This window comes from Castor canadensis, chromosome 9, assembly GCF_047511655.1.
Source record: "Castor canadensis chromosome 9, mCasCan1.hap1v2, whole genome shotgun sequence".
NCBI classification, from domain to species: domain Eukaryota; kingdom Metazoa; phylum Chordata; class Mammalia; order Rodentia; family Castoridae; genus Castor; species Castor canadensis.
The window spans coordinates 108,880,477-108,952,565 of record NC_133394.1 but is presented as its reverse complement, the minus strand read 5'-3'; the positions used below and the strand labels follow the sequence as shown (position 1 = coordinate 108,952,565).

The 72,089-nt window shown below is 33.8% G+C and overlaps 1 protein-coding gene across 1 annotated transcript; it reads left to right on the top strand.

Moving 5' to 3' along the window:
* Positions 1-18,505: 18,505 nt before the first annotated feature.
* LOC109679132 (ubiquitin-conjugating enzyme E2 variant 2) lies at positions 18,506-19,721 on the top strand. The gene is given in 2 exon segments (XM_020154449.2): positions 18,506-18,629; positions 18,632-19,721. Coding segments are annotated over 2 exon segments (456 nt in total). The 5' UTR covers positions 18,506-18,550; the 3' UTR covers positions 19,009-19,721.
* The last annotated feature ends 52,368 nt before the right edge of the window (positions 19,722-72,089 follow it).

The following is a 72,089-nucleotide window of genomic DNA, read 5'->3' as shown; positions in this document are numbered from 1 at the left end:
GTTTCATTGTTCTATTTTCATACAGGTATATAAAATACATAGACCATATTTTGTCCCCTTCATCTTGTCTATTCACCCCTCTCCCTTCCACTAGTATCCACTCCCTTAACAGGCTCTCTTACATTCACGACCATTATGTTTTAAGTGCATACTCATTGTTCAAAGGGGTTTCACTGTGCTTGCATAAATATATTGTACTTTAACCAAATTACCCCCAGTACTCTCTCTTTCTGTATCCTCCTTACCCCTATTATTCAACAGCTTTCAGTGAGTTTCATTATATCATCTTCATATTCAATGTAGTGTATCATCTCACTGCACAAATAACACAGCACAATAACACAAACAACAATAGATTCTGGTGGGAAGAAAAAATAGAACCCTTACACACAACTGGTGGGAATGTAAATTATTTGAACCACTATGGAAAGCACTCGGGAAATTTCTTAAAAAACTAAAAATAGAATTACCACATGATTCAGCAATATCACTCCTGGGCATATATTAAAAAGAAACGTAAGTCAGGACACAATAGAGATACATCACACCCATATTTATTACAGCACTATTCATAATACCCACTCTGTAGAAACAGCACAAATGCCCTATAACTGATGAACAAATTAAGCAAATGTGATACATATACACAATGGAGTATTATTCAGTCATAAAGAAGAATTGAATTATGTTGTCTGCAGGTAAATTGATGGAACTGGAGGTCCTTATGTTAAGTGGAGTAAGCCAGGTTCAGAAAGACAAAGGTTGCATATTTCCTCTCACATGTGGAAGGTGCACTGAAAAGCTAAACATATACATAAACATATGCATGATCAGTACATGTTTGTAATAGTAGGACTGTTCGAGAGGACTGGAGGGAGCCAGGAGAGAACAAAAGAAGCTAGGGAGTGTTAGTGAATTTTATATAAGAATAACACTCCTATGAAAACCCCCATTAGTTCTTAAAGCTGCTCTAAATAATTACCAAAACCTTGGTGGCTTAGAACAAAAAATTATTCTTTTGTACTTCTGGAGGCCAGAAGTTCTATACCGAAAGCACTTAGCTGAAATCAAGGTGTCAGTAGAGCCACATGCATTCCAGACATTACAGAGTACAATCACTTTGTTGCTTCTTCTGTCTTCCAGCATTCCTTGGATTGCAACTGCATCATTTTAGGCTTCAAGGCCAGTGTCTTCAATCTTTCTCTGCTGCATGTTCATATTGAGTTCACTTCTCTGTGGACTGTGTAAAACATCCTTCCATAATTCTCTTATCAGAATACTTGTAGTTGCATTTGGAGCACTTCTGAATAATCCAGGATAATCTCTGCATCTCAGGAGATGCCCTTTCCCTTGTAATATAACATTTATAGGTTTGGGGCTTAGGTCCTGATATCTTTGCAAGGCCACTGGTCAACCTACAGCCTCACACCCACCTTGAGTTAGATGATTAATTTTCATTTACGTGAATGTGTCAGTCAAGAAAATTTGATTATGGAACTGTAATAAACAACCCACAAATATTTGTGGCTTAAAATAATAAGGTTTCTTTTTTCCTCAAATTACCTAACTTTCATAATATCCTCACACAAAATCTCAGTCTTTACTCTGAGGGATGTGGGCTGGCACCAAAAGAAAGGAACTGTGCTAAGTACGTGCCACCAATTTTTAAAGAGTCCTCCTGGAAACATGCATGTCAGGGCCACTCCTCATGATACGAGGAACAATCGTGTGCCTAGGAGTGGAGAAGCAGAAATGCTGATGAACGGCTCTAGCGATCATCACGATGAGGTTAAATGTTCCAGTTCCAAATCCCAATATGATATGAAGAAAGTAGATTTGGGGTAAAAATGAAGAAGACTAAATTGAACAAACATGGCATCTCACCAGTACAATGATGTTAACTTAGAGATTCTGCTTTCATATTTTTGAGTAGCAATTTAGAAAGTAGCACATTAATTTAATATATTATCAATCGAATACTAGGCTCTCATAAAATATATTACTTATTATACAAAAACCTGGTCTACCTTATTTTACATGGTTCTGGCCCAGATTTTGAAGCATAATTGAACTAACTACTGCCATTCAGATAGGCTTACACATGTCTCTGAGGTGATGGAGAAGATGTGATATTGTCTCAAACATGAGTGTGAAAAACAAGCCCCTTGCAATGGCTTTGATGTTTTTCTTTTTAATTCCTTTTTCAGCAGAAAGCAGATACAGTTTTTTATATAGGGTCAAGCAAAGGACAGTGACCAATGGAAAAAACAATGAATTATTAAAACATTCTGCAATGAAGGAGCACTTGAAATTAGTTTTAGATATTTGCAGCAAGGCAACTTTCCTAAGAGAATGCTTGAAATGTAGCTTTGGGGTAGATTGGATAGATCTAGAATACCCCCTTAGCACTGGTTAAAAAGCTCACACTTATTTAGTCATCTAGAGAAAGAGACTGAAGGAAATGAATATCTTTATATAAATGATCACAATGGAATGATTTATGAGCAACCTTGTTATAAACTCAGAAGGAACATACAAATGTAGAGGCTTTTTTTATCTCTGAAATTTAGCTTGTCTATTCACTGGAACATCTCAGAATTTATAGCTTAAATACATACAACATATCACCATGTGTCTAATATTTCTGAACACTGGAACTCTAAATTACAACACAGTATATAAAATTGTAAAGGGATGAAATTAAGAGACTTTCTCCTAATTATCTGTCCAGATGTATGTCTTCTTCTAAGTGGTTACAATGGAAACAAGTAAAAGATCTATAGGGAGCTCAGAAGAGAAGAGGAAGCCAAGAAAGAATTGATATAGGTGATAGAAAAATACATATAAACACCATAAAATGTTAGACATTAACAAAGAGTAATACTATCACATATTATCTGATGGAATATCTTGAGGGTGAAAAGATGTGATTTTAATGAAATTTCCAGGACCACAAAAATAACCTGAGACTTTGCAGTCATGCTAGACATAAATTTAAAACTCAGAGGTGTAAAACTCATAGAAGGTAGCTGAGGGAGAACTTTAGATGCCCTACTTATGACACCAAAGGCATAATCCAAAAACATAAAAAAATTGATAAGCTGGACTTTGTTAAAATTAATAAATTCTTTCTACAAAAGACATTGTCAAGGGAATAAGAAAAGAAATGACTAAGTAGGAGAAAACATTTGTGAAAGAATTATCTATTAAATGACTGATTCATAAAATATACAAAGAACTTTAAAAACTCAGTAATAGGAAAAACAAAAAATTGGTAAAAACTGTGCCACAGACCTTAAAATTCTTTTCTCAAAAGAGATGCACATCTGGCAAATAAGTGTATGAAGGATATTCCAGCTGTACATAGCGGTGCATGACTGTAATCCCAGATACTCAGGAGGCAGCCTCAAGAGGATTGCCAGTTCAACGCCAGTTCCTGCAAAGTTAGTGAGACACTGTGTCAAATGCAAAATAAAAACAAAAGGACTGGGGGCATGGCTTGTGCTAGTCTAGCAAGCAGGAATCCCTGTGTGCAATACCCAGTATGGCAAAGAAATAAAAGTACCATGTCATATTCGTATGTCATTAGAGAAATGCCAAGAGGATATCACTTCATACTTATTAGAAAGTCCAAAATGCAAAACTCTGACAACCCAAATACTGGCAAGGGTGTGGAGCAATAGGAGCTCTTACTTTTTGTGGGAATGCCAAATACCACTTTGGAAGATATTTGGTGGTTTTTCATAAAACAAAGCATAATCTTAACATATGATCATGCAATCACGTGCCATGTTATTTACCTAAAGCAGATGAAATAATCTGTCCTCACAAAAGTAGTGTGCAAATGTTTATTGCACTCTTATTCACAATTGTTAAAATTTGAAAACAATCAAGATATACCTTAAAGGAAAATAAACAAACCATTGTCCACCTGGACAATGGAATATTATTCACACTACAGAGAAATGAGGAACTGAGCTAAGAAAAGACAGAGAGGAAATTTAAACGCATATTTCCAAGTGAAAAAAAAAACAGTTTGAATAGCCTACACTTTGAATGATCTTCACTATAAGAGATTCTGAAACAAGTGACACTTAACAGGTCAGTGCTTGCCAGGTATTAGAGGGGTGGGGCAATGGACAGGCCTAGTATAAAGGAAGTGTAAGGCAGTGCATCTCTTCTTCATGATAAATTCTGATGGCCACCTGTCATTACAATTTTTTTAACACATGCAGTTATGGGTATGGCCCTATGGTAATCTATAGGTTTTGGGTGATAATATCCATGTAGGTAGACCAATTGTGTCAAATTTATCACTTTAGTGGAAGGCATTGATAAGGAAGAGGTCATGCAAGAGTAATGGAGAAAGCTCCAGGGATCCTAATAAGTTTCTCTGTGAATTCAAACTTGCTCTGAAAATGTAAAGGAAAAACAAACAAACAAAAAGCTAAATTTGCAAACAAAAAACTCCATGATGTTTCCAGTAAAATAATTTAAAACTAATGATAATGGCATTAAAATTATTGGAATTCAAATTTAAGTACATACTTATTGTTACCAAGAATTGTGGACTATGACACAGTGTTGGTCAGCTTAATGGGTAACCTCTGGGGAAAGTCACCTGATGGAGGGGCTCTTGGTCTCTAAAGAACACCCTGTTGGCTCAGCTACTGGCTGGAAGCTTTGGAAGCATATGAAATGACAGCATCAGTGACAGAATGATAGAATTAGTCGCACAGACTGATTCAGGGTACAGAAGCTGGGGCTATCAGAATGCAAAAATTCCCCTCCCTACAGTAGGAGATCATAATTCCACATTTTTCATGGCTGCCCCAATTAATTGTTTTCATGAAAAATATCTTCTGTTAAATGCAAGCTTGAGAATAGCTCCTCCTTACTATTCATAGACCTCTATTCCTGAAGGAAAACATAGGAGAGGTTAGCAGGACAATCTCCATTCCTGTCAGCTGACACCTGAGCATATATTGGTGGCTTTCCTAATAATATAACCAAACCTTAATTCTTACGGACATTCTAATTTAACGTTGTTACATATATCTGTTCTGTTCCAGTATGATCAGATAACATCAGGAAGCACCCAGATTTATTACTTGGGTTTCACAGGACTCTGGTTTTTGTGTGGGTTTAGCAGCCTGAGGCCCTAACTCTTTCTGCTGATAAGAGTCGATTAAATTTGTCAGGATAGTGATTTCACTCATCTTTTTGACCCTGAACACAAGGAGTCCAATAACCCTCATTAAACTTGTAATATGTAACTCAATAGCATCATTGCTCTGTTCCCTTAAAAGAGAATCTATCTTCCCTTCATTGACAAGTGCTGCCAAATTTGAAGAGTCTTTGAGTTTAGAAAGAAGCAACAAAAATGTCCCCAGTTGGGTCATTGGGGATAATAGTAGGTGATGCCTTACCTGCTTCTGCACCTTGGTTCTAGGACTTCAACCTATTCTTATTGGTGACATTATACCATATAGATTGCTTAGATTTAATAAATAGACTTTAATTTCATGAATGAAATTCCATTATTTCACATTTTTGTTTCTGAAATAATAAGATAATTATCCTTTTTGATGTTCCATATTTTCATGGGACTAATTATTTGCAGATGGTAGATGTGTGACATAACATCTTCACTGTGAAGTGAGTTTCCTGGATATATGCTATACTGCAGCAGTTGCCATGCCTAGAATTTCCTGTGCAGTGCTTCTGCTGACTGTAACCCACAGGGAAGATGAATGTTCTCTCAGAAAATGATTTCCTGACAGAATTGACTGTGCAGTCCAAGTTGGGCTGAGCCAAATATGGTCAAGTTGCTGTAAAGGTGCTGGCTGATTTACTTGAGGAATGTTTCTACATGGCAGATTGAGTATTGCTCTTTTCCTGAATGATTGGGCATTTAAATATAGAAATAGCTAGCAAGCATCCATGACTATTCCTTTCTTGAAGATAGAAGGTGAATTCTGGAATGGTGACCAAGGGAGCCTGACTAATATCAGATCAAGTCACGTGATCCATGACATTCAGTGGCTCGGTGTTATGCATGTTTTCTAATAGGCCTTGACATATGTAATAAAAATTCATTATGCATACCTATTATGTTTCTATACACATGCTTGCATCACAGACTTTTCTCCTGTTGCATTAATTTTCTATTAGTGCTATCATAGATTATCACAAACTCTTTTTTTAATCACATAAATATTTTCTCTTAGAGTTCTGCATGTTTTAAGTCACTATTCTCTCAGTGCTAACATCAAGATGTCAGCAGAACTATATTTCTTTATGGCAGCTCTAGAGAACAACTGTTCCCTTATATTTTTCTGCTTATAAAAGTTGTCCATATTCCTTGACTTGGGGTCCTTTACTCCACCTTCAACAACAGCAAGCATGTACCTCTCCAACTATTCTTTCATAGACACAACTCTCTCCACCAAAATAACATAGAAATTGTGTCCATTTTTAGGATTCTTGGTTAAGGTCCTCCAAAATAATGCAGGAAAATAACCCCATCTCAACTTCCTTAGCCTTATATTTGTGAAGTTCCTTTTGTCATGTAAGTTAATATATCCTCAAACTCCAAGAATTAGGACATGGATATTTTGGGGATGTGGAGACATTATTTTACCTAACACATTTTTTCTTGTTCCTTCAAGGTCCCTGAACACATAAACAGGTCATTGTTCAGTGTCTCAACATCCATGCACATTCTCACTTTATGCCACCTTTTCCCACACAACATAAATGACCGAGAGTCGTGCTGTTGTTCTATCCAATGAGTACATTTCCTTCTACCATCTTTCAAGGCTACATTTTAATTATAGCTGCTATCTGTTCTTGGTTTTCACAAGAGATAACCTATATGTAAACCAAGCACAGATTATTTTTTCTTCTCCTTCAACTGGCTCATAAACTCTTCTGCTCAAGATATGGCAGCAAACACTCCATGGGTACTGAATCATGCACCTTATTCATATGTTCTCATCCCATACAGATTCAATGCAGTCTAAATTATTTTCATCATACTTTGGTCTGCTGCTAGACTCATCTGAATGTTTACATTTAGTGATTCCAATAAAGCAAAGCTTCTAGCGGTCAAGAGTTCTTTGGGATATGTTGTGACTGAAAGTAGAAGAGTTAATACAAATCTGAGGCAAAGTGTATGTGAATATTTTCCATCTCACATGCAAGAATACTTTTTCTTATCTAATTGGAATGCAAAAAATAATATTTATCAAGGCAATAAGCACTTTAAAAATACTTAAGACTTTAACAATATGTGCTATCAAAAATACCATGACTATAATAGCAGCTCTGTTTGTTATTGCTTATTGGTGAAAACTGAAAAATTTCTTATTGATCATCTGCTTTTTACTGGGCCCAGACTTGTGAATGAGGTGGCGATATGATATGGACATCTACCCAGGCATTTTCTAGGTCTTTATTGATGGAACTACTCTTAATTCTCCCTAATGATGAAATGTTGCCTTTATTCATACTTTGTGTGGTTAATAGAACCAGACATTTGCTTTTCCTCTACATTTCTAAGAAGTCAAGATCTCAGAATACAATGTGGGATTTCCTCTAATTGCTAAGTATATTCATTGTAATTAAATGTTTAGACACTGGAGAGATGATTACTGGGTGAGTCTGTGAACACTGTAGAACCATTGTAAGCCAGCATTTTAGCAAGTCTTTTTATATTACTTGATCATGTACATTTATACTCATTATAGGTAGGAAGACATCATACTTTTTTATTGCATTTTCCCCAATATTAGAAGAATCATCACACTATATGCTTTATATAGTACTGAAAGTTCTTTTCTGTCTCTGATAAATCCTGTTTGTCAAATAATGGGTCACCTAACTGTAATCTAGCTGATGCTTAGAAATAAATATGAACTTTGGATTTTGGTGGAGGGAATATTCTCAGTTTCCCATAGACTTTTATACAAATAGATGCACTCTAGATTTAATGGAGCTATTTTTCCATAGAGCAGCAGTGAAAATATGAGGCAAACATTCTTATTTACTAGGATTGTATCATTTAAGTATACTACATTGTGAGTGAAAGTACACTACACTATGAATGAAGGAATATGAAGTGTGGGCAGTGGTTTATATTATTATATTTGGTGTATGAGCTAACCATTTTTTTTGGCCAATGGAACCTAGTGTGCTTAGCTAATTTACATAATCAGTTTTCATGTCTATGGTACCTGCTGAATTGTGAGATGTAAAGCATTTTTTCTGATAGGTTTACATTCAACCTTTGTGACATGCAAGGAAATTTACAGATAGCTCAGCATTTTAATAGCACAGTTTAAATGAAAAATAAAATCTGTAGATACCACAGCATGTTTTTAAGAAAGTAACCAAGAAGGAAAAGGTCTGAAATTTAGGACACATTGAGTGTTCATAGAAAGGCATTGAGCTGCTTTGTATGAAAAAGGGAAGATTTAGAAAGAACATGACAATTGTCTTACACTGACTGCAAGTCTGTCATGTGTAACATTTGTACAGGGATTTTCAGCTTACTTTGAAGTGATCCTCATGAATTTTCAAATTACTCCTTGCCTACATTGCAGTAGAATTATACCAGAAAAGCCTTACAGGTGCTTATATAACCCTTAAATTGTGAAAATTAACACCTATAAGATTAATTTCAAATTTATCAAAAAGCCTTGGAGTCAGAGTGAAGGAAAACATGATAAATACCAAGAAGTTTATATGTGTAGATGATTTGCTGAATCTAAAAGTATTATAATAATTTATTTTCTCATATTTTAAGAATCATAAAATACTCTATAAACTAATGAGATTAATTTCTTTCAATGTATAATAAGGTACAAATCACAGAGAGTTCAGATATTCACTTTAAATGAGGTCAGAAAACAACTATCATCTCTATTTAAGGTATAGCTGACCTTCTCAATTTAAATCCAAAGTCATATTAAGCCAATTTATAGAATAATGCAGATTACTAATTAAACTTATAAATAATAATGACTTATAATTGAGTTTCAACCTACACAACAAAGTAAATTATTTCCTTTAATAATCTTTAATAAAGTATATCTGTAAATATAAAAGGTCATATAGTATTGCATATATTTTACAATGAGGAAATAGAGGAAAAGGAATGTTAGATGAGCTCCCTAAAGTTGTCCACCTAGTAAGTAATGGCACCAGGCATAGAAAGGTTTTATACCTTTCAGTGCAGATCTTTTGCCATAATTTTAGCATTTGCATAAATCAATTCACATAATAGTCTGAAAATTAAAATGGCATTTGGTCATTTTATTTCCTGTAAGCACTTATAAATAATTTGCAGTCAGTTGATGCTTATTGAATTGAAATCTTTGATAATAGATTATATAACTGGAAATATATGTTTTCAGACTTTATAGTTTGATTACTTGGATTTAAATCCAGGTTTAACCTTTCACTAACCGAGTGAACTTGGTCATGTTTTCTAAACTCTATGGATCTGAGTTTCCTTATCTGTAAATTGAGAATTATATTACCATTTCATAAAGTATCTATATAGATTAATACAAGTAGTAGTTAACAGAATTGAAAGTACCTAAATATTTCCTGGCACCAATAAGACCTCAGCAAACATTATTTCATATTGTTTTGCTGTTTTGTTATTATTATTATTTTTTCTCTTTAGTCATATATTCATATGTTCACACATTGTTTGGGCCATTTCTCCCCTCTGCCCCCTGTCTCCTTCCTCTCCCCCATACCCCCTTGCTTCTAAGCAGAACCTGTTCTGCTCTTTTCTCCAATTTTGTTGAAGACATAAGCAATAATGAGAAGAACAAAGCATTTTTTTCTAGTTGAGATAAAGATAGCTATACAGAGAGATTCTTAGCATTGCTTCTGTGCACAAGTGTATTACAACCCAAATGGATTCATCTCTACCTGACCTCTTCACCACTTCCTGGTCACCTTCCCATATTGACCTCTGTTGCATTAAGGTTACTGTATTGTTATTATTTTATTGGAATATTTTGTCATAGAAATATGTAGTGCTTGACTTCTATTGAAATAATTGAGCTTCTTGGCCTGCATATCAGCTCACCCATCTAATCCCAGCTTCTCAGGAGACAGAGATCTGGAAGATCGTGGTTGGAGGCCAGTCCCAGCACAAAGTTAAGGAGACCCCACCTAAACAAATAAACTGGGCATAGTGGTACATAGAGAATATATCAGATATGCAGGAGGTGTAAATAGGTGAATCAGATGGAGATCCAGACCCACCAGAAAAAAAAATAGGAGACATTTCCTAAAAATAACTGAAACAAAAAGGAGGCATGGCTAAAATGTTAGAGTACCTACATACAAGCTGGAGGCCCGGGGTTCAGATCCTAGAACACCAAAGAAACAAAATTGAGATTGTCAAATCCATACCTCTGGTGATCACTAACAAAGCCACAATCATAATTGAATTCAGAGGAACAAAATTTTTATAGATGCTTACATAGATGAGGAAACTAAGACCAAAAAATTTATAGATGTTGTGAAACATAATATCACTTAGTGAAGATATGTAGTTTAGCCACTACTACTCAGATTTGATCTCAAAATTATTTTAGAATTAATTTTACATGGATTAAAATAAATTTTTGCATTCACTCATGTTTTTATTTAAAGTCATTGACATTAAATTTTTTGATACCTAAAAGTACACAATTTTATTTCTTTAAAATTTCTCCAGATAATTTTGTATAAATGACCTACAATTGTGCTTTTCAGTTTAATATATAATCATAAATAGTTATCTGAATTCAGTATCAATTATATAATCCATAGAAAATGTGTGTAATATTTCATTCAAGTTTTCTGAGCATTATAACTATTCTCTGTTAATGTATTAAGTACCTTAGGAAAATGTTCTCTCACTAAAGGAAACTTATAATTAGACATGGTCTAAGAACTATAGAGAAAAAATATCCCTTATCAAATGTATTGTTGATTTGATAGTTGAAGAAGTTTTCAGAGATTTAAGTCTGTCTTTTTTTTGTTCACTGATTCCTTGATTTACAATGCAATTTAATTTGGTTAATAAAGGTATAAAAATGATTTTGTGACCCATTGTAGACAATGTGAATAATGGTAAGTGAGTATTTGAATTTAGACTTAACTCTACATTATGTGGATATTACATGAATATGCTAGAAAATTGTTAGATTTATCTTCAAAATGAAATTGCATAGAAGTACAAAATTATGCAAATGAAGGTACATATTACCCATTTAAAATTTTTCATCACTCTTTGTAATATGATTAAAGGACTAAAATATAACATCTTTTCTTCAGAATTCCATACAAGTGTGCAATTAAGTTTTTATCCCCAATCCTTGAAAATGAACCACGAAAATTAAGTAAATTAATACACCCTTTGAAATACAAGATCATTTACCTCGTGTAATTTCAAGAATACTCAGTAGACAAATTTTTCCATCCAATTGATAAGGCCAAAGCACTAAATACTTAAATCAGAATATCCTGTTACTCAACACTGGGAAGATTTAAGACACAAGAAAAATCCCACTGAGTTATATTTCAGTTAACCACGCTTGCTTGCCAATGAAAGTAGCTGCATCCACTTAAATTTCCATTTTTGTTCTTTTTGGTGGGACTAGGGCTTGAGCTCAGGTCTTTGCACTTGCAGAACAGATGCTTTACCTCTTGAGCCACACCTCCAGTTCATTTTGCTCTGGTTACTTTGGAACTGGGGTCTTGAGAACTGGGGTCTGGGCTGGCCTCAAACTTGATCCTCCAGATCTCAGCTTCTCAAGTACTTAGGAGGACTGGCAGAGTCCCTGGAGAGTGGCTGATTTGCTTCTCTTTGTTGAACTTCCTTTCAGTTGGGCACAGTCATTTGGTTAAATGCAAATTAAGCATTCAGGGTCAAAAAATCTTGTGAGAAAATAACTTATTTCATGATTAATTTAAATAGTTTCCACATTCGTTCACAGTATTAGACAAAAGAAGCTGCCATAACTAAGCAGGATGGTTTGCAAAAGGGTACAGCTTCTCCAGCACTGTTATATCACAAAGTTCTAACCATTTTCTCGTGTTACAAATATTAGACTATCTCATGTTTAATTCTGGAGGTTGTAATTATCAATAAATATTTTTAAAACATGGATTTCCCTGTAGCTCAAGGTACATAACCTCTGAATATAAGAGGAAAACTCAGTCATAACATTCTTGGGTTTTGGCCATCATAAATGAGCTGGACACACATTTGATAAAATATGTTGTAAGGGGAATAGTCTGGGAATGCTCCTCAGTTGTTGTGGTAGATTGTCATTTTGACTAGTAAGAAAATGCTCTGCCATCAAGATGTTAGAGAAAAAAAGGAAATGTGGAGATTATCAAATATTTTTGTTTGTATTTAGAATGGAAATGAAACTCCAAAATACATTCTGGACTTCAAGAACTTCTAAAACAACATATGTAATAACATTGTTTTACTCTGTGTTTGTAGGTGTGTGTATGTATAGAATCTGGCACTGTGAAATGGAATTGGTTTTCCTTCTAACATAAGCCTAATGAGTTTTCTTAATAGATGACAGTGTATATGGATTTTGTCCAATATCTTTCCTTAAGCAATACACTTCTCACAAAATTAACTGGACTCTAGTATTGGGATTCCAGTTGGTAGTTATCTAGCACAGGCATTATAGAACCTTGCAGCATTTTTAGGGTGTACAATATAAAAATACTCTCCTTATCTGTAGTGTTGCTTTCAGTTACCCACCGTTAACTGGAATGCAAAAATATTAAATGGAAAGTTCCAAAAACTTTTCTGAAGACTTAATTAACTTTTTAAAAGCATTTTAAAATTATTCTATTATTAATCATTATTAATTTCTTTCTGACTAATTATAAATATAGCTTTATTATAGGTATCTATAAAAAGAACAAACATACTACATAGGTTTAGCACTCTCTTCAGTTTCAAGCATACACAGAGATGGCATCCTTTGTAGAAATGGGGGACTGTTGCACTGCTTCTCAACAGATATTTCATTCTAAGCTTCACCATAACATTTCCTAAGTCTTTCATCTCCACTCCACATCCATTAAAACAAAATAACTTTTTTTTTACTTTTCTCCATTTTTCTTCAAAGACATACTTGGCAGCCAGGAAGATTTATTTATTTGTCTTCTTTATATTTTAATATCAATGTTAAGTTATCATATACAGTGTGTGAAGAATGTTGCTCTGTGTGTGTGTATGTGTGTGTGTGTGTGTGTGTGTGGTTGGATGGTCTGCATCAACAGGTTAGAGGAAATTAAAATCATGCCATTATGATATCTTCTGTGTACCTTTATTTCAATTATTTTAGCAGGAAAAAACAGTTTAACTCTGAAAAGCTGTTATGAAAAGAAGATAATTTATGAAGCATTTACTTTTCTGGTGGCCAAATGATGCTATGAATGCAGCATCAGAGGAATTCCAGTTTTGTGAATGAAGGAAGTAATAGAGGACTTGACTCACTGAAGGTATGCATTTCAAGGGATATGGGGTGCCTTATAATTTTTATTTTATAAGCAGTTCTATTTCTAAGCATCGTATGCTTTTAGATTGTTAGTTACTCTCTGAGTTCTTTTTGTGTTGCAGGATGAATGCTTCATTTTGTTCATTTTATACAAGGTCTGAATTTACACTTAATGTTTTTATTTTACATATTTAAATAACATTGTATTTAAAATAATCTGTCAGTGCTCAGGAATTAATGAAAATAATTTGGTCTTTGATGTTGTTTTCTTCCCTCTTCTCTTGCTCATGTTCCATGGTATTAATGTATTTACTAGTAAAATAAATATAAGTTTCCACATTTTTGAACAAGATTTATGATTTTGAGATAAGCTTTCTGTTCAACTATATTCTTTAATAAAAATATTTCTTTAGCCAGGCCTTCGTGATTCACACCTGCAATCCTAGCTTCTTGGGAGGATGCCGGCATGAAATCCTATGTCAAAACCCCAGGCCCATCAAAATTAAATAAATAAAAATGTTTCTTTGATTCTGAGCAGCTAAAATGTACCTTCATACAACATCATCAATTCTCTTCAAGTAGAAGGCAAAAACATATTTCTAATGGAATGTCTCAATTCCTTTTCCAGTAATTAATGTTTTGTGTTCATAGTTTTCATACAAGACTTAGGCACAGGTAGCAGAACAGTTAATGCCATCAGTAGATGTTGTATGTCTTTAAGTCATTAGGATAAGTTCTTTATGAATCTTTTATTTCTCATGTGAAGTTGTTTTGGTTTCCTCATTACTGACACTATAAAGTCAGCAGTAAATGCAGTATCTTTAGTTGGTCCTCTTTATTGTCTGTCACTCTTTTCATTTTTAAACTTAGACATTTTCTAGGTTATACCAAACGAATCCTGTACAGACTGAATCCTCTGGCTGCTTAAACACAGAGGTTTCCTGTTATTTTGTCTAGACTCATTTTCTATGGCTTATTCAAATGATTCTATACTTTGTTTAATGCCACTTTATAACTGCTTTTTAAACTATCTATTGCTGTATGACACAAATCATATGCTCTCTTGAATTACATATTTTTTGAACACATGTAGTAAATAGTTTGAAGATAGCCATGAAGATCCTTACATCTTGGTATACACATATTTTACATGACGCTCTTGCAATGTATGGGGCTGACTGGTTAACCAATAGGAACAGGCAGTGTCATTTCTAAAGATAGATCAGTAAAGTTGTTGCATCTTTATTATGGGATCCCTTTCTCTTGGGAAGATTTATTTTGAGGACACTTAAGCAAACCTGTTGATGGACCCACAAGGTGAGAACCTGAGATGTTTCGTCACCAGCCATGTCAGTCATTTTTGAAGTACATACTTCTAACCCCAAAGAAGTCTTCCACTGGTTACAACATTGACACCCAACTTTCTTACAAAATCATGAGAGTTTGAGTCATAAGCACCTACCTATACCACTTCCAAATATCAAACACACAGAAACTTTGAAATAGCACATGCTTGATACTTTTAAGCTGATAAATCCCAGGTATGTAGATCACTTAGATACATGCTGTTAAGACCTTCTGTTTGGATTTAAGAAATACAAAATCTTTCCCTGATACCAGGGAAATTTGTGCTAATATCAAGGCTTTTGTTTTATTATCAGTTTTCCTACCTTTCACAGCTAGACTGTGTGCTCCCTTTGACCATAAACAATTCTCCAGAATCATCAAAGACACCAACATGTCCATGATGAAATTAGAAAAAGTGCAAGCCTGCTCTATAATCTTATGTGTCATGGTTAATTTTAGTTGTTAATTTAACCAGATTAAGGGGATCCAAGATAACTGCTCAGGCATTGTTTTTGGATGTGACTATGAAAACATTTTTGGAAGACATTGGTCAGTGAATTGGTGAGTTGAGCTAGAACACTACACATTCACTGTGGACAATAGCCAGTCACCCAGGGACTTGATAGAACAAAATGGGAAAGCAAAGATGAATTTGCTCTCTCTATCTGGGACAACCTTCTTCTCTTCTCTTTCTACATCAAAATTACAGCTTTTTCAACCTTTGGATGCTGTGGCTTACATCAGCAGTTTCCCTGGAATTGAGTTTTGGCCTGAGCTAACTTTACTTATTCTCTAGATTGAAGACTGCGTATTGTGGGATTCCACCTAGTGAATCCTTACGTGCACACAGACACACAGACACACACATATAAATATATATATAGTGTTAGGATATGGTTAAAATACCCAGTCAAGGAATGCTCCTGAGTACTGACAACGTTTGATCTAAAGTAAAAATTGCATCTTTAAGTCCTCCCCCATCACCTATCACAATATCAAATCCTATAACAACCTTTCCTTAACATTCCTTTACTAAGGTGATCCAAGTTTTTCATAGTGTGTAGTCCTCTCAATTGAAGATAATGATAAACCTAATTGTTTTTGGCTATAAAGGTGCATCTCTGAGTGGTACTTTGCTGAATAACATTGATAATGTGCCATATATCTGACAGCAGTTAGCATTTGTCTTTACTTAATACATTGAGTGATAGCATGGATGATTTAGCACAGAACTGAATAAAAATAAAATAACAATACTGGTTTTGAACAATGGGAAGAGCTTTATTTTGCTTTTTTAAAATAAGTCTACTTGAGAGCCAGGAAAAAGAATGAAAATGTCTTGATGTGAAATGCATAGTGGAATTCATAGAACTATGACATGCCAAAGTTAGACAGATATTGAGTACTAAATTTAGGATAAAAATTAAATACTTTGTCAATGTTATTAACCTTCTTTAAAAAAACTTTTTTCCAAAGAAATTTGTAGCAAAGCATTGCTTTTGTAGCCTTTCAAAAATATTTGACTAGCTGATCCTATTGCTATTTAAAATTCAACATGAGTTCTTTTTCCTTTTTTGTTAAAACTGCATTGCTTCCTAAAATACACAAAAATAGTTCTAAGAATAATATGCATTGATTGACTCTATGTTCTAGATATCTTTCTAAATACTCACCTATCATCTCAGAAATCTTAAGAAGTCTTTTGTTTTTCTTTTACAGTTCATTAAACTCTGCATAGAAGACTAAAGTACATTGCCCAAGAGCATGTGGCTATGATTCAGCATTCAAATGCAAGTGATTCACTGTTGGAGAGCACACATCCATTGTACTCTACACAGTTTCTTCCTTCCTGGCTTTGACTGTACTAAACGTAAGTCATTCCTCCACTGCCTTGTAATTCATTTTAATTGCTCACATAAGTATTCTCTTATCTAGTTTATACAATTCTAAACTATTTCTAAAAGGTTACATGCAATACAATTTTACTTACCTATAATTATTCATAACTCAGTTAAACATTCGAGTCTAGTTAAAGGTCTGGAAAGAGATTGTTTTTAAATAGGTATTGCTTTTAGCAGAAGAATATGCAAAATTCCCAATGATTGCTTATTATAATCTGTTCAAAAGTTGTCTATTCATTCTATAAATTAGTACAAATTGCTGTGCTTAAAAAAGTATTTTGAACATAATTTTTGTTGCATTGTCATTCTTTTCATAAAAGTTCTATGTAGATTTGCTGGGTAAACTAATACTTTAGGAGGTTTTCAAACTCCTAAGTTTTTAAAATACTTTTTAAATTGTTAAAAATTATTCCTAATAGAAAATCTTAGAAAACTGCCAGAACCACCATCCAGCAATTATATTAAAAGAATATTTTAATTCTTTTAAGATTTCAGGGATGGTCTCATGGTTTTAAAAACTCACAAATATTTTACATTTAATGCAAATTAAAGATTGGAGAGTGAGAGTGAGAGAATAGAACCTCTTTTCTCAAAAAGAAAAAAAAATTCCTAGAAAGCTTCATAGAATATAGTTGAAAAAATAAAACTAGAGTTTTTAAACAAATCTTCAGAAATCTTCTCTCTCTCTCTCTGTCTCTCTCTGTCTCTCTTTAACTATTTTCTCATCATTCAGCCACTCAATTTGAGAAGTTCAATGTAGGCTTGAAATTTAACTAACTGGCATATGGTTTTGAACCAATTATTTTCTTTTCCCATTCCTATGATTTGTCATCTTGAAAATTGTGATATATTGTTATCTTAAATGGCTACTTTATGCATTAAAAATAATTATTTACATGAAATCCTTACTATTTGGTAAATATTTATTGAAAACATTTAGTTTGTCCTCTCCTCCTTTTATAGGAGGCCATTAAGAATGTACCTGACAGACTTCCAACTTCAACCATAATGAACCTAGGAGCCCAGTTGCTGTGGTTTGAAACCTTTGACCATATATAGCATTGAGAGTTTGCTTCTAGTAGGCTTCTCCTAACCAAAGAGTGAGCATGGCTAGGATACAAAGCAGAACATTCCTGGGGAACATAGGAGTCTCTTGAAGGGAAAAATTGGTTTGAAGCCTTTTGGAAAACCTTGTCAAACTTTCCTTATACTATATGACAATTTAGTAAATTTCCACTGTTTCCTTCTTTTCTTGTTTCTGGGTTAGACTTGCATTGTTTGTTGTTATTTTTATTCTTTCACAGACAGTTATTCAATCAAAGTCTTCCCAGTTCTATTCTTCTCTTGCTGTATGACTCAGAGAAATCAGACTTTTCATAGACATTTGTCTTTACTAGACCTGGCCTTTTCACCATCAGCTCCTCTTGCACTATAGTATTTATGTACCTTATATTCATCCCTAGATTCATTCTGATGTCCCAATTCCTTCCTTTGAAGTATCTTGCCAATTAAATCCTGGTATCAATAAATAAGATGCACCTTGGGCTGTTCTGTGCAGTTCAAGGTATGCTTCTCAAGACCCAAATCAGGTGGCCAATGTTGCTCTCAACACCAAATTCATAAAAATGAATAAGAAATGTAGCCTAGGGGCTGCTGCATCAGGCTGCAGGAGAAGATGGCGGTCTCCACAGGACACTATTCAGGATAACACATTACACTGTAACATGAAATATTTATTTGTAATACTTTGTGGAGGTAAAAATGGCCATGCTAACTGAAACTGTCCAAAGCAATCTTGGAGCTAAAGTTCCTCGTAATTTTCGCTTGTTGGAAGAGCTTGAAAAGGACAAAAAGGAGTAGGTGATGGTACGGTTAGCTGGGGCCTTGAAGATGATGAAGATACGACACTTACAAGGTGGACAGGCATGATTATTGGGCCACCAAGGACAAATTATGAAAACAGAATATATAGCCTGAAAGTAGAATGTGGACCTAAATATCCAGAAGCTCCTCCATCAGTTAGATTTGTAACAAAAATTAATATGAATGGAATAAATAATTCCAGTGGAATGGTGGACGCACGGAGCATACCAGTGTTAGCAAAATGGCAAAATTCATATAGCATTAAAGTTGTACTTCAAGAGCTAAGACGTCTAATGATGTCCAAAGAAAATATGAAGCTTCCACAGCCACCAGAAGGACAAACATACAACAATTAATTTTAGTAGATCTCAAATTTGTCTTAAATCAACAACCTTCTACTCATATTAGTGTCTTGATTAAATATCACAATGCAAAATATCCACACATTAAGTAAGAGAATTCCAGCTGGTAAACATGACCTGGACATCTGTAAGAATATATTTAATATATGTACACCCATTATGTTTTCGGGTAATGGGAGGAAAAAGGCAGCAGAATTTTTCTTTCTTATTAAGGCACTGTCATTTAAACATGAACTGGGAGTACTAGAAATAGAATTCAGGTTTACAAGATGAAAGCATGGCAAGAAGTGTGAGAAACGTGTGCTTCTGAAACATAAAATCTCAAGAAGGAAAAACAGACATGGCATGCTTTATACAGCTTAGTGAAAGAGCTGCAATAAAATTGGTTAAGTAGCAGATACAATAAATATTGTCACAAATTGTGTTAATTTTTGAAGCAGTGTGGGCGCTGACTACTAGTAGTATCGACAGTATGTTCAGGATTGTTTTGATACCTGTATTTATAATAAAAAGATGTTGGGGGATCAATGAATTTCTGTTAAAAGATGTTCCTGTGTGTTATATGTAACAGACATGATAAATATTTGTTTATGGTCTTTGTTTAATAAACCATGCATTTAAGTCAACGAAAAGGAAATAGGTGTATGGATGATATATGGTCTTGAGATTCAAGATAGTCTTAACATGTAAATAAAATGTGGAATGTGTCTTCAATAAAAAAAAAAAGAAATGTAGCCTAGATTAATCTCAATTAGAGAATTAATAAAATTCCTCTTGGTGATTCTTCAAGCAAATGGAATAAAACATACCAAATCCATTGGGTATCAATGGATTTAAAAAATTGTAAGTACATTTCACCAAAATGTCATTCAAATTATGGTAATTATCAAAAGTTTCTTTATACTGTCTTTACACATATCTGTGTGCATAAGAAAAATTGTCTCATTCTCTGTAGGAGGAATTAGCTTTCTGCTCTTTAATTTTAAAATCATAATCTTGAAGTGAGATTTATCAGTCCTTAATCTGTGATTTCTCAGAGTGAAACACTCTCTTTTTGTAGCAGTCATATTTGATTCCCAGTAACCAGGCACCTCAGGGGCACAACCTTTCACTTTGAAGTGTGGATATCAATTTTTATCCTATGTGTACTTTTAGTTTAATTTTGGTTCATCACAATCAGCTGAGAACTTTAAACAAATAAACATGAAATTTAATAAATAATTAGGGCTGGTAGAGTGGCTCAGGTGGTAGAGCTCTGGACTAGCAAATACAAAGCCCTGGGTTCAAATCCCAGTACTGCCAAAAAAGAGAAAAAAAATCCTTAATAAACATTTAAAAAGAGAACAAAAGAATCAAAACATAAATAAATATAAATACAGACTAGTTTTTAAAGGACAAATTTATTTTACTAGCCTAGAGAATTTATTCTCAGAGCTGAAAAGGTCTTCTCCATTTTTAGCCCTGCTCCAGTTTTTACTGGGATGCCATAAATTTATTGTGTGTGAAAAGCAACTTAACCTTATAGTATTTTTAATGTTTTCTTTTTGCCTACCTTCTGTCCCATAAATTTAACCCTCTACTCCCTTGATACTCTTGTGGTAAAAATCTAAAGAATGAGATTATCTGGATGTACCCCAACTAAGATATTAAATGTTCTACCTCTTTTCTAGGCTACTTGTTTTCTCTCACATGTGGACTATAGACCCAATACAAATATAAGCAATGTTATGAAAACCAGATTACACTAAGGGGAAGTCACTAATGGGAAAAGAGAAGGTAAAAGAAAGATGCTAAGAAGGTGAATATGGTTGATGTGTTTCTTATACAAATATGAATATAGACTTTTTAAAACTGTTGAAATCACCATAAGGGACTAAGGTTGAAAGGAAAAAAATAGAGATGATGAACTAATTTGGGATATAATACATATATATATAAGGAAATGTCACAGTGAAACTAGCTATCTTAACCAAAGATAGATTTTTTTTTTCAAAAATGGAGTACAGAAGGGTAAAACCGGTCCTGTTTGGGGATTGGCACCAAGGGGAAGGAGGGGTATAAGAAAAGGGTGTAGGAGGGTGAATATGGCAGAAATATTATATACTAATGTATGAAAATGGAAAAATGAGACCTGTTTAAAGTATTCCAGGATAGGAGGGAGGAGGGATAAAAGAGAATGATGAAAGGGTGGATTCAACTAAGATATATGGTTAGAACTTTGGTAAATATCACAATGTACCCCCGGTATAACAATAAAAAAATAAAACCAAAATGAATATTTACACTGATTTAGTTAAGACCTTGTTTCTATGAGTGGTGTAACTTGAACTCCACTTTAAGTTCTACGCTATATCCTTAATATAGAACAATAAAACATTCTCAGGATGGTATCCAAAATAAACAAAGACTAGACTGTGGATCTCTGAAGGTTGTAGAACATTGTGACCTTTGTGGTGTTTTCAATTTATCTGAAACTCAATGTGACTTTGAGAATAAAATATTCAATATTTTTAACTTTCCAAACACTGGATGGCTAAAAGGTTTGTTAGTGCCCTGTGTCTATTCTGGGCCAGGTGTTAGCTAGCAAATATCTCAGTGCCAGCCTCTATTTGACTTTGAAACTTGTAGTGCAGGTAACTTTTTCTTTCATCTTCCTCCACTTTCAACTGAAAGGACTACAGATTAAGGGAAAGTTGCATAAAATACTGCCAATAAAAAGGCCATATAGTAACCTCAGTTCTTTGTTTTGAAACCTACTTCTCTCAAAATGATATTTTTGATTTTTTATAGCTCAATTATGTCTGAAGCTCAAAGCCAATCATTAGTGACAATGAGAACAAAGATAAATATTTCAAGGTGCAAGTAATATGAGAAACATGTTAAAATGCAATTCATAATGACAAAAATCAAATAGATATTACATTTATGAATTGTATTCTGTGAAAATAATGTTTAAAACATGAAAAGAAAAATACCTGTTTCATACAAACAAAATGGCATTTCTTTTTTTAAGGCAATAGCCATTGTAGTCCAAAGATTAAGAAAAGGAAATGTCTTCATCCTTATCCAATGGGGATTAGGAGTAGGTACAGATACTTCTTAAGGTAATTTATTAATGTAAAATGTCTACACTTGTGCTCTTTCTCATTCCTTTTAGCTTCATACCAATAATGAAGATGGAGGTGATAATTATATGTTGGATACAACAGGTTAAAATCTCATTCTTTCCCTCAGATACATTGTGAAGTTTCAAATTATAGGTAGACAGATAGATAGATAGATAGATAGACAGAGATAAACAAAAGAATCAATTTAGCATGAGTCACATGAGAAAACAAGAAACAACTTACAGAAAATATTACATACAGATAATAAGATGTAGAACAGTTTCAAGGGCAAGAATTTTTAATGGAGGAGGTATATAATTATAGAAAAGATAACATCATTGTTGATCAAAAGAAAGATGTATACACAAATACACAAATTATATCATCACATTTACAATAGATTCAAAGGTGACTTTTTTTACTTTCTTTTCATTCATGTGTTCTTCATAATGGAACAGTAGTGTATCCCCAAGGAATAAGGGTCAGACTTTTATATATAAGGTTTGTAAAATGTTTGTGGTAATGTGACATAGCTGAAATAGAAGGGAGCATGCTGTAAGGACTGATGCCTAAGAATTTGTCAGTCACATGCCTTAAAATCCTTTTCTACCACTTCTTAAGAGTGAGAAATTGCAAAACCTTAATCTCTCTGTGTTTACTTGTTTTATCCATAAAATGAGGATAGGACATACCTGGTAACTATTTTTAAATATTAAGTGATTACATATTCAAATTGTAAACAGTATAATTGAGACATATTATATGCTCAATAAATAAGAGCTATTATTGCTAAATTAAAGCTATGCGATGTTAAAAAAGAATGTCTAGAATTTTTGTCAGAATATGAATGAATAAATGATCTAAAGCACGACATAATAAGCTGAGTAGAAAGAAACATAATGTATGTGAGTTGAGATTCCAATTACTTAATATACCAGTCAATTACTTATATCAGATACTGAAGCAGAGTGAAGGGGAATAATATTTATGGAAAAACATTGAGATTTATTTGCTTCCTATTTACTCTGCTTCATAATTAAATTGGGGAAGAAAAATGATATGTTACTTCTGCTATTCTGAAGGCTTTCATGTTCCAATAAAATAAGGAAAAACAAACCTTTGGTAAACCACTCATGTATATGAATAATTAGTGATCCTCTAATTAAACTCTGGGTATAACATTAATACAAAAATACTGTCTTCATCCTCATGGTTTTAATATGTTAATTCTTTTATTGGAATATGTACATTTTATTTAATAATTTTTATTATAATTAACTTTATATTTGCATTAATTCTCATGAAAACCAAATAAATTATTTTGAGCAGGCAATTTATTTGGTTATATGCTTAAAGTTAAAGCCCCCAGTCACATACATGTCTTACCTTGTACTCCATTCTCCTACTGTTTGAATAAAAAGTAAAAGAGAGGATAAAATTTTATCCTAACCATTTGGAGATTGACAGGAGACAAAGTAAAAACAGTAGAATAAGAATTTTTAAGTCATGGCTTGTTTGTCATTCCAACTTCTCTGACAATACAACAAATAAACAAAAACATCACATCCAGAAGGAAGCCTCAGTGGGATCTTCAGTCATGAAGTTTAACAAAAGAAATGTATTTGATGATTCTGGCTGTCTTCTCTTCATGTCACCTCTTGACTTCCCTGTCTTCCTCCCTTCAGGGTGAATATCTATCTACATGTGTGAATAAAGGGAGGTCAGTTTTCTAAATATTAGTGACTCTTTTACACAATTTCTTATACTCTGGAAGCCAGAATAGGTGTTCTAAGTTCAGTTGTTAGTGCGGGTTGCTCCACATAAAGAAAAGAAACCAGAGTTAGGGTAGAATGTAACTCCCCTGACATCCCAGTTTATGTTACACACAAATCAAACAGCTCAAATGTGCAGATTTTTAGTAACTTGCAGTTTCAAAATGGAATTTTAATTTTTCATAGTGAAGTTTGAGAGTGAAAGAAGACAAGAACCACACCAGTGCACCAATCATCTATTTCCCTCCTCAGACTCAGTTCATTTTTTATGATGAGCACTAAGATGTATTGAGATTTTGGATGTAAAATATACTTGGCTCATGCCCATAATCCCAGCTACCTGAGAGTCATAAGTAGGTGCCTCATTGTCCAAGGACTGCCTTGTGAAAAGGCAGAGACAGACCCTGTCTGAAAAGTAACTAAAGCAAAGTATGGCTTGGAGGCATGGCTCAAATGGTAGAGCACCTGCCCAGCAAGTGTGAGGCCCTGAGTTCAAACTTAAGTACAGACAAAAAAAAAAAAAGAAGAAGAAAAATAATTATTAAGAGCTAAGCTATTTAGAATATATATTCGTCTGTTTTTCATATGCTACAAAAGGTAATTTGAGCTCTGGGTCCTAAGTCAGAATGATTGTAAGAATTACCAGCGGAGTTTTGCTGTGCTGTTCCCTGACCTATCCCTGGACTTTTGTATCAGCATCCCTAGGCATATTCTTTGACAATGGTCTGTGTGGGACTCTAATCTTTCAACATATAAAACCACTGATGTAGAAAAAAGACTTTATTTGTGCTCCCCATACACATGTAAGGATATATAGGTTCATGTGCAAAGTATAGTCATCTGATTTTTAAAAATAATTCTGCATTATCTGATCAGTTTTCCCCTTTATTAACTTCATTTTTTTCTATTTTCTTAGAACATTTAAATGTGTTTAATCTAGATAAATATGTATTTAATGATTTCTGTATTAAAGACTCTATTCAACTTTTTTTTTTTTTTGGTGGTGGGACTGGGGTTTGAATAGTCTTCATGCTTGCAAAACAGGCACTCTACTGCTTGAGCCACATCTCTAGTCCATTTTGCTCTAGTTATTTTGGAGATGTGGTCTTTAGAACTATTTTCCCCTACTGGGATTAAACCATGATCCACCTGATCACAGCTTCCCAAGTAGCTAAGAACATATGTGTGAGTTACTGGCTCTCAGTTCTTAACTATTTACTTTTATTATGACCAATTTGAAGGAAATTTAAAGTTGTATATTGCTTATATACATATGGACTGACATGGGATCATTTCTGTAAACATATAGTTCCTCAATGAAAATGTTAAGGACCTTAAACAAAAGCACATTTTCTATTTTTTTCTTTTTCATGATAATGGAGTTATTTTTATTTTTTTCCTTTGTTGTGCTGGGTGGGGGTACACAGGTTCTTACAATGTATCAAATATATCATGCATGAATTCACCCCCTCTACCACTCTCCTTTATCCTCTCCTCCCCAGATTCCCACATTCCTGGACCAGTTTCAACAGGTATCATTTTTGCATTTACTTACGTATGTACACATTTTATTATACCATATTCACCTTCCTACCTCCTTGCCCCATCACCTCCCCTCTCCCACTGGTGCCAGTCTTGCCCTTGGGGCAGGACTTGTTCTGCCTTACAGTTCTCTGATTTTGTAGAAGAGAAAAGAGAAAACAAAGTCATGACATTCTAGCTTGTTTGAGATAAAGGTAGCTACTCAGGGAGTTTCCATGTGATATTTCCATGTATATATCTATTATAACCCAATTGCTTTATCTCCTCTAATTTTTATCTTCAACCTTAGTCCCTTTCTTATGGTAGTTTCAATCAGTTTAAGATTTCCATATTCATTCCTGTATAGAGAGTGTATCAACTATATTCAACTTCTTATTTCCCTACTCTCCCATGTATGACCTTCCATTAGCATGACCTATTTTTCATATTGCTGCATTTGTATTAGGTCTATGTTCTGCAAATGAGAGAAAACATGTGATTTTTGACCTTCTGAGTCTGACTAACTTCACTTCCTTGGGAATGACCAAATTTCATTCTTCTTTGTAGCTGAGTAAAATTCCATTGTGTATAAATACCACATTTTCTTAATCTATTCATCAGTAGTGGGGCATCTTGGCTGTTTCCATAGCTTGGCTGTTGTGAATAGCAAAATCTCATTTTCTATAAATGTTCACTGAGTGAAAACGGCAATGATCTATTATCTTTCCCCAGTTGACATTGAAAATTTATTGAGACCTAAGTAATGTGCCCAGTACAGTGCATCATTTTTACTGAATAGGCTACAAAAAGAATACTACATTGCATTACATTGCTAATTACGTTGCTTTTAAAACATTAGCAAGTTGAGCCTTTGATTTTTATGTAGTTTTGTTCACTTTGGTTTTGTTTTTTACTTCGTTTTGTCTTTTTGTTTATTCTCTTTTTTTTTATGAAAATTCCCTTACATATTTGAACTCTGACTTAAGACTAGATTGAGGTATTGATTACATAAGGATTAAAGTTTAATGATTTTCTAAAACTTCTCTGATATATTTCTGGGAACGTTGTATGCCTATATGTGTTCAGTGAATACACTTAGACATATCTGAAAATTCAGAAAATGGTTGGGGTTACTAGACATATGTTTATTTTCCAAGGGGAATAATGAGTCACCTGAAAAATAACTCACTCAAAAAAAAAGGCATATTGAGCCTGACATGGTAGCAAAGTCACTGAGCAAGAACAGAGATTTTGAGTAAAGTGAAGTGACTGCAATTGAAATCTTCAGTTTACTTCTGATAAAGAGTAAGAGAGAGGAATTAAAGATACTACCACATTAAAAAAAAAAAGGATGATGTAATAAGTATATAATAATGCAAAAAAAATTAACATTGTCTGGAAAATAGAGCTTAAGTACCCATAATGTTGTTTATCATTACCAGTGCTGTTGTTTGACTTCACATGAGCTAGTAAGAACATCCAATGTCATGTGATGTGTTCTGCTGCTTTCCTTAGATATCATTGTAACCAATTGTGATTAAAATATTCTTTTCAGAATCACTCATTTATGTACTCTACAGATATTTTCAGAGTTCTTTAGTGTGCATTTGAGAGATATTAGAATTACATTGACAATGATGTAAAAGTAATAAAAATAGTTAAATCATGAATAAAATACATATAACACAGTCATCAGTAAAATACCTGAGATAGGCCTACGGTGCAAGAAGAAGCCCTTATCACAAAATAAGAGTGACTTCTAAGTTAGATCCCAAATTCTCATCACCATCTAAACCTGAAAAATAATCAGTAGTCAGAGACTAGATATTAAAAAGCTGTATTGGGCTAAAAGAAAAGAAAAGAAAGAAAGAGAGGAAAAGAGAAAAAAAAGAAGAAAAGAGAAAGTAATATGTATAAGCTCCTTAAGAAGAGAAAGACTATGACCAAAACAAAGACACTGACAAAGAGATAAATGCCATAGATAGCTCCTTAGTCTCTTAAAACTTTCCAGCTTCCTGTCTATTTTCTCCTGTATGTATCAAATGAATTTTCTAACATTGTGCCTAGTAAGACAATTTTTATGCTTATAACAAAGCTTTGTGAAATGCACCTATTTATTCAATTGTTTGTCTGTTATATTTAAATAGTTTTATTTTGTTAAAACAATATCTAAAACTTATCCTAAATAAGATCTAGGCAGATGGTACAGCTCTGCCTTCAAATGTTGTTCACTTTTGAGAAAATAAAAAAGTGTGAAAAATTACACTTTTTTAAGAATTCAAATGTTTAATCAAATTATTAAAAACTTTACACACAATTCAATATTTACTTAACAAGCCAAATTTCTACAAGTTATTTTTTTTAAATTAATTTAAAAAGTTCAATGATCCTATGACACCTAGGATTATAGGTGTCAGTGGCTCACACTTGCAATCCTAGCTACTCAGGAAGCAGAGATCAGGAGGATCATGGTTTGGAGCCAGTCCAGGCAAATAGTTTGAGAGACCCGAGCTAGAAAAATTCCTTCACAACAAAAGGGCTGATGGAGTGACTTAAGGTGTATGCCCTAAATTCAAGCCCCAGTACCAATTAAAAAAAAAATGGCTGTAGCTGTAGCTAAGTGTAGAGCTTTCTGTACATGAAACCCACCCTGGGTTTGATCACAAGCACCTCAAACTATATTTTTTACAAAAATATATATAAGAATTTTTGCAAATTCTTACTTTAAAGAAATATTAAAACATTTATTCTTAAAGTAATTTAAATGAATTTATTTTTATCAAATATTGGCCACACTTAAAGAAAATAACAAAGTGCAGAAATTTGAAATTACATTTGTTTCAGCCAGAAATATTAATTTAACAATTTGCAATAATAGCCAGAAAATGTCTTATTTCGTACTTTTACATTGAGTTTCCTTAGGCATTGCCTTTTGCTGCTGTGGCCACTCTGATGCAGGGCAGAAGCATCACCTCAGTGTCACAAAACAAAGAAACTTGGCAGCTTGAACACTGTGATCAGCACACATGACTTAACCATCCCCAGCTCTGCCAGAACAGGTCCATTAATATCATATGTTCTTTGATTGAGTTATCTATTTCCCATCTGGGTAAAAGCCACTAATCCCTCCCTTTAAAACAGGTTTTTTCAGAACTTGTCCTTTCTTTATTACAGGCTTTCCCATTGTTGATCATTACATATGTTTTCAACATTTCATTTTTTCTGATCCACTGTTTTCCATTTATATTTCATTATTCCTCCCATCTGCCTATCATATGTGCGCATCATGTCTACTGTTTGTTGTGATAGTTTCATTCTGACCCCTTTTTAAGTTCGGTTTTATGCTCCCTACATTAATCCATATTTATTTTGAAATGATTTATTTCTCTTTAATGAATGGCTTTGTAGTATAGAAAATTTTTCATTTATTGCAACAAATCTGATTTCATGCACCTGTTTTTCTATGACAGCCTTTTATCAATGTTCAAAAATGTGCTTTATCTTACATCTGTTCAGACAATACTTTTAAATATAAAAAACATGTCTGTCTTCCTGCAAAATGCCATTGCAACAGTCAGTATATTTTAAAATCTGTTTTCACTGAATTACAAAGTTTGGCTGAATTTCTGAAGTAGCTCTGTAGTGGAAAATACATTCAAGAAAATAATTTGGTGTAAGCAAGAACTGTTTGTTGAATAATGCCTTAGAACTTGGGAAATTTATATTAGCAATGAGCTAAAATATTGGCTAATAATTAATTATATAGAGATAATTTTACTTCTTACCTTTAAAAAGTGTTGAGATGAAATTCAACATTTTTTAATGTCATAGAAAATTATAAATGTTTACAGAGTTAAATAAAAAAGTGTTATGGAAAAGTATTAAACTCATCTCCTTTTTGTACTTTTTGTTACCATCCTTTTCAATGTCAAGTTGTATCTGCATATTAGTTATTTATAAACTATACTATCTAAATAAACTGTGTAAATGAAAATGGATGCTCCACAGTATGATGTGTCATTCTTTAAGCATGTACCATACTTACATTGATGATTTTCCAATGCTGAGAGAAACTAATTCAAGTATTGTTTTTGTCTTTAATCCCTGAAGAAACTAATATTCACACAAGAAATGTGTGAATAATAGTGATCATGGTTATTTAGGATTAAACGGAACTGAGTGTGATGTTGGAACATTCATTACTAGCTGTGTGAACTAGTGTGTGTTATGTATCCCTGGTATCTGTTTTTTCATCTATGAACTAGTTCCATCTATAAATAAAAATTGTGCCTCACAAAATACTTGCTTAAATATTGTGGCATATGACGAGCTGTTATTGAAACATTGGTTTTGTTGTTCTAACAAAAAACAGGAGACCCAGGGTTGTGGTTCTGAAGTGGAGAACAGTGAAATATCCTGCTCTGAAACCCAGCATCGCCAAGTGAAGAATCACATAAACAACACGAAAGGGGTTGAGTTCTAGTTTCTCTTCCCTCTGCTCAGGTACACAGAAGGGCTTTCATACTAGAGACAGGAATGATAATACAGGATACTTTTAATGCTCCCACTAGCCAATAACTAATTATGAAATTTAGATTTTTCTCTAAATATATACTTTATTGTTGGGAAATTTTGCAGACAGCAACTAAAAATGAATTGTTAAAAGCAACATTGTACTTTATTAAATTGCAGATTCCCTCCCATAATCAAATCAGCCTAAAATTATAATGCAAACTTCTGAGGATAAATTTGAGACAATAATCCAGTTATGTGTATATAGCTATTATTGAATTTCTGACTATTTCTTATCCTCTCAAGAGGATAAGTATTGAATACAACATTTTTCAAATGTCAATCAATGCGTTATACTACCCAAATAAAGCCAAGTCAAGGCTGTACAACACTCCATTTTATAGTTCAGTTGTCTTGATTGCTCTACATTGATTTAGTACAGTTTGAAAACTCATGGAAGCTTTATGAGTTGGGGTACTTTGAACTATTTATATAACCTACTCATTCATGCAAAAAATTAGCTAGAGTTACAGTGTTTTAAATTTAAGAGAAAAGCAGAAAAGAAAAATTACATCTGACTTTTTTGCTGTTTTCCAAAATGGATGGCAATTTGGACAAATATTTAGAACATTATTTTAAAACCAAGTTACTATTCCAATGTCATTACATTTTTGAAAATTCAGAAAGCACATCTATTCAAATAAATCTATTAATTAGAACCCACTGAAATGACAATCATAGCATTAAGGGGAAATATTAAAACTCTTTTCATATAACTAATGTTTTAAATCAGAAATCTAGAAAACATACCATTTCCTCTTCCTGTATCTGTTAAATCAACAAGTCATACATAATCCTCTAAGTATCTTCCCAATGCACTGTTTTCTAGCAATGTGACTCCTGACAATAGCCTGCAGGGTCTATATTTGTAAAAAGCAGTTTGATTTAAAAATATTCTGGCATTTATTAGTGATTTATCTATGAACAAACATGGAGGAAAATGGGTAGATAATATGTGCATGCATATTTTTAACTTTCTCAATGCATGTAAAATTGTTCAAAATGAGACATGGTATCATTCTTTTCAGGTCCTGTAATGACCTCCTTACTTTCTTTATTGGCAAATGTCCTATTATGGGTAGTGCCTTTGCTCCTGCTATGAGAAAATGTTAATATTGAATTGATTTAGATCTTCTTTGCCTTTGCAATTTGCACAAGTACTTAATGTTGCTTGCAGGATTACATTGTTTTTTCATTATACTGTATCACCTGTTTTGGCTTTGCTTTCTTTTTTTTTTTTTCATTTTTCTTTTATTATTCATATGTGCATACAAGGCTTGGTTCATTTCTCCCCCCTGCCCCCACCCCCTCCCTTACCACCCACTCCGCCCCCTCCCTCTCCCCCCACCCCCGCTCAATATCCAGCAGAAACTATTTTGCCCTTATTTCTAATTTTGTTGTAGAGAGAGTATAAGCAATAATAGGAAGGAACAAGGGTTTTTGCTGGTTGAGATAAGGATAGCTATACAGGGCATTGACTCACATTGATTTCCTGTGCGTGGGTGTTACCTTCTAGGTTAATTCTTTTTGATCTAACCTTTTCTCTAGTACCTGTTCCCCTTTTCCTATTGGCCTCAGTTGCTTTAAGGTATCTGCTTTAGTTTCTCTGCGTTAAGGGCAACAAATGCTAGCTAGTTTTTTAGGTGTCTTACCTATCCTCACCCCTCCCTTGTGTGCTCTCGCTTTTATCATGTGCTCATAGTCCAATCCCCTTGTTGTGTTTGCCCTTGATCTAATGTCCACATATGAGGGAGAACATACGAGTTTTGGTTTTTTGAGCCAGGCTAACCTCACTCAGAATGATGTTCTCCAATTCCATCCATTTACCAGCGAATGATAACATTTCGTTCTTCTTCATGGCTGCATAAAATTCCATTGTGGCTTCGCTTTCAAAATCTTCGCTTCCCATGATGTTCTAAGATCCTCACTGTCACCATTGATGATGACCACAAATGTAATCCATTTCCAGACTATTCAGACAAATATGAGTTATTTATTCTCTGGCCATGCTAACATACCTTTGAAGTGTTTAAAAGTTAAATGTAGAGTAAGACATCTCTTGATTACATTTCTAGAATGTGATATCTTTCATATTAATTTACCTCTTCCCTTCACACACAGGCACTTGCAGGTAGTCAGCATGAGACTAACTCTCCATTTCCAAAAAGACTGTCTTCCCCTAATCTGATGTGCCTTGTAGCTGATAATGACACCACTTTGGCTAGTAGGGAAGACCTTGAACAAGGTTGATGTGAACATAACCAAGAACTGGCAGACATGGTGCTAGGATCTTGCATAGGAGATGGGACAATTGTTCTTAGTGCCATGAGTGAATCAGGGTAGAGGATGAAGAATGCTTGTCACTACCCCAACCAAAGTGTTGCAGTCTAGTAGTTCTCAATTTGAGCTGATTTTTGTCACACAAGGGACATCTGCAATGTCTAAAGGCATATTCAGTCATCACAATGTGACAGAGAGGAAACAAGCAGTTAGGTTGCTACTGATATCTAGAAGCTAGATATGCTAGTAAACCTCCTATAGTACACAGACAGCACACACAACACAAGTTATACAACTTAGGATGTCAGTTAATACTGCTGAGGTTGATGACTGCCTTGAAGAACCAAGGGCACATTAAGGTAGAAACTCAGATGAATAAAATCTGGAGTCAAAACTCAGATGAGTAAAAGTTCAAAAATTGTTTCACATGCACTAAATAAGCCTAAAGGTCAGAAGTGGACTTTTAGTATCCTAGACACATGAAATTTTCCTCTTTCCAACACCATTCTGGAGTGCAAGCTCATATGATACTGCAAGAAAACACTGGACAGTGGGTATAACCCTTTTACAAGGATGCCTGTCTGAAACCAGAGCCTACATAAGGAGTGCTTGAATAATCTCACAGTTGCAGCTCTAAAGTTTCTCAAAAACTCTGGTCAACTTCATGCATGTAAAGGACAGAGGATGGGGAGGAATCCTGAAGAGAATGTGCACATCCCAAGACTCAAGGTGTCATGATCTGAGCTAAGGATGTCCTGCTGAATCTCATTGCCATTTTAACCATAGAGAGGCCTACAACATTTTAAAGAAAGCTCTTCAAGTGTGATCTCCCTTATAAAAGAACTATTTTTCCCTTAGGTAAGCAATGACAATTAAGAGCATTAAAACAACCCTCCAGAGCACTTGTTTAGGATGCTTATAGTCTCGCTAATTTATTATTCTCTCATTGGAGAAGGAATAAGATGTTGTTTATCAAGTTTAACTCATAGAATTAAAACACAAGATTTTGTTAAAGAGCTAACTTTAATACTTGGGCCAACTCCCAAGTATGAGATGATAAGAAGCACCAATGTCTAAACATGCATTTTCTACTACATGAATAAACCACATTTTGTGGTTCATATTTCAAAGTGGAAGGAACAATGGCTAAATTAGGATCAAACAAAGCAATCCATTTATGCAATAGCTAAACATTTTGAACAAGCCAAGAATAAAGGTAGAAATATAATCTCATCTATTTTATTTTGAATGGGCAACTTAGTTTTTTGATGATACTAATCTCTATGCTAATAAAATGTGTATAATACATATGTGTGTTTATTTCATATGACATATTATCATTTGATCAATGAACAATTGGAAAACCTTACCCACCCTTCTGAACCAATTATAATAAAATAGAAGCTGTGAGTAAGCACCAAAATTAAACCCTTTATTTGATACCATTAGAATGGTATTATTTAATACCATTAGAAAAAATAAAGTCCCCTAAAAAAACAAAAGTGTGAGATTCCAGACTTACATCCTAGTACCAGTTTTCTTTTTTCAGTTTTACTTTCTGAAATTCCATTGTATCTTATCCTGATACATGCAGTATCCTAATATCATAGTCACACCCACAATCCTCATTCTATTCTTTTCATTTCTGCAAGGATGGGGTCTCTAAAATAGTAAATTACTTAATTCTACTTAATCATAATCCAACAGCTTTGTACTTTTCTCAGAACAAAAACAAAAGTCCTTATGCAAACCTATAATAACCTTAGTTGCTCTATAACTTTCCAATCTTGTTCAATTCTCTTTCACTCATTCTTTTTTTATTTCCCTCAATACTTTTTTTTGGTCAATCATACTGCTATTTTTTTAAAGCTAGAGATATGACTAAACCTCTACAAGTTTTAAGGGCATTCACCACCCACTGTTTCTTTATCTGCCCTTGAGGTCTGTTTTCATTGATAATTCTTCTTGAAATATTTCATTTTCTGTAAGACTAAGTTAGATCCAATTGTTACACACATTAATAGCACCACATGTGTTATTCTTATCCCCTAACCTAGTCAGTACTTACCCTACCCTATAGACTACATGTGTCATGAGAGCAGACACTGAAACAAGCCATCTCCCTGCACTATCTCCATGAAACTTAGCACATGGGAGATAGTTAATCAATGGTGTGTAGGCTTAATAGTTAAAAAAAAAATTTTACTATTTAGTTTATCAATACATAGATTCTACCTTCCTATGAGCTGTTGTTATTAGAACTTTTAAACATGCAGAAGTATATATAGAAAAAAACAATAGACCCAGAATTTCTATCACTAAGATCTAACTATTGTAGATCTTGCTGTATTTTATATCTAATTCATCTACTTTATTCTAACATTTTTAAATAAATTGTAAAAATAGTTTGGTTTGAGTTCCACAAAAAGCATTCTCCCATAAAACTAATCAGAATATGATGTCTCATCTAAAAAAAGCAAAAAATAATTACTAAATATCATTAAGTAATTACTTAATATCATGAATGTTCTTTCTTCCTATTTTTTCAAAATATCTTTTTGAGTAAGTCTTTTCAAAGCAATATCTGACTAAATCCACATATTGCATTTAACTGCTGTTACTTAAGTCCCTATGATACAAACAGTATCTGAAGAGAACTCAATTGTGCTACAGAATATCTCACCTTATGAATTGTTTGGATTGATTCTTCATATGTTGTTTGAATTTTTTTCCGTTGTATTTAATGTCTACTTGAAGTTGGGCTAGAAAGATTGGTTATATTCAGTTTAAACATTTTTGTTAAGAAGACTTCACAGATAGTGTTGTATACTTCCTATTGCAATATGTCAAGACGAACTTGCCTGACTGTGTTTTTGATGTTCAGATAAATTAGTGGGCTAAAAGACTCTTCCAATTTTCATGCCCATAGAGATTTTGAAAATTAATATGAAACTATAATATACTAGGCTTCCTAAATATTCACTGAATAAATTTTAATTAGTTTTCATATTTTCCATATCCAAGTCTATTTTAAATATGCAACCAACTAAAATTACTTCTTATAGGAATCTTTTGGAAATTTATATAAGAGGACTCATAAAGACTAAGGGAAGAATTTTGAAAAACACTTACTATAAAATATAAATTCTATAAGTAAATGGTCCTATCTCACATAGCAAGGTAGTAGTGCATATACACCTGACATATTTCATGTCAATTACTGATTACAAATTACAGTTTTAGGCATACAATTAAGTTTCATTAATATACAACTGAATTTAGAGACCTCTACAAACTAACAGAACCATAACAGGTTTATAAGCTAATTAGTTAGTGCTCTTAAAATCGCCCCATGCTGATCAAGCAGTTTTGCCTTTTCTTCTTACTTCCCTCACATGAAATTCAAATATAAAACTTGAATTCCAAACAAATTAATTAACCTTCTTACTTACTTGGATTTTTCAGCTCCATTAAACTAAAGTAATCAAAACATTTCTTTCTTAAAGTCTTGAGAAGATAAATTTAAAGATCTTCGACTGTAAAAAGACAGAAACAAAGCTCACTAAAGAGATGGGATCTGAATAGTCAAATAATTTTGAATAAGGATTAGGTAATTGGGCACTTCCACATAAGCAAACAATTCTTAAATATCCCCATAAATTCATTCTCAATATGGTATGTAATAATAAGAAGAGTAATTGTTCTCAGGTGCTCTATCTGCATATACATTTGTCTTTTAGACTGAAACACAGAACTGATTTCTCCTCTATCTTCTCTTACTCTGCCTTCTCCACTTTCTAAAATCAAAACCAAAATAAAGATAAAAAACCAAAAATTATTTGTAGCTAGACTCTATGATGTAAAGTTCTCATGATTTTGTTTTATAAATATTTGTCATAATCTATCATTAACAGTATTTATAATCTATATTTTACAGATGAGGAAAACAGGAATTAAAAAAAAAATCAGAAAGATGCAAACAAAAACTTTGTTCTTAACCTCAGGAACTAAAGGAAACAAAATGCTACAATCCTTCCTACCAATACAATCAGAAGGTATTTCTCAACAGTTATACATTGTTATTACTCCAGAATACATGCAAGGGTGTATTATTTCACTGGATTAGATACAAACAATGAAATGTTAAAATGCAAATTATGAATGTCACTCTTTCTTTGAACTATAAACTTTGTCAAATAAATTCCTTCAAGACTCAGCCCTAATAAACAGTAGAACTAAAGATGAATTTGATATGTATGGTCACTGTTTTTATTATATTTAGAATTAGTTTATCTATATTAGCCATTAATCTTTGATAATATTTGGCAACTCTAAACATATTACCATCATGTCTTACTGCAGAAATTTAGAAATGGTAAAAAATAAAGTGTTTAAGAGAAGAGAAATCTTAAGCTACCTGAATTTGATAATTACAAACTATACACATGTAACAAACTATGACTATCACATAAATATATACAACTAAAAAAAGTTTTTAAAAGCAGAAACACAAGAACAAAAATAAACTTCTTGAAGGATAGCTTCTAAAGCTATCACTTTAGAAGAAAGGGAAAGTTAGTTATTGTCACCTCAAGAATGAACATATATGGCTCCTTCTCAGTTTAATTAGCAAACTAACAGCATTTAGCCAAGGATTTCAGAAGAACAAACTGTCAGCTTCAGAATCAGTTGTAATCAGTCGGTTTGCACTACAAATATTGCTCCTCTCTGTCTATATGAGGAAGTGACTATGGTGCTTTTGTGCACTGACATCTCATTTATTCAACACTCTGCTCCAATAAGAAAGGTGATTGTGTAGTAGGAAGCTGGGTTCCCTAGTAACTAGCCGTATTAGCTTGGATGAGTCAAGTAAATTCCCTGGGTATCAATGACCTTGTGTTCAAAATAGGAGTAAAAATTTTGCCCCTTGATAATCTTGTGAGGCAGACTGAAACTTAATTTGCTTATACATAACAGTTTGAGAACTATTTATTCAGTCTCAAGTGTTATTTAACAAAGGTATTTCATACATTTGTATATATTAATCTGCGTGAACGCAGAGAAAAATAAACCTTATTTGGGGAGTTTCAAGGGAAAATGTTTTAGTTTTTATTTTGTACTTTTTTTGCACCCTGTAAACACAATTAGCCAGGATTTTTTTTTCATTTTTCTTTTATTATTCATATGTGCATACAAAGCTTGGTTCATTTCTCCCCCCTGCCCCCACCCCCTCCCTTACCACCCACTCCGTCTCCCCCCCAATACCCAGCAGAAACTATTTTGCCCTTATTTCTAATTTTGTTGTAGAGAGAGTATAAGCAATAATAGGAAGGAACAAGGGTTTTTGCTGGTTGAGATAAGGATAGCTATACAGGGCATTGACTCACATTGATTTCCTGTGCGTGGGTGTTACCTTCTAGGTTAATTCTTTTTGATCTAACCTTTTCTCTAGTACCTGTTCCCCTTTTCCTATTGGCCTCAGTTGCTTTAAGGTATCTGCTTTAGTTTCTCTGCGTTAAGGTAGCCAGGATTTTTACAGGTCTATATTGCTTACTGTTTAATTGTGAATTTTTAATAGGTTTTAAAATGTTTGGCAAAAATGTACATCTCTATGCATATAATTTTTAATTTATAACTTCTTAGATTTGGAAAGGATATATTCATGAATTCTTTATTATTTTAATAATTTCTGTAGACACATTTCAATAGCATTAATTAACTTAAATAACTGTGGGCTAGTTATATTCTCAAACACTGTTTGGTCTAAGAATATTCTTTGAGCTTTGAATTAATAGTTTTCTGCTCTTAAAATAAGGAAAATAGTATTTCCTTGAATGATAGAAGAATTATCTTTTATTGATAAAGGTTTTAACATTCAATAATGATACTTGTAGATAATTAATTGTTATTTGTTGGACACTATAGTTGGCATATTACATGCTTAATTTTTAATTTTTATAATACTTCAGATAGATATTATCTCCCTTGTACAAATGTAGGGTTTCATACCATACTCATTCTTCTACACCAGGAAGTGGATGCTCCAGGATGGGCTTCTGAAGGTGATTGGCTTCCGTATAATCTCAAATTGAAGAATGTCACCAATCACCATAATTGAACACATGCATTAACTAAAAACAAATTTTCCCAAACATGTGCTGTAGTCTTCTTACTTGTCATACCGTATCACTGAAGCCCATTCCCAAGTCCTTGCCTCATAAAAATTCTTAACCTCAGAAGGTTGAATCCCAGGTTCTTCCCTTACATACTGACTTCCAAGAATGGCTCACATTGGGATTTCTGAAAAAAATTGTCTTTCATTCTCCTTTGATGCATTTGTTATCTCATAAAATTTTCTGATTTTTTTCTCCTGTTTTGAATTTAACATTTTTGATTTGCCAGGGGCAGAAAGCTATATAAATGGGACTGTGTAATAAAACTAATTCCATTATGAGCACAGGCCTGAAGGAGAGAAGAATATGCTTCATTTTTGTTTCTTAACATCTGTGTTAGATAGAATTCTAAGACAATGCTGGGTTCTCCATTTCCTGGTGCACATTCCTTGTATAATTTCTTCTTGATTGTGGATGAAATCTGTAAGCTTGATGGTATAATAGATCCCTTGTTAAGTGACATTGAATTATTTTTTCATGCCTATATTGGATTATAAAGACCCCACTTTGTCAGTCTACAAGGACATTAGAGAGATATATTCTTGCAGTCTTTGAAGAAAGCAAATCATTTTGATATTAGATTAGGCCCTAATTGGCCAGGAACTACTTTTCTTTTCTAATTTCTTAGAGCAGTTCTTAGTTAAGAATTGACAAGTACATGGATATCTTTGTCACATACCTAAAAGGAACTGAATTCTTCCAATAACCTATGTGAACTTGGCAGAAGAATCTGGCCCCAGATGAGAAATGCATCACTGATTGTCATCTTGAATGAAGCCTTGTGGAACGTGAAAGGATCTAGTTCATTTTGTACCCCTGCTTCTAGCCCAAGACAACCATGACAAAAATATGTGTGCGAGGGGTGGATTGAGCCAAGGCCTCACACTTGCTAAGCACATGCTCTATTACTGAGCTACACCTCTAACACCATCCCCTTTTCTCATCATTTTACATTAGTAAAGCATATTTGTTACATTTAATGAGCCAATATTGATACATTTTTATTAATTAAAGTTAATATATTCTTCAAATTTTCTTAAGTTATAACTAATATTCTTTTTCACTTCCAGGATCCCATCCTGGAAGACCATTGCTCTTTGGGAGCCTTCCTCTTGGTTGTGGAGCCAAAAACTCCTTGTTTGATGCCAATGACAGTTTTGAGGAGCAAATGTCATGTGTTTTGTATAATGTCCCTCAACTGGGATTTATCTAGTATTGTTCTCAAAATTAGATTGGTGTTAATTACTTTTGAAAAGAAGGCTATAGAGCTAAATATCATTTTCATCAAATATAACAAAGATACAAACTATAAATACAACTTATTACTGTTGATGTTCACTTTGATTGTCTGACTGAGGTAGTGTTTATCAGGTTTTTCCTTATAAATTTATATTTTTTATTTCACTTTCTATGCAGAACTCTGGGAATGAAAGTCACTATGCAGACACAGCTAATGACATAAAAACCTCATGAAATTATTATTTAAAAAAATTTTTTTGCTGAAAGCAGCACTTCAAAAACGTAAAAATGCAACTCATAAAGTAGTAGAAAATATCTGCAAATATTCTGTGAAGAGACTATTACCCAGTATTTAAAACAAATATTTAGAATGCAAAAATAAAAAGACAATCAATTAAAAATTTATATTAAAGCCACTATGGTGTACTACCTTCACACCTATTTAAATGCAGGTGCTAGCTTGGCATGGTGGCACACACCAGTAATCTAACACTCTGTATGCTGAGTTCAAATTCAAGTTTATCATGAGATACATAGTGAGATCCTTTCACATGCAAACCAAAAACCAAATAAATACCAACCTGGTAGATATGGGTTGAGTCTGAAAATGAAATAGTCCAAAGAGGATTGTTTATATACTATTTTTAGTGCATCTTCATTTTGACTGAGATCTGCCACATGAGGTCTGGTGTAGAATTTTCCACTTGTGATGTCAAGCATTAGTAACAACATTTTGTATTTTGCAGCATTTAGAACTTTGTATTTTCAGATTAGTGATGTTCAATCTACTAAAAAATTTTCACTAGAATATAGGTATTTAGAGCCACCATTCATCCTTGGTTGGTACACAAAATGGCATAGACACTTTGAAAAATTTTTACAGTTCCCAAAAAAGTTAAAAGTACAATTACCACATGATCCAGTAACTTTATTACTTAATGTATACCTAAAAGGAACAAAAACACATATTCACCCAAAAACTCAATGTACCTCTAACCAGTATAACAATAAATAAAAAATAAACCTAAAAAAATAAAGTGTATAGCTGTATTTTTCATAATGTTTACAGTATGGAATCAATCCAAACATTCATTCGTGAATGGATAAGAAAATGTGGTATATCCATACACTAGAATATTATGCTGCCACAACAAATAATAAAGCATTTATGAACGCTAAAATATGGAAGGAATTTGAAAATATTTTGTTTCAATGAAGCTAATCACAAAACATCACACCTTGTAAGATTCCATTTACATATAGTATTCAAAATTGGCAGAACTACAGAAACAAAGAGAGTGGTTCTTTCAGAGGAGGGGTTAACCATGCTAATCAGTGGCAGGATTTCTTTCTGTGGTAATGATTATTCTAAAATCACTACAATGATTGCCCAATTTTGTAAATATAATAAAGGCATTTAATGTTTTTAATAGCACATATTAAATTATACAAAGAAGAGTTTCATATGAGTCTTCCAAATAATACATATAATGTACTTTGATTTTATTCCACTTTAAGTTGGTGGATTTTGTTACATGTGAATTATATCTCATAAAGCTATTTAAAAATTAAGGATGAAGGAGGAAGGAAGACAGCAAGGGAGAAGAAAGTCCATTCACGAGCTCACATTATGGAATAAATATCACAATGGGCTTTTCTTATGACTTTCATAATGCTCAGGCCAAACTTGAGGTAGGTTTTGCTCCCTATCCATGTGTACAAAAGGAAATTGAATCCTAGAGGATTTGAACAACTTTGGAAAGACTGTTTGTGTCTGGTAAAATAATGATTCACACCAAGATCCAACTGACAACAAAGCCTGTGATCTTTCAGTCACAAGACTGCATGAGTTACTACAAGAAGGCATACAGAGTATGTAAAAATTCATTTTTCTATCAAATTGTTGAATTAGCTGTTCATTTCCCACATGATGGTACAAATTTGATTCATTGAAAAGTTTTAATCAATAAAATTAAATTTTGTAGATATGGGAGAAACTACTGGATCAGTGGATGAAGATAGCTGTACATGTTTAAACAGCACTTTGATTTGCAGTGTGCATAATGGTTGTTTTGTCTGGTTTACCCTGAATAAAAAAATAACCAAATGATTTTCTGGGATGGTTTGAACTCCTGCTGATTCTGAGAATTATAGTTATCAAAAATATCCATTTGAAATTCAGAAACATGCTGTTGGTGGGCAGATACCCCTGCCTAAATCCAACAAGGCTTAGAAAATATTATTCAATTTTGATTTATATAAGAAGGTTAAAATGCAGAATATTGGTCTTTTTAATTTTCTGCTTCAATAAAGTATGTGTAACAATTCCTATATTTCTGCAAAAATAAAATAAAATTGAAAATATTCTTAAGATGTTTTGCTAGGCTTAAAACATATATAAATCAAAACCAGTATCATTATTAGCATATTATTAGATAATTACACACTGGATTGCATTTCTTCAGATAATACAAATTTCAAGTATTACTTCATTATCTCTATCTTCAAAATTCTTTTTCTTATTGATTCACTTTTACACTAACATATCCTCTACAAACTATTGAAGATAAAATTTTAAAAAGGAAATATTTAAGTTGATTGGGGATCATAATTTATAATTCAACCAGAGAATTTTTTCCTTTAACAAAGCAGAACTCAGAAATACAGGTGCCTAAGCTATGGAAACAGCCAAGATGCCCCACTACTGATAAATGGATTAAGAAAATGTGGCATTTATACACAATGGAATTTTATTCAGCCACAAAGAAGAATGAAATGTTGTCATTTGCAAATAAATGGATGGAACTAAAGAACATCATCTTAAGCAAAGTTAGCCAGGCTCAGAAGGCCAAATATTACATGTTCTCCCTCATATGTGGATTATATACCTAAAACAAATGCAAAAATATTATTGAACATGGGTCTCCCACTAACAGGAGAATGCACATGGGAGGAATAGGGAAAGAAAAGGAAACCTAAAACTTGAATATAGTTGATGCGCTCACTGTAGAGGAGCAAATATAGTAATCTTAAACTGGCAGAGGCCACTATGGGAAGGGGAACCAGGAAATAGTGAAGAGGTCTGGTAGAGATGAACTAATGTGGGTTGCAATACACAAATGCATGGATGCAACACTAGGAATCTCTCTGTATAGCTGTCTTTATCTCAAACTAGCAAAAACTCTATGTCTTTCTTATTATCGCTTATGTTTTCTCTTCAACAAAATTGGAGAACAAGAGGGTGGAACAGGTTCTGCCCAGAAGTGTGGGGGAAAGTGCCCCAAACAATGTATACACATGTGAGTAAATGTAAAAACAATGGAACAAAGAAAGAGAGAGAGAGAGAGAGAGAGAGAAGGAGGGAGGGAAGGAGGGAAGGAAGAAAGAAAGAAAGAGCGAGAGAAAGAAAGAAAGAAAGAAAGAAAATATGCCTTCCTTGGCTAGATTAATAAGAAGTTAATTTAAGAGAACATCTACTTGTATATAACTGTCCAGTGTGGGGAGAAAAAGATATTCAAATGTTCAAGATAATTCACCTTTACCTCTTTCTCTAGAATAAATATATCTTCACAGTGGATATAGTAAGCAAAAATTCATTGATGTTTTGGCTCAGATATATCAAATGATAATATATATATATAGATACATATGCATATGTATTTATGCACATATATGCATGTATTTCTAATTTATATCTTTCTCATATATACAGTTCTCAAATTGGGAGCATGCACAAACTTTATATACATATATGTACATATGTGTATGTACTGATTGCAATTCTGAAAAAAAATTGCAGGCATTTGAGTTCCATCAAGCAGATATTTGTGATAGGAAGAATTATTTTTTATTAAATTAGGATAAATTGTTGCACAGAGGGATTCATTGTTACAATTCCAAATATGCTTATATATTGCATTGTTACAGCAGCCTACCATCTCTCCCTCTTGACCCCTTCCCTCTTCACTTTAGGGAATTGAAAAGATTTCATTATTTTATTTCATGTGGTTATATGAAGTCCATCAACTATATTCCTTCACTCAATTTCCTTCATTCACTCTCTCCCTCCCAAATGTACCCCCCCACACACACACACTCCACCAATGTTACAGTCTTATCTTTCATTATAATTTGTAAGTCAATGTTCAAAGGAGTTTCTTCACACATCCTCACTGTGAGTACACTTTACTTTTGTCCTTCCAACCCCTTCCATTACTCACCTTTACTGTTTCCCTACCATCCCCTTTTTGCAACAGCTTTTAATTCATATTGTTATGTCCTCTACATTCACAGGTGTTATGTTTTACAATATCATTGACTCTCTTTCTCATTTCCTTTTCCTTCTTCCCTGAGTTCCATAGAATAGTTCCAGTACTACAAACATGTTCTACATATGAGATTGTATTTGATCATGTTTGTTTTTGTGTATATGTTTATATTTTGAATCTATCTTCCACTTATGAGAGAAAACATGCAAGCTTTTGTCTTTCTGAGCCTGGCTTACTTCACTTAATATGATGACCTCCAATTGCATCCATTTATCTTCAAACCACATGGTGTCATTATTCCTTGTGGCTGAGTAAAACTCCATTTTACTCTACCACTGATGTGGTAGGATGAATTCTAAGATTGTCCCCTCTGTTTCTACACTCTGGTCAGGCTGTGTGCAGAAACCCCTCTCTTTGTGGCTGTGACAACTGAGGCCACTCTCATGATAGGTCACATCATATAGCAGATGTGAAAACCTGTTGCAGATATAAATTTCCTAATCAATTCACTTATTTAATCAAAATGGGTATAATACAATGTGTGCCTGACCCAATCATATGAGCCCTTAATAATAGAGTCAAGGCTACAGAGAAGCTATCCTATTGTTGTTGAAGAAGCAAACTGTCATGACTTATACGTCTGCAAGAAAATGAATTCTGCTTCCAATCATGTGAGCCAAGAAGAGGACCCAGAACACCACCATCTGACTCTTTGGTTGTGATCATATTGGATCCTGATGTGAGCCAGAAGTGAGCTGTCCTTTGACTCCTAGCCACAGTAACAACATAACAAAGTCTATTCGCTCTTGCAAACTGCTGTGTTTGTGGGAATTATCACACAGCAATGGATAAATAATCCAGTACATGTCCAGTACAGAGCACTGTATTTGATAGTATTTTGTAGATGGTAAGAATTAATTAATATTTCTATAATGAATTTTAGTTTAACAAATCGAAGTTATTTTTAAAACATTCCATATTACCCAGGATTGTTTAATGTCTATACATTAGCAAAAGCTTCATTAGTACATATTTAAAGTGCAGCAACTGCAATTAAATCTTGTTTCCAGGTAAAATTGATTTAAGGTATATCCTTGAATACAAGAGAGGCTGCTAAAGATAGTCTGAGTAAGAATATAGATTATTGCAATACACTGAAAATATAAAAGAAGTTTACGGATAACCAATTGAAGTCTAGCTTCTAATGCTAGGAATATTTTCTAAGTCGCCTGGATTTGTGAGACAGAGTAAAAAATGGCTTATTAAATGAAAACTGTTTCTTTTTTTTCAGGACACACAATTACAGAGAAAGATTTAGAAAGAGGCCGTGTAAGAGGATGCATTCTTCTATAAGCATTATTTAGTTCTTCAGTAATACTTGAAAATTCAGAAACTGTTCTTTTGAAGGAGGAATAGAAGGAGAGAAATAAGTTTTGTTTCCATGTATGTATTTTTCTTCCTTATTTATAAATAAAAAAGTAAATAGACAAGTATTTCTTCTGATTCTTATAAAAAGTGCTCATAGGTAACATGGTTAATAGAAATACAGGATGGCACAAAAGGATAGGCATAAAAACATTGAGCATCTTTACATGGTAAGAATAACACTTAACAGAAATAATAATTATTGAAAATACTGATTACAGCAAAAACAAGACATAGAATATATTATCTGAGTGAAGCTGAGAAACATCTATCCCAAGTGGCAAAATAAAGGGCAAAACAGAGGCAAGGCAGTCATCACTTGTATATAATTGGAAAACAAATAGAGGAGTCATGTCATTGTGAATACCCATTAAATATTACAAATTGTATTGGAACATTTAAGAAGTGCAATGAATTGCCAATGAGTTTAATATACTCATCATTGACAAAGTAAGTGATATAATAATACAAAGTTTCTGAAATGGAATTTTCACTCTATTCACTGAAATTTTTTTATTTGTAATTTTGTCTGAACCTTTTATGAAGAGTTTAACTTAATATTTGTCCTTGCATTTAATGAATCAACATTTTATTTTTTCTGTCTCTCTCCCTAATTAACACATGTTTTAACATCCAAGTGATGAACTTCTGAACTTCATTAAGCATTACATATTTAATTCATTAATTTTAATCAAAACAACTGTTTAAGTGAAAAGATAAGGCAGCTCCAAACAGGAATCTCAATGTAATTTAAAATCACAGTCTACTAATTTTCTTGTTAGATTGCTGTAATAGGGGTCAAAAAATTCAATACCTACGTTTTATGACCTTTTTCACTAGAAATTACAAATCAACCCTGAGACTATTAAGTACAGAAAGCTGTAAGTTTTCAGAAGAGTCTTGGCTCCCTGAAAATACGTCATCATTTTTATCCTTAATTCCATAAGCCTCATGTATGATTCCCTTTAATACAGTACTCATATGCAAATCCACAACAACTATTTTCCCTGAAATTCACCCAGGTTCAGTTTGATGAGTTTACATCAATCTTCTTGGAATTTTTCCTCTCAATTGTATGTTATTTGGGGACTTTGCTTTTTCTATCTTGATTCTTAAGTTTTGGGACCTAGCTAAATGATCATTAATAATTAATCTGCAGCTTTAAGGGATCACTCTCTTCTCCAATCTCAAGATATCTTTTGCTTTTGTTATTTGCTTTTAAGTTAGCTCTGAGATATTAATTAAATTTTCTATTAGTTTTCATTACATTCTGATTGCCTTTCTTGTTTAGTTAAATAATAATACATCCTTCTTTCCTAATAGCTGAAATTCATTTGAAACCAGATGTATTGTTTATTTATTTGATTTAAACTTCCTTTTATCTTGAAGACATAACTCTCTATCTTTTGATTTATCAGTCTGTCTTTGTTTTGTTTCCATTCTTTTACTGTTCCTGAGCTTATAGTAATTTTGACACATGTTCTAAAGCATTTTTAAAAATAAAATGATAGAACAAACGTGCTGCCAAAGACCAATAAACTGTCTTCTTCGGCTTTGGATACACTCACTTTATGTGCTTGATTTTCTACATTCAGCTAAGTCTATGGCCTCTTCTGTTTATAATGATAGCCATTATTTATGTTAATTTTTTACTTTAATAAGAAATGACTGCTTTTAATAAAAATTTACATCTTTGTTTCAAGTCACAGTGTGAGTATCTGAAATCTAAAATAACAAGCATGACATATGTGACTCATAAAGCCTGGTCTGAGCATCATTCAACTCAAGAGATGAGATTTCAATATGGTGCAGTCCATTTAGTTCTCCCTACTTTACCAGTGAAGCACAGTTATCTCTGTAGTTTCAAGTCTTGGTCCATAATTTCAGTAGATAATATATACAAGTACCCCCTAAAAATATTTTCCTCCTCTAGTGCATAAATGTTTTCCTCTGTTATGTTTTGGATATGGCTTAAGTGTTTCTTCCCCAAAGGCTAATGTATTGGAAGCTTGGTTTCAGCATGTCAATGTTATGAGATGGTAAGACTTTTTAATGGGTGCATGGAGGTAGTAGGAAGGGCCTTCGGTCTTTGAAAGTACTGCTCTTGGCATTTGTTGCCCTTAATGCAGAGAAACTAAAGCAGATACCTTAAAGCAACTGAGGCCAATAGGAAAAGGGGACCAGGAACTAGAGAAAAGGTTAGATCAAAAAGAATTAACCTAGAAGGTAACACCCACGCACAGGAAATCAATGTGAGTCAATGCCCTGTATAGCTATCCTTATCTCAACCAGCAAAACCCCTTGTTCCTTCCTATTATTGCTTATACTCTCTCTACAACAAAATTAGAGATAAGGGCAAAATAGTTTCTGCGGGGTATTGAGGGGGGGAGCGGGAGGGGGTGGAGTGGGTGGTAAGGGAGGGGGTGGGGGCAGGGGGGAGAAATGAACCAAGCCTTGTATGCACATATGAATAATAAAAGAAAAATGAAAAAAAAAAAAACAAAAAAAAAAGAAAAAAAAAAAAAGAAAGTACTGCTCTTGGGAAAGATTGACACTGAATTTTGACTAATTCCTAAAAGAAGGTTGTTGAAACTTTTCCAGAATGTGGGTATGAGGAATAAAGGAGAATGGTGGAAAGGGTGAATTCAAGTATGCCACATTTGTTATATTGCAAAAACTTTTGTAAATGCCACAATGTACCTCCATTGAGCACCACAATTTAAAAAAAAAAAAGAGATCTGTTATAACAGAACAAACCTGACCACTCCTCCTTAGCCACTCTAACTTCCTTCCTGGTAATGTGATTTTCTTTTTTTTTTTTTTGCTCACATGTGTTCCCACCATGGTGGCATTTGCCATGATGTGAGTAAGCCAGAAAGGCCAAAACCAGAGCCCGTGCCCTGCTGTTTGTACTTTCTGCCACTAGAATTGAAAGCTAAACTAGCCTTTCTATAAAATACCCAGTCTTTGTATTTTATCACAAGAACAAAAAGCATACTAATGCATTTGGCCTAACAGCACTCTAGCATGGCAGTCTGAAAGGCTTCACTAAGACCCATCATGACCCACCCGTCATTTGTATAGCGTAACCTGTCTCTTGTTTACTAAGATCCACTCCTCTAATGTTGACTTTATAGGTTGCAAAGGGGCCATACTCAAAAGGTTCCTGCATTTAGTGTAATTCTTGCTTTCACTACCTTGAAATTCTTCAACATTTTTAAGAATGGGGCCCACATTTTCATTTTATATTGTGCACCACAAATTATATATCTGCTTCCAGTGATCAAATCTTTTTTGCAGTTACCTACCAAGCCTACATTTCATCTGACTGAAGTTTAATACCACAAATCTAAGTCAAATCAATTAACAACCAATGCGTAAGTATAAAAACCAAAAACAGCAAAAGAGAAGTTTTTATACCACCAACATGTGTTGGCGAGGATGTGGGGAAAAAGGAACCCTCGTACACTGCTGGTGGGAATGCAAGCTGGCGCAACCATTCTGGAAAAAAATCTGGAGACTTCTTAAAAATCTAAACATAGATCTGCCATATGATCCAGGAATCCCACTCCTGGAGATATACCCTAAGGAATGCAACACAGGTTACTCCAAAGGCACCTGCACTCCCATGTTTATTGCAGCGCTATTCCCAACAGCCAAGTTATGGAAACAACCAAGATCCCCCGCTACTGATGAATGAATCAAGAAAATGTGATATTTATACACAATGGAATTTTGCTCAGCCATGAAGAAGAATGAAATTTTATCATTTGCAAGTAAATGGATGGAACTGAAGAACATCATTGTGAGCGAAGTTAGCCAGACTCAGAAGACCAAAAATCATATGTTCTCCCTCATATGTGGACTTTAGATCTAGGGCAAATGTAGCAATGTGGTTGGACTTGGGTCACATGACAAGGGGAGAGCACATGCAGGAGATATGGGGATAGGCAGGAAACCCAAAACATGAAAGCATTTGATGTCTCTACTCCAGAGGAACTAATACAGAAACCTTAATTGCAACAGAGGTCAACATGAGAAGGGGATCAGGAACCAGTATAAAGATCAGTTAGAGATGAATCAACCTGGGTTGTAACACATTTGTACATGAAAGCAATGCTAAGAGTCTCTCTGTAAAGCTGTCCTTATTTCAACTAACAAAAATGCTATGTCTTTCTTATTATTGCTTATTTCTATTCTTCAACAGAACTGGAGAAAAGTACAGAACAGGTTCTGCCTGGAAGCAGGGGGGAGTGGGGAGAGGTGGGGGCGGGGACCAAGGGGGAGAAATGACATAAACAATGTATGCACATGTGAACAGATGAGTAATTTTTAAAAAGAGAAGGTTTTAAATATGATAATTTGACATGATTAAGAAATCCCCATACTTATTTTAGTCATATACACTGCTAAATCATATAGCCATAACTGTGGCTACTTTATGTGTATCTGTCATTCTGTGTAAATTCTTGCTTAATTTCATCCCCTGAGTATTATCCAAATTTCAGGCCAAATGTACCAGAGAATTAGAGATTAGAGGGCCCAATAAATAGGAGCCCTCTGTTCTGTCTTAGTTAAGCTGCACTTGAATGATGGACAAGAATCAACACTTTGGAGATCAATGTCTATTTTATTACTGCTTATAGTTCAATCAGATAGCTTAGCCAATTTTGCTCTAATGCCATATTAATACTTCCCCAACTGAAGCTATTCCTCCAAACTACAGACTTCCCTCAATGGTCATGCCCAACTAAGACCAGTGAATGGATAAAGTGTGGTAGGAGTGAATGCTTCCTGTCAACAGGTGTCCTTCTCCACAATAAAGAAAAGGGAAGAACATAGTCACACATGTCTCATTACTTTCTTTACACTTCATCAAATAAATCAACTCTTCTCCTTTGAAGAAAAATAAATGAAGAATTGGGTCTATAAACACACAGATGACTGAAGGCATGAAGAAATAAAGTTCCCAAATTTGGGAGTAGAAAGATTGTAGAGCAAGGAATGAATATGTAATACATACTACTAGATATCTCTGTAATCCTTCTAGGAGACTGATTAAGGGTTGAGTGGTGTTAAATCCAGAGACCATTCTCTATAGCAACTTACTAAAAGGATAATTAAAATGCACAAATTTTTTGAATAAAATCTAAATAATCTACATAGATAGGCTGAGAATAAAATTTAACCAGCAATTAATAGAAATTGAGATTAAATGTTTTTGTTAAATTTAAATTAAAAGTACTTTTTTCCTGTTTCAAAGACTTTAGTTAAGTATTCCTTTTAGTTTGTTACTGTAGATTATAAGTTAGATTTGATTCTTGGCATTCCATTTGATTTTGAACAGTGATATGTAGACATGTAGTACTATTTTCACTGTGGCACAAGTATATTCTCAAATTCCTATTTCCTCTTTAGAGAAATAGAAATTGTTATATTAGGAACCTAAGAGCATTTCTCTTTACCTCCAAAATTTCACAGGATAAATCTATACTGACTGAAGGGAAGTTGCTTGGCTCACATGGATAATCCTTGGCAAGTATCTGATGTCATAAAATGAGAAAGGAGCATTTGTATAGTGATTATATTTAAAGCTGTTAAAGGGTAATCTCTTGCTCACATTGGCTTTCATATGTGCCAAGTGGTGTCTGTGTCTCTGCAGACCCATTCCCAGTCTTTCACATTCTCTTTTGCTCTATCCTGGAAGAATAGCCTGTACAGATTGCAAGAGTTTCCTGCCTTTTTACCTCGAGTTTGGTTGGGTCTATAGTAATCCTAGGCAGAGGTATAGTGAGAGGAAACATTGAGGTCAGGGTATCTGTTCCACTAACTCCCTTCCTGGTGGGATGCCTCAACGGCCTGTTTCTCTTCTATGAGGGTCAATGATACCATCAAAATTCTCTTTTCTACAAGGTTCTCTCCTTCCAGTTTGTAAAAATCACTGTTGTCATCTACCTTGCATTATACTATTTCATATACCCAGCCTTACACCCTTGAGTTCCATTATACCCAATCATACCTTTCTAAATGGTCTGTTTTTAAAAACTCCAAGAATTACCTTTACTTAGTATGCCATCTATTTTATATAGGTACTCATACATACACAACCTATATGAAAAGTTCTTATTAAAAGCATGTGAATCACTTAACATGCACTAAAACCAGGATACTTTCTATTGGCAAATGCAAAAATTCAGTAGCAATTTGGTAGAGGGAGATCCTTACCTACTTTATATTTAGTTTAATTGCATCTTAAATGAAGGTAGCTTTTACCATGTTTTACCTACTTACAGACCCCTTAGTTATTGAAACTGTCCTCATAGATAGGCATTTAAAAGACTTCGAGAGTGGATATTTCCTCATTCATCTCTATATCTGCCAAGGAAAGGACTTTTCCCAAAAGCATAATGATTACATACAGAGAGATGTTTGATCAATATATTTCCATGTAAGAATGCTAGTTATTGAAAGTGAGGTTCTTCCAGAATATTCTATAGAGTCCCTTTACCATTTTAGTAATGTTATTTACAAAACAACTTAATTCAAAATGTCTATAAAAAAGTAAATAAAATGTGTTTAATTGATCAGCCAATAAATATATGATAGTCACACTGCTTTCCTGAAAATAAAATCTAACTATATTTCTAAACCCAGTTATTCATGGATTGCTAGCCACCTATTGCCATTTTCAAACTTCATAGCCTTTTCTAGCAGAATACAATACCATACAGTAGGAAAATATCAAGAAAAAGTGTCTCAAAAATGAAATAACTAAATACACTGTATTTTTATAGCTACTAGTGGCTTTCCTCCTTTCTTCACAAATCAAATATCTTGAGACAGCATTTGTGGAAGGAAGCATGCGCATTCAAATACAGGTAATGCACATTTATATAAACAATTTCCCACAATTTTCATGTGCATGTTAGTTTGTCTTCTCACTTTCCTTAGGAAACTTCTGATGTTAACAATGGGAGATATTCACAGTACTCCTTGAAATCTGACCATAACCAGATTGCTAAAAATAATTTAAAATAAGTGTAAAGAAACAGTTGTACTTGACCTTCTATTCAGAAAGGATTTTACCTTAGAATTTTGAGAATACACAAGAGGAATACAGGTATACATTTGTAACTCCAGAAATCTGATTTCAACCCAGAGCCCTTAATAATAAAGCACCAGAAAAAATGGTCCTAAGTAAGTTATGTGATGAGAGATGATTTATATGGTAATGAAATAATTTTTGTCACATTTTTCCCTAGTAAGGAAATGACTTTGAACATTGAGAAGGCTTTTATGAAACCTGTTATTAAAAGTAATTTTTGGTAATCTTTCTCCATTTTACTAAAATTCATTAAAAATACACATCTAATTACAAAGTAGCTAGAACAAAAAGGTAGGAAACCATTATGCACATATGAGTCAACAGTTTGAAATGGGTTATTAATGCAGTAAATTTCAAGCCATCTGTTTTTCCAATTTGATTAAACTAGAGTGCATTCAGTATGAATAGATCAACTGTGTAACATACAAAACTGTTATGCATAAATGAGTTATGTACAATAATTATCTGCATATTTAGAATGAGAATTAAGAACAAAAATCTCCAATGGAGAAACAAAAAGAATAAAGTTCTCCAATGGAAATTCCTATTAGAAAAATTCTATCAATTTATAACTACAGAAATCTCTTTGCTATTTTTTGATCAATTATTTATTAGTAAAGATTTATTTTTTACACTTTTCTCATGAGAAAAAAATAGCAAAAGCATGAATTAAAGAGTTCCTAGAGCCAAATATCTTGGGCAGGATGAGCAAATGACCCTATATTACTTTTTTATCTCTAAACCCCAAAGACTCCCTCCACTGACTAAGTGAGCATCACCCTAATAATCATTGGTGACCAAGAAAACTGGTTGTGACTTGGACATGGATTCATGGGCACAGATCTCCTTGTGTGAGAAATGGAGGAGGGAGCTTCATCACAGAGGGAAGCAGAGCACCAGCCCAAACTCAAATGCTCATTTACAACATAGAAACAGAAGAAAAATGAAGAAGCATGACAATACGCATCCTCCAAAAGTTCATAACTCCCCAGGAAAAAAACCCCAAAGATACTGAAATAGTTGAAATGTCAGGCAAAAATATTAAAAACTCCAGTTTTAAAAATGATCAAAAACTTCAAAGAAGAATCAAATTAATATATCAATGAAATAAAAAAGTCAATTTAAGACTTGGATAAGAAAGTAAGAAATATGAATGAGAAAGTCAAAAATTAAATCGAGAATCTGAAAAAAAGTAGTAAATTTGAAAATGAAAAATTGAATGAATCAAATGAGAATCAGAAGGGAATACATGACCAATAGACTAGATCAAGCAGAAGGAAAGTTTATCAGGGAATGCAGAGAAAGTTGAATAGATATGACCTCAGAAAGACATGTCTATCTGAGAAAAGATAGAAAAGAACTCTCCATATCACATTATCATTGAAATTCCAAGACTGCTGAATAATGAATATTCAAAGCAACAAAAGAAAAATGACAACTTACAAAGGTAAACTCACCATGATTACAACATACCTCTCAGCAGAAGCCCTGAAAACCAAAAAATCAAGGAATGTTATATTCAAGCCCTGACAGCAAAACTGACTACCAACCAATATTGCTGTATCTCCATCACTTAAAACTGATGGAGAAATAAGGACCTTCCAAGATATCACATACTAAAACTAAACCAGCATCACAGAAGACACTTAAAGCAAATCTGTAACCAGATGAGTAAAAAATAGGAAGGAAATAATAAATTTTATAAGATAAATAGATGAATAAATTTATTCAACTCAGTAAATCAGCAAATTCCTAAAGGAACAATGGAGAAAGAGAAGTATACAAAGTATGTAAATCGGCCAGGAAAAAAAAATAACAAAATTACAGGAATCAGCAAATACTTCTCAATAATAACCCTAAATTTAAAGGTTCATAAAGCTCAAAATAAAAGGTCCACACTGGGTTATTGAGTTAAAAAGCAAGATCCAAATATTGTTTTCTGCAAGAAACCTACTGTTGACTGCAAGTAGGCAAAGACGTACATAGACTGAAAGTGAAAGAACAGAAGATGCTATATATAACAACCAAGTGAAAGCAGGAAGCAAGCAGGATTAGCAATATGTAGGAAAGTAGACTTCAAGCAAAATTAGCCACAAGATACAAGAAAGGTCACTTCACCTTAATGAAGAGAACAATTATCAAGAAGAAATAATGATTGTAAACATATATGCACCAAACTATTCGTGCAAGCAATTTCATAAAACCAACACTACTGGTCATAAAGGGACAAATCGTTCCAGATACAAAAATCATGGCTGAGTTTAATATCCCATTGTCATCCACAGGTTATCCAGATAAGTGAAAAAACAAATTTCAGAGTTAAATTGCAGCATAAATCAAATGTATTAGACAGATATCTATAGAATATTCTACCAAACAAAAGCAGAATGCACTCTTCTCAGGAGTCCATGGAACATTTTCCAAAATGCTCTTATTTTAGGGCCTGAAGCAAAACTTAACAAATACAAAAAAAAATGTAGTAATGCTTGTATCTTATTAACTTACAAAGGAATAAATCTAGATATAAATGACAAACAAAATATACAGGGACATAAAGATTGAACAAAATACTTTTGAATGATTCATGAGTAATTGAAGAAATTAGGGGAATTAAAAAATTCCTAGAACCAGATGATAAAAACAATACTTACCAGATGTTTAGGGATATGGAAAGGCAGCTCAAAGAGGTAAATTTATACCTATGATTTCCTATATTTATATAATCAGAAAGATCTCAAAAAATAATTACTTACTGAAAGGTAATTGAGAAATAAGATAAAAAAAATATAAAATTAGTAGATGGAAAGAAATAATAACGATTAAGGTGGAAATTAGTAAAATGGACAGTATCATTTCAGTACAAAGAATCAATGATAAAATTCAGTCTAGAAAAAATAACTTCATGAAACTAAAAGAAAGCGCGAAAGACCCAAATTAATAAAGTTAAAGATTAAAAAGTAGATATTACAACAATACCAATGGAATCCAGAAGAAAATTATGAAAACTTCTATTCCAATGTGTTGAAAATACAAAAGAAATGGGTAAATTTCTAGATATATATGAACTACCAAAATTAAACCAAGAGAATATAAATAATTTAAAAAGGCCTATAATGAGCAATGGGATTATAGCAGTAGCTGATGGTTTCCAACAAAGAAAATCCATGACCAGGTGAATTCATTGTCACATACTGCCACATCTTCAGTTAAAAATTATCACCAATACACCTCAATCATTCCATTATTCAGAAAGGGAAGAAAGGCTAACAAATTCTTTGTATGAAGTTAGCATTACCTTGATAACCAAACCAGGAAAGAATACAACATAAAACAAAACTGTGAACCAATTTTCTTGATGAACATAGAAGGAAAATTTCTCAAAAAGATACTTGCAAACCTTATTCAAAGCACATTAAAATTATCACAAATAATGATCATGTTGGTTTTAGTCCAGAGATGCCAAAATAATTCAACATATGCAAATCAATAAACATAATAAAGCACATAAATAGAATCATTTGATGCAGAAAAAGATTGAGAAATTCAACATCTCTTCATTATAAAATCCCTGAAAAAACTAGGAGTGGAGGAATCATCTCTGAGTTCTGGGGTGATTCTAGCCAAAGCCCACTGCTATAATGTTGGAATAGATATTCATTTCCATCAATTAAGAGAATGATGCAAAAAAAAAGCAAAGTAGATTAGAATTTTGCCTACATGGAGAAATCTGATTTCCAAGTGCAATTACTGTTATAGTGGTTGTTATCTTATTTTCACAAGTGATAATTAAATTCTTTTGTAATAATTCTGATATAAGAATGGCTGTTCTGTGAAATAGTTTTCTCTAGGACTTCTGGAAATGTAGCAAAACTAACAAAGACTATTCCTCATAACTAGTTAAAGGAATTTCTTTAAAATGTGTTTCCATGCTACAGGTTCTTTTCTGTACAGTTGCTTAATATTGCAGTTATCAATGTGAATTTTCAGCTACTGAAAAATATCAATTAAAAATCAAATTAATTCATAAGTTATTTGTGTTTTCTTAGCATCACATTCACATAACTGCATCCAGATGGAAATTCATTTTCTATAACAGATCTTAATATAAGTGACATATATGGCTTCTATTGATTTCCATCATTATAAGCACATGAAGAGAAACCCTTACACTAATTATAAATTCCCCAAATAAAGAGGGAAATGCTAGTTGTTTGGAATTCTAGAATTGGGAACTTGTTACTCCTATGTATGCTGGTCTAAAGTATCTTGCCCAAGAATTTTTAAATACATTGGTCCTCATATTATAAATCTGCAAAGCTACCAGCCTTATTGCTTGAGCATCTTTTTTCTCCTGCATCCTTATAATTAAAGCAGAGAAAGTGGTATGGGTGCTGAAGTTCACATATTGTATTTCAATATTTACAGATTTGACTGAAATGTCTCCCAATGTAATTTAAAAGATCGGCGTGTTTTTCAATTAAATATTTTCATTTTATTAAAATTCTGTTAATTTGTGAAAAAAGAATGAACTAAACACATTGCTGTCAAATAGCTTGTAAAACTTCTGGAAAGAAAATAGTTGCACATGAAATACCAGCCAAGACTACAAAATAACTCTAATATATGCTACAGGAATTTAGTATAAATTAAACTCCTGTGTAATTTACATGGTTAAATAATCATTCATGCATAAAATTTAGTAAAGTTTGTGTGTAGAATTGCTATTTTTGTGACTAATTGCAGCTAGCTAAATAGGTATAGCTCTAGACAAAAGTATAAATTTTGTCTATTTTTAAAAATTTAATGTAAGTACCTAGAAAATGAATAGCAAATTATAGGCGCTTAATTAATATTTATTAATTAAAAATAAAAGAATTTGAATCCCTCTCAACTGAAAAGACATTCTCCAGTTCATCAAAGCACTCTGAGTTTCTGCAGGCATCTGGAGCTAAATTTCCTGGTTGCCATGGTTGCTTATTGCATAAGCTGCAATATGATTAACACTTTCGGCATTAGCAGTAATTGTGTTTATTTTACAGTCATTATCAATCTCTCAGTTGGAAGCTTCTGACATCTCATGGGAAGAGTGAGCTCTGTTAGGGCTGCCCAGAAAGCCAGTCAGATAAAGGATATTCTGTTCAACATCATGTTTCTGTCTGTGCCAGGAAATGTCTCTGCTTTATCTTTTCTGAGACATCTCCTCATCTACACTGGCTCCTGTCTGGCTTATTTCCATCCCTGGACCAGTGTCTATGGTGACTGGCCATTTGAACCCTGGTCAGCCTCTGGAATCCTTCCTTGGGAATCCTCTTCTGTTCCATGCTTGGTGTCATGTAGTGAACCATTTCTTATTAGTTCTCTACCTTTATTTAAAATTAATAATTGACTTTGTTGTTAATTGACTTTACATGAAACTGTTTTGAACCATTTTGGGTCTGGGCTTGCTCAATCCACATCTTTGGATTCCAAACATGTCTCAGGCAAGTCCTTAGCTGGGCTTAAACTCCTCTAAAATCCTAGTAATTCTGATAAAAAGGTAAGTGTAATGGAGAAAAAAAGACAAATGACATCCAACTTAGATATATGAACCTAAATGTTCTTCATGGAACACAGTGTTCCCTAAAAAATGATAGGTCACAAAAAGTCAGACTAAAGAACTTCTCATAATTAATACAAATGGTTAACAGATATTAGTCCAATTTCTTAGGATCATATTGGCACCAAGAAAAAGGCAAACCCCTTTGCTTTCCTCTTGCATTATTTTCAGCTACTCAATAACACAGTGGTTTCCTATGAGTACTCATAACCCAGAACAATAGGTATCAGTATATTCCCCAACACTACATGTGTGTTAGTTGCTCTTCTTGTCATTATTAAAGAATATCTGACATAAACAATTCAAAAGGAGGAAGATTTCATTTGGTTTATAGTTCCAGAGAACTTAGTCCATGGTTACCTGACTCCATGCACTTGGGCAGAACATCATGGTGATAGAAATGGTTCACTTGTGACAAAGAAAGTTGTTCATCACATGATGCACAGGACACACACAGAGCAGTAATAAGATGTTCCCAGAGCAACCAATAACACCAAAGAACACTTTCTCTAACCAGGTCCTATCTCCTAAAATTTCCACAGCCTCCCAAAATGGTGTCAACATCTGGAGATTAACATGAGTTTATTGCAGGTATTTCATATTTAGACCACAATATTAATATTTTGAGTTTTTATTAGTAATATTTTTCAGTTTTTGGGACTTAATATATCACCTACTTTCACTGAATGTTTTTATCATCAGATATGAAATGCATTATAGAAGAAGTGCTGGCATCAAAACCTATATCAGGAGGGTCAATGACTTGTAAGAGAGTCCCAGAGACCAGAATGAAGCCTCCTTTGAGAAATGTTGTATCTTCCAAGCTGTTGAGAGTATGGAGGGGAATACTAGAAGAAAACAATAGCATTGATGACTGTGTCCAACACTGAAATGGCAGAGTCAGAATCTGAATAAAATATATTTTAGATATGGTTGAAACAATTAGAGCTTAATCAATTATATTATTTTCAGTTTACTTTTTATGCACTTTCAATATGATGTGTAATAAAAATCTCTGTCAAAATAAATTTAAAAGATCTCTTAAAATAAATATTATAAATGAAAGGTAACATGTTATTTAATTTGATTCCTTCTTAAATGTGATATGAGATAATGATTGCTTTGTATTTTAATAAAATTTGGATTAAATGATGCTAGGTAATTGTGTCATACCTATTTAATCAACTTACTTTTGGGCTGTTTATTTTCACCTGAGTTCCCAGAAAAAGATTCTGAGATGGAGATTTTTATGTAAGAAGTTTATTTAGTAGTATTCCTAGGATCAGCTGAGGGAGACTGAGAAAAGTAGGATTGTGAAGGGGAATCAATCTGAAGTCCAGTGTCAAAAATGTATCAACTAACCTAATGGGGAATCAATGCAGAACATTCAAAGTTGTGCCATTGCACTAACCAGGTGGCTAGATGTGTTTCCCTAGGGGAATGGCATGGGATGAGTGACTTGACTCTCTTTTGTTAAGAACAATTCCAGTGTAAGAATCATGTTGTTCCATTAATTGTCACTAGTCCTAGCAGCTGAAAGGATGAATTTCTTAATCCTACTTCTGGCAAACATACTTTATATTTGTTAAAATCTTCTTCTTGCTAAACTTGAATTAATTTTCTACATGGACAATTTGTGAAAAAGACTCCTCTAAGTTTTGATCATTTTATTATTAAAATACATTCTGACAAAATACATTGGCAAAACATGCTCTGCTGCTATGGTTTAAGATTCACCACTAATTTCTGTATTTGTTATTTTTAAAGGTATCTTGCACACCTATATAGCATCTCTGCTATTTTAGATGACCTACTTGGTGTCATGAATCAGACCTTTATCTTTATGAGGTCTGAATTTTTGGTTGCTGAGTGATCCAAGGTCATTAATGCTATCATGCTCATGTATCATACCAAACAGGACAGTAATAAACCAAGAACTACCCGACTTGTTCTCAAGAGTTTCAAATATACTCTTTCTTTGCCTATATTATGTCACAGAAGATCTCTTTCTTTTTTTTCTTATGAGTATCAGGTCAATCATTGCTGGCAGGAGATTTTCTTCTTCTCTATGGGACTCACAGCATGAGAATCTAAAAGCAACTGGGCTCTAGTCCATGAAGAGTCTTGCTCAGTTATCTTTTTAATGCATTTTCCCTCTTATACCAGAAACTCTAAACCTGAATATTTAGACTCCTAAGTATAAATGGTCCAAGTTGTGGAGACAATCTAGCTTCAGTTGCACTTTAATAAGGCTAACCTATATCCTATCATACTATACTCCTGAAGCTACTAAATCCCAGATCTAATGTTCCAATTAGTCTCAACCAGGGTTCTGACGTTGGCAGAGCAGACTGGCTAGTGTTGAGAATTCAACTTTCTGTGGAGTTCTGCTATCTTATAATCTTCTGGCAGCCAGAGATAACTATGTCTTTGGATGCTGCCAAGGAATCACTTTGACTTTAGCCAGTAGAGCTAAAGTAGACTTAATTGATGATTAATGACTTTTGTCCTTTCTTTTTCTTCCTTCAAAGCATCAATATACCTGTGTAACTACACTGTACTTACAATTAGTACTTCTTAAACCTCTTGAAGGACTCAGATATTCCAGCAACCAGTATAATACGTTTTGTGGGTATCCTATATCAATTTCCTACTAGTAAATGTTTTAACAGTGGCATGCCATAGGCAGAAAGTTCATTAGGGCTTCATCTACTATTAGTGATGAGATACTTATTAATAACCAATCTCTAAAATATTCATAGAGATGGATTCAACAAAAAATTTTTGGCACTCAGTGTATTCATTTGGTTCCTCAGAAAACACTTTCAGATACAGATATGCCTACAAGTATATTGTTGTAAAAAGCAGTACTGAGAAGTACCCTTAGCTGCAACACTTTGTGAATAAGTGAGAAAGTAGTATTGGGCAAAGGAAGGAGTTGAACTGTGATATAGTCACAAAAAGGGTTTTAGTCAATGCTATGTGGAGTCAAGATGTCCCTTTCAATTGACACACCTTGAGACAAAGTTGTCATTTTTTCTATCATAATACTAGCTAATTCCTCACACCTGTCTTTGAATGGAAATGTAGGAATGAAGTAGATGATCAGGATCTCTTACTCTGACAGGCTTTATTCTAGAAACACTCAACTGAGAGCTGTCAGTTGCCAAACATGGGCAGATGGGTGATATATGCTATAAACTCCCCAAGACTTTATTTCCAAGTTCTTTCTCCTTGGCATTTGTCTAGTTTGCTATCTCAAAGCTGTCCTTAGTACTACTCTCTTTCTCCCAAGTGATTTTCCATATTGCCCATAGCGATAATCACCTAGCTAAGATGATGCATAAACCCAAGTCCCTCTTCTCTTGCTTCTGGATGGTACTGTTGCAGCAGACATAAAACTATGCAGACCTGCCCTGATATAAATTCATGCTGTGCAACGGCAGCTCCATTTTCACAATTATAAGCACAAATATATGAAATCACCTCAGGCAATGCTTTGACAGCTCCCTAGGGCATTGCTCAATTCTGAAGAACACTGAAATAGCTTTAAAAAATATGCTTGACTACCCAGCACCAGAATACACAGACAGAGCTAAGCCAGGCCGCAAGCAAAGAAAATTCCTTCTCCAACAACTTGACAATGTTATGAAATGATAATGAAAGTTATGCATAACTAACAAGTTAAAATCCATACCTACTGAAATATCTCCAAGTGTAAAAAGTGTGTTAAAGTCATTGTATAAAATTACATGAACAAAGAAAAGCTATCGTTTATATCCTTATCTCTCTTTAATCTCAGAAATACTTTACAACAGCAGAGTGCTAGAAGACACTATTTCAATCAGGATTCTACTAGGTGTCAGATACTATTTTAGGAATTGGTAATATGGCAATGTAAACTAATAGCAATGAGAAAAGTGCCCACTCTCACTAAATTACGAATATCTTTTACTTACTTCGTGCCCTCCTTTTTCTATCTACTTGGGTCTTCAGAGACTACTTGCTCTTTCTCTGTTGCCTTGTTCAACTTACAAAACCCTAGGTAGGCTCAGCAGTAACCTTTTCTTTACCCTTCCTCATCCTGTACAAATTTTTATGGATTTCTCTTTACCTGTGTCTTTTACCAACCACTTGTTTATATTTATTTTTAAGTTCCTCAAAGAACAATCTTATTATTCTTTTATTGAAATATTGAAATATTAAACATGGCATATATTTTGCATATATTTGTTAAATATGTAAAAAATAAATATATTTTGATAACCTTTGGGCAGGAAAATATGAACTGATGATGAAGAACAACTTAAAATATTTTTGGAATATTTTTATTTCAGGAATTCAGATAGGCCTATTGTTTTATTTAATAATTTCTCATGAAGAAACAATTTTGATTCATGTATAATAAGAACCTAAGATCACATTTGATCTTATTTGTTACATTCATGAAGTTGGTAATGATTTTTTGAAGTACCAATCTGAGAAGAAGTCATAACAATTTTTGTCAGGTTTAAAAGGAATGGTTATCTTGACACATAAATTTATCCCGCTCTGAGCTTCTGAGAAGGAATGTTGGCATAGATACTATCTCCTCTTTCTTAATATTTACTATGTATGATTTTTGAACTTTATACTATGAAAAGAGAGGAACACAAGGCTTATATGCTAACACTTTCTTTCTGTGAACTGTAAAATAAGCTGAATCTCCAAGAATGTTCCCAAGGGACTAAACCTAAATTCAGAACGGATTCTGGTATATATTTGCAGATTTGAAGTGTCATGCACGTACTCTCTCTTCTTGGAAAAACCTCATACCAAACTTTGCGAACATTGTCAGGATATGTTCCTGCTTCGACTATCAAGATAACAGTACTTATCCCCTTAAAGTCTTCCTTAATCTAAAATCAGACAATCAGGACTGAGCACCCTTTCTTCCCATACACTTGCATGTTTGTTTACACAGGCAAACCAGAAAGGGAAACTGGGTGAAAACTTCTCTATCTAAAAAATAAACCTTTCTTTGTCACTTGAATTCTAGGGAACTTTGGTGATACTTCTTTGAAGAAAAGAAAGAAAACAATTTACCTAAGAAATGAAATTTTCCTGGTACTCAATTCCCAAAGAAATCTGTCCACTTTTATTTAATAGGTATATAGAAATAGATTTGCAAGTAACTGAAGTGTTGTACAATGTATAAATATGTTCATCAATTCAATCTTTTTGATCCTCCTTCCTCTGACAAATTTTATCTCAGTTGCTCCACCCCAGATAACCACAAATATATTCTAAACCTCATTGTCACTCCGAACATCTTTAGCCAGCAATGTTAAGGCTTGAAACTATTCTTAGGCCACAATGTCACGCTCTTTAATTTCTCTTAATTTTATATTCTTTCTAAAAGTATTCTTTTTCATTTTTCTCCATTCCAAAATTTTGCCACCCTTCTCTAACTTTCCTTCATAATCCATCTGAGAGCTGTAATTTCATGAACGCTCTGGTCTCTGTCCTCCATTCAATGGAGAAAGTCACATTATTTTTGCGCACGCTTTTCTTTAGAAGTATGTGATATCTCATGACATATATTCCAATTAATTTAATTCATTTATATCCTGTCATTCCCATTTAATAAATAGCATAGCAGATAAGCTCTTCCTGATAAAAAGTCAAGGACTTAAAAATACTTATTTGTGAAAAAAAGAAAATGCTGTACAGATTTAAACACAAATCAAATGCCATCAATCAATATTTTTAATAATATGTTTTCATCTTTATATTTTAGATTTCTTAGGAATTGAGCAGTTTTAATAATCAAACTGCCTTAAGCTAAATATTTTCTAATCTTAATATCTGATCATGACTATCCTTCATTCTGTTCTTAAGGATGAATATAAGTGGTAATTTCCTTTGTAACTTGAAAGCTGATAGTTTACACACAAACATGACAAATATTGTACAAACTCAGAAGTGGTAGAAATTTAATTTAGCTTCTCTAAAATTGAATTTAGATTCACAATCAACCTCTCATTTTGTTGGCCATGAAAATGTGTGCTCAGTTAAAAATGTCTCCCAAGCCTATTATTACACCTTTTCAGCCACAACTAAGTAGGGAGGTCTACACTATTCACCAGTCTGGAGAGAGGGCAGAGAATCTTGACCTAAGACTTTTTAAGCTGCCTTATTATCAACTACTGAGCTCTGATTTCATCTGTTTCTCAAGTGGTGTTTTATACAATATGGTCCTACATTCTCTCCCATTCAGAAACAAGATCTGGATTATGCTGTAGCTCAGTATGGATGCTCATTTAGCATGCATGATACCTTGGGTTCCATTCTCAGCCCACAAAAATAATCTTTCCAGATTTATCTTCCTCTCAGTGCTTTTCTGTCTTTGTAGACATAGAAGAAACTCCATTGCTAATAATTCACTTGTGGACTGAAAGTGTGAAGCTGTTTAAAACTCTTCATTACCTTCATATGAATCCACTAGTAATGAAGTAAATTTCATTACTATTTGCAGCACAATGGATTATATATGAGCTATGACAAGATTTTTCAACCTTATCAATATTGAAATTTGGGGCCAAATTTCTCTGGTTATGTGCTGTATAGGAAGCTTAACAAGAACCCTGGCCAGTAATGACTAGTTTTCCCACTTATGCTGATTTTTATATTTAAAAATTCTCTAGCTGAGTAGAAGTTGGAGGAAATCAAGATGGCAGACAGCTGACACACCCTGGGACCATGATCTGCAGGATTTCAAACAAATACTTGAGATTTTTATGGTAGCAAGGATCAGGTAATCCTACTTTTTCTGCCAACCAATACACTGTCAACACATAGCGGATACATAATATTCATTGACTGACCTTTTAACTAACTTTTTGAAGTGCATACAACCTGGCCCAAGCTCAGGCAGCTGCTGTTGGCCCACCTTCCTGTTAGCCAGCTGGGAACAGCTGCAAGCAGGGTCAGATACCCTAGGCCAATCCTCCTCTTTTTTCTTTTTTTTTTTTCTATTCTTCCTTTCTCTCACTCTTAATTCCTTCCCACCTAGGTCAGTAAAAGTAAAACAAAATTCAGAGAATTGCACAAAGAGATCTGCAAGTATCTGGGAGTACATGGACCCTCCATAGTATATGCAGACACAAAACCTCTGACTGCTACCTGCCTACACAGATCTCTCTCTACCTTAGTGTGTCTGCAACCTCACAAACAATAACACAATGCAGAGAACCACACAAAGAGAGTGGGAAGCATCAGATAAGACCAGAACCTGCCAACAATAGTGGAAACAAAACCTCTGTGTGCCACTTGCCTGTGCTGCCCTGTACCTGATCCATTTTCAACCAAGTGAATCTGCTAACCTGCCAGGTGAGCACAACAGAGTTTAGGAGGAAGCCACATATTCTAGCATAGCTGGGGAGACCAGTTGCTCCCCTCTGGACAAAACTGGTGGCCACAAAGACAGGGAATATATCCTTTCTTCCTGGAGGGAAGGGGCAGAATGCAGAGCTGAAATACCCCATATTGGGGTGGGGGGCAACAACTCAGCAGCACTGTGGGGAAAATCAGGCATTGTACTGCTTAGGAGAAACCAGGAGAAATCTGAAATTGAGAGTCTCACCAAGAGAAAACCTCATCTCTAACTCAGAGACCTGCCCTGTGAGTGGAAGGAATGGGCAACTGCACATTTGCCAACCCCTAACGGGGCCAATTCTGAAAACCTGCCTGATCCAGAGAATCCAATCCACTAAGAATGCCTGGGCTCAAACACCTAGAGCTGAGGCCTCCAAAGTTGTTCAATAGAGAAGGACAACATTCATTGCCATACAATCCAACAATAGGAAGATAACTGATGATTGAAATCCTCAAATAGCCACTCAACAACATAGGAGCAGAGCACATCACAGAAGCATGAGCAGAAGAAGAAGGCAAGGAAGTTCTACCTCCCAAAGACCTCCAATTGAATAGAGGATTTAGTGGGAAATGAAGAAAATGAGCACTCCATTCCTGAACCTAACAGAATGATGCTAATTATGACCAATGAGCTAAATGATGTTCATAAAAATTCTGTCAAAGAGGAAGTTATGAATGAGATCATTGAGATATTCATAGAGAAGCTCCAAGATGCAGTTAAACAGAATGTACAGAACAAACTCAAACAATATCAAGACAACACAAATAAAAAAAATTGAGAAGACATAGAAACAACTAAAGTCAGAGAGGACTTTGAAAATCTCCAAATTGAAACAAAGGAGACCATTAAGAAAGAGATATATGAAATAAAGAAGACAACATAAGATATGAAAGAAGAATTTAACAGATATGGAAAACCTCAGGAAAAAAAAGATTCAAATAGAAACTCTGAAAATAAAAAGTTCATGAGTTCAAATAAAAAATACAGGGGAAAGCCACTCCAGCAGACTAGAAAAAGAGGAAAACAAAATCTCAGGTTTGAAGTCAAAATAGATGCTAAAGAAAAAGCAGAACTCTTAGACAAAAGACTCAAATGCTGAAAAAGGACATGTAGGAACTCATCAACTCCACCAAAAGACCAAACCTGAAAATCACAGGCATCAAAGAAGGAAAAGATGGGCAAGTCAAAGCGATATGTAATACATTCAACAAAATAGCAGCAAAAATTTTCAGAAATCTTGAGAAAGAGCTGTCCATTCAGGTAAAGGAAACCTCCATGACACCAAAAACTTGATAAAAATAGAACCTCTCCATGGCATATTATTATTAAAGCAAATAGCACAGAGAACAGAGAAAGAATATGCAGGCTATAAGATTTTAAAAAATAATATAAAAGTAAACCCAACAAAATAGCAGCAGATGTCTCAACAGAAAACTTACAAGCAAGAAGGGCATAAAGTGAAGTATTTCAAGCACTGAAGGAAAACAATTTCAGTCCTAAGACACTTTACCCAGAAAAACTATCATTCTAAATTGATGGAGGAATAAAAGTCTTCCATGATAAACAAAAACTAAAATATTATAGACTACCAAGCCACCACAACAGAAGATTCTGAAGGGAATCCTACACACAGAAGTTGAAAACAAACATAACCACAAAAGGACGGGAAGTATTAAATCTCATGAGAAGAAATGAGAAGCACTCATAGAGTAGCATTGAATTGACAGCACACATTCAAATTCTTAAACAACAAAAACAACTAAACAGCAGGAATTGCCACATACTTCTCAATACTAATACTGAACTCCCCCATTGAAAGTCATTGTTTGGCAAACTGGATTAAAAAGAAAGACCTGACAACCTGTTGTTTAAAAGAGACTCAACTTATTGACAAAACGAGCACCAGCTTAGGGTGAAAGGCTAGAATAAGATTTATCATGCATCAATGGCCTCTGAAAATATGCAAGAATAGCAATACTTATATCAGATAAAGTGGACTTTGAACTTAAATTACTCAAAAGAGACAAAGAATGTCACTTCATACTAATAAAAGGAGCAATACATCAAGAGGAAATAACAATCATCAACTTAAATGCACCCAATGTTAGTGTAAACCACTTTCATTAAACATAAACTAAAGGGCTTAAAATCACATATAGAACCGAACACAGTGTAGTGGGAGACTTTAATACCCCCTCTCACTAATAGACAGGTCATCCAAAAAAAAAAATCAACAAAGAAATCCTAGATTGAAATGACACCATAGATCTAATAGAACTGACAAATGTTTACAGAGTATTCCATCCTATGACAGCACAATATACATTCTTCTCAGCAGCCCACAGAACTTTCTCCAAAATAGACCGTATTTTAAAGCACAATGCATGTCTCAACAAATATAAGAAAATTGAAATAACTCCTGCATACTACCTCATCACAATGCAATAAAACTAGAGCTCAAGAAGAAAATTGCCAACAGAAAATACATAAACAACTGGAGGCTGAACAACATATTGCTCAATGATCAGTGAGTCATAGAAGAAATAAGAGAGGAAATCAAAAAGTTCCTTCCTAGAATGTAATGAAAATGAAAATACAACCTATTAGAACCTATGGGACACAGCAAAGGCAGTCTTAAGAGGAAAGTTTATAGCCATGAGTGCATATATTAAAAACACAGAAAGATCTCAAATAAACAACCTAATGTTATACCTCAAACTCCAAGAAAAATAAGAATAATCTAAATCCAAAATAAGAAGAAGGAAAGAAATACTAAAAATAACGGTCAAAATCAGTGAAATAGAGACTGAAAATCATGCAAAGAATCAATGAAACAAAAATCTGGTTCTTTGAAAAAATAAACAAGATTAACAAAAACTTGGTAAATCTGACTAAAATGAGGAGTGAAAAGACCAAAATTAATAATATCAGAAATGAAAAAGGGGGGGATAACAGCAAAAATCAAGGAAAACCCAGGAATTATCAGGGACTACTTTAGAATCTATATTCAAATAAATTGGAACATCTAGAAGAAATGGAAAAATGTCTAGATACCATCCAAAACTGAACCAAGAGGATACTAATCACCCAAACAGACCTTTAACATGCAATGAAATTGAAGCAACAATAGTCTCTCCAAAAAGAAAAGTTCAGGAGCTGACAGATTCTCCTCTAAATTCTTCCAGACCTTTAAGGAAAAACTGATACCATCAGTTCTTAAACTTTTCCATGAAATAGAAAGGGAAATTAACACTGCTTAATGCATTCCATGAAGCCAGTATTGCACTCATCCCAAAACTGGACAAGGACACAACCAAAAAAAGAGAACTACAGACCAAATTCCTTTATAAATATTGACACAATAATCCTCAATAAAATAATGGCAAACTGAATCCAACAACAGATTAAAAAAATTATTCACCATGACCAAGTCAGCTTCATCCAAAAAATACAGAAATTGTTCAACATACATACATTATTAAATATAATACAGCACATTACCTGAAGCAAAGAGAAAAATCACTTGATTATCTCAATATAAGCAGAAAAAGCCTGTGATAAAATTCAACACCATTTCATGATAAAAGATCTGATGAAATTAGGAATAGAAGAAATGTACCTCAACATAATAATGGCTATATATGAGAAACATTTAGTCAATATTATACTTAATGGGGAAAAGCTGAAACCATTTCCCCTATTAGTCAGGAGTGAGACAAGGGTACCCACTCTCTTCACAGCTATTCAAAGTATTCTTAGAATTCCTAGCCAGAGCAATAAGGTTAGAAGAAGAAATAAAAGGAATACAAATAGGTAAAAAAGTAGTCAAACTATCCCTATTTACTGATGATATGAATTTATAGCTAAAAGATCCAAAAAAAAAAAAGCTCCTCTAAAAACTCCTAGACAACATAAATAGCTTCAGCAATGTAGCAGGATACAAAATCAACTTACGAAAATTACTAGCCTTTATATACACCAACAATGAACAGATTGAAAAAGAAAATAAGAAAACAATTCCATTTACAATAGCCTCCTAGTGACTCAGGAGGGAGATCGGTAAGATCACATATTGAAGCCAGCCCAGGAAAATAGTTCTCAAGGCCCTATCTTGAAAAAACCCAGGCTGGTGGAGTGACTCAAGGTGAAGGCACAGTTCAAATCCCAGTACCACAAATTTAAAAAAAAAAAAAAAACACAAACAATATGTAATGTTGGGGAGGATCTCAGAAAAAGGAACTGTCATATACTGCTGGTGGGAATGTAAGCTAATACAACCACTATAGAAAACAGTATTGGAGGCTCCTTAAAAAACTAAACATAGATCTGCCATATGATCCAGCAATCCCACTTCTAGGGATATACCCAAAGGAATGTGTGTGAGGTTCCAACAAAGGTACCTGCACAACCATGTTTATTCAACACTGTTCACAATAACTAAGGTATGGAAACAGCCAAGATGGGCCACTACTGATGAATAGATTAAGAAAATATGGTATTTATATGCAATGGAATTTTAGTCTGCCACAAAGAAGAAGAAATTTTGTCATTCTCAAGTAAATGGATGGAATTGGAAAACATCATCTTGAGTGAAGTTAGCCAAGCCCAAAGGCCAAAAGCCACATGTTCTCCCTCATATGTGAATTATAGACCTAAAACAAAAGTAACAATATTATGGGTCATGGGTCACACCAAATGGAGGCTGGGCAAGGGAGGCATAGAGCAAGGGAAGGAAACTAAAAACTTGAATGTGTTTGATGTGCTCACTGTACAGGAATGAGTACAGAAATTTTAAAGTGGTTGGGGCCACTATGGGAAGTGGACTAGGGAGGAATGAGGAGGACTACAAGAGGTGAATCAATTGGGGCTGTAATACATATATTCATGGAAACAGCACAAGGAGACTTCCTGTATAGCTATCTTTATCTCAAATCAGCAAAAATGTCATGTTTTATCCTTTATGTTATGCTTTTTCTTCTACAAAATCAGAGAACAGGAGTGGGGAACAGGTTCTTTGGGGTGCATGGTTGGCACTGGTGGGAGTGGGGAGGTGGTGGGGAAAGGGGTTGGTGGCTGAATTTGGTACAAACAATGTATGCATGTGTATGTAAATGCAAAAATGATACTTTTTGAAACTGTCCCAGGAATCAGGGGATAGGGAGATGAAGGAATTTTAATACAATATATTTGATACATTGTAAGGTCCTTTATAAATGCTACAGTGTAACCACATCTAGCACAACAATAAAAAAATATTTTCTAGCCATTGCCTGTAACCTTAGGAAGGGGGCAAAATCACCTCCATTTGAGAACCACTGCACTCAGAGGATGTACTTGACTCACTTACCTCCACTTATTCTCTATTACTCCCTACCAGTTGACAATGGCAAATTGTTGAAACCTTAGCAGCCCAGACTCTTCTGTTAGGACAGGTATTACAAATGTTCTTTCATTCATATCCCTCAAGTCTTCCTCTTCTCTTCTGTACTTTTTGTTGTCATTCTCTTCATTTCTCTTTTCTGATTTTCTCTTCTTAATGTTCCACTTTACATCTACATCTGAAGGTTTGGATCTCAAAGATCGAGAACTTGCCTTTATTTTTTCCCCTAGGAAAAATATATTCTGCTGCCAAACTGCCCAATGATGGAAAGAATTATGGAAACAAAATAGCACTGAAGAAGGTATTCATTAATATATAAAAATATAAGCAGACTACTTCCTTATGCAGCTTCGTAACTAGCAAGTCTGATATATATTTCCAGTTACTGTTTTATTTAAAAGGTAAGAAGCATCAAATGTACCAAATGTACTGAGCTCAATTACAGCACATGCATAGAGTGTGGTATTACTGGCAATTGGAATGGTAGTGATTGGACTGAAAGTCACTTTATATCATGATGACAATAATCAGACTGACTTCACATGGACACCTGTCAGAGCTTATGTATTATGTTGTAAGAGAGAGACCCAAAATGAACATTAAAAAATGTTAATGCAAATTTAGTGTGTATGTATGTGAGTGCACATGCATACAAACATACATATATACCTACAAAGATGTTCATTTATTTATGTATTTCAAGAAACACATTCATTTACATTGTTTTGCTTATCTATTATTGTATAATAATCCACTTCGAAATTTAATAACTTCAAATAAGAGTCAGTTATTGAAAGTTATTTTATTTATGAGCAACTAAACTCTGTAACATTTTATTTTTAATGACATAAATATTGTCTTAATATTGCTCAATGTATTACTCTTTGCATTTGTTCCTATTGCTTGGCAATACCATGTATGAAGTTACACATGACAAAATGATTCCTGATGACAAGCTCCATTATGTTTCCGGCACACTGGAAAATACTGGTACGTGTATAATGGGAATATAGTTTCTTCTGCTTTATCTAATCAAAAGAAATCGTATTCAGCATTAACTTATCATAAATAAGCTATTTTACAAAATAAAATAAGTTATAATAAGTTTTACAAAATACTCTAATAAAAATATTGGCAGTATTTACTATAGCTAAACAATATGCCTTTATTATGACAGAAAATTTCACTCTGGATTATACCCAAAATAGTGAGGCAATTTT